This window comes from Myripristis murdjan, chromosome 11 (assembly GCF_902150065.1).
Source record: "Myripristis murdjan chromosome 11, fMyrMur1.1, whole genome shotgun sequence".
Lineage (NCBI taxonomy): Eukaryota > Metazoa > Chordata > Actinopteri > Holocentriformes > Holocentridae > Myripristis > Myripristis murdjan.
In genome coordinates this window covers 4188076-4248329 of record NC_043990.1, presented here as the reverse complement: position 1 = coordinate 4248329, position 60254 = coordinate 4188076, and the positions used below count along the sequence as shown (strand labels likewise).

Sequence of the window (60254 nt, the reverse complement as noted above, 5' to 3'; positions counted from 1 at the left end):
AATCTTTGACTTGTAGCTTATAGAATATAACTTGAACTTGAACTTTAAATGAACTTTATTGAACCAAGTATACAAACATTGCCAGAGCAGACTATCAGCAGAAAATACTAAGTTTACAGTAAACATAACAAAATAATTATCATTGTTATTATTGTTGTTGTAGTGTCATTATAACTCCAATTACAAATGTAGTCGGAATGAGAAAATAAAGGAATAAATAAACAAGATCCACTGGAGGAACACACATTATCGGGTATTTCTTCAAAAATATTCCTGTGTTTTTTTTAATGAATTGATTTTAATATTATTTTTTAAAAATCTTGATCAAAACTAAAATAGAACTTGAATGGAGTCCAATCGCAATTCAGTTTCTATAGGATGAATGTTTTTGACTTACGTAACTTGCGTCATGGCGTCACCGGGCGGCGGCAGGAGGCGACGTTTTGAAGCGGGACAGGCGGGCCAGGGGTCTGGCAGCAGCCGGCGGACTCCTCCTACACACCACCTCCTTCTCTGGGTGTTTTAGTGAGCGTGTGTGTGTGTGTGTGTCCTAGTGTGTGTGTGTGTTTCAGCCCCATAACACACCAACACACCACCGAGCAGACACAGACACATCGGCTGCATCTCCATTTCTTTCCTCCGTGGTTTCTGCCTGCTAGCCGGTCTAAGCTAGGCGGTGTGAGTTGTTGCCATGGTGACGTTACGCGGGAAGGGGGACCCGGATCCCGGCGCCACGAGCTCCCCGCACCCGCAGGCTTCCCGCAGGTCCGCAGCTGGGAGAAGGACGCTGGCTAATGTGAGTCTTAAAAGTCAGATTCAACTTTATTTTACTTTATTTTCATATGTTCGGTTTGGTTTAGAGTCTAGTGCATCATTTGATTTTTAACGAATTTTATTCCGAACTGAGTGGGTGTGGCCGGTCAAGCTATCGAAGGTGTATCGCGCGAAATAACACACAGTTCCATTAAAAATTTTGTCTTTATTAATTAATCTTTATTAATTAATCTGTTGCTGTTTTTATTCAAAGATGTCGTTTTGCCGTGCTGTATCTGTGTATTTTTTAAGTGCCACCTAGCTTTTTTTCTCCCGGTCCCTTTAAACCAACAACTTCGTGTGTCCCGCCCGTAGATTATCCCGCTTGTACCATGGTTATTTATCAACAATATATAGAGTAAACAGGTGAAAACAGTGTGAAATATTCTACTGGTGTGTTTTTCTTCCCGGTCTTTACTTTATCAAGTCATATCTGAGGTGTGCTTTTTTATTGTTGCTATGGTTACACTATCCGTTATGGGTAGCGGATGAATACGGAATCACCACGGCCGGCCAACAGAAAAAAAAAAAAAAAACATCAGCCCAGAACATGGTTTAATACAGTAGTTCCCAAACTTTTCTCAATAATGTACCCTGTTTGAAATATTTTTTCAGACAAGTACCAGTGGGGAAAAAAAAAAACATTTGGTAGGAGAAAAAGCCAATATAAAGAGGTCTAGTCCAGCTCCAGCAGTGTCAGAGACAACAACCTGATACTGAGGAGATTTTGTCAGATCTGTTTTTTTTTTTTTTTTTTTTCCCACTTATTCCTCAGCTGTATGTTTTCATCTGTATTGCAGCTACGTTTCAACCACTAATATATTAAAATATGGTTTATCCGACCTACATTTACAGTTTTTATTCTCCTTATTATACCATAGGCTAGTTATTGTAGGAATTATGCATGACTGCTATTTTTTAACCGCCTGCTGTACTCCAATATACCACTTGGGGCACCCCATTTGAGAACCACTGGGATAATATCATAATAAAAAGTGGGGACAAAGCGAAGTTTGACATAATTTTTTATTTGACAGTGAATTTTTGTTTGCATTTGTTTATTCAGTACAGTTTAAGTTCCATGCTATTCTAAAACAAAACAACAACCTGACATCAGGGTTGGCCATTATTCATTATTAATGTTTATGCTACTAGTAGCTAGTAGTGTTTATGTTTACAAAATAATAATTATCATCATCATTAGCTCTGAATATTGTCCTGTCATTACATTTTTTGGTTAATTAGCTATTACAATTTTGACAACTTTACCATTATTTTGAATTGTTACGACATTTATTTATTATAATAAGCGGAAGAGGAGACTTAATTTGATTGGTTGATTGATTTATTAGGCTATCCCTGTGCAGAAATTCTGCTTGTGGTACCAGCATCTAGTGCAAATTAAAACATTGCATGCTATAAATGACAGAAGCAGTACAGCAGAGTGTATCATAAAAACACGGGAACAGATGCAACAGAACATTAGATTCATTATCTGGCTGACCAGTGCAGTTACTTAGTTGTGTATTTTTCATTAGTTTTTATTTTTATTTTGTTTTTAATTTTTGTTTTCAGCTCAGTTTATTTTTTAACTTAGTTTCCAGAGTAGTTTTGTTAGTTTCAGTTTAGTTTTCATTATTTAAAAATGTTACATTTTAGTAAACTTTTCTTCATTTTAGTTTCAGTATTCGTTTTTTTTTTCTTCGAATATGCAGGCTGTTTGTGAGAATAGGAAACCCAACAGTTTGTGAAGGTAGCTGACTTGTTTTATTTTAGTTAGTTTTGTAAGTATACAATATTGCTTCATCTTGTTTGTTTCTAAAGCCTAAAGTTTTCATTTTTATTTCTGTCAACTAAAACATTTTTCAAACCAAGTTTTTAGTTTAGCTTCAGTGAACTAGCCCTTAACTGTGATCCCAATAAACTTTTACAAATGCAAAGTTACAAGTTGCACATGTGTTGTTTTTTCATGTCATTTCATGAAAATTCACACCTTAAAACAGCAACACAATCACCAAGCATCAACAGTCACAGTTAAATGAACTGTCCTGTTAGTCTACCCAGAAAATAAATTCTATTGATTATGAATGAGTCCCGTGTTATCCGGGCTTGCTGTATGACACAGATCCTTGTTTGATGAATCTGAAGTTGCTCCTGAATTCCTGTTGTGTTTCTCAGGATTTTATGGCTGAAGATGATGGACAGAGGCATGTTGAGGACAAAGAAGGACAACCAGTGAGGATGACTATAAGGTGGAATATACCTGTTACCTATATATATAGTTATATATACATGATGTTATTTGACAGATACTTCCATTCAAAACACCCTCAGTGTAATGCATGTAGTCTGAGCCTGGGCGCCCCACCCACTGAGCTGCAGGCTCTCAGGACTCCACATCTCATACGCGTTGTACAACACACACTGCAAGCTGCAACTGTGTGCACTTACTACGTATAGGCCAGGCACTGTTTTTTTCGCCTCAAGGAGTGCTGGCATGCAAAAATCAAAAAATCAAACTGCAGTGTGAGGTGATGCTTTGAAAACTAGACCTTGCTGAGAAATGTTAACTTCTAGTAAGTATGTTACTCCTAGTAAGTGCTTCAAACATATGAGTGCCAGGTGGAATAGAGCACACAACATGATTGACTAAGAGAGATAAACATGAATGCTAATGTGTGTTTTATTTCACAAGCACAGGTGCTGCAGCAGTGGCATTATGGGCTGTGTCTGGCATCACACCAACTCACATGATGCAACATAAAGCAATTTTCAGACTCACTTTACCTCAGGAAAGGTTTGCCTGGCTACACCTCATAAAATGTTTTCTTACACTGAGTGCTGTTTTTTTTATTTTGTAATATCTTAGGAGATCTGACAGGCTTAATAACACTTTGAGGAACGACAATGATTTAAATGGTAAGTACTATGGAATATTAAAGCATTTTTCATGACATATTCCAGAGAGAAAATCAGAGAATTTTCCAAGTTCTCCAGGGAAATCAGGAAATATTAAGTTTTTTTTTTTTTTTTTTTTTTTTTACAAATTAGTTACATTACAGGAATGTACCAGAATGTGTTCTAACAGTTTGTTTGCAAATTCAGTGGATTAGTTGGTCGTTTTCCAGCCCATTAACTGACTTAGAAAACAGAAATTTAGTCACATTTTATAGAATAAACAATAGATGATTGATTGATTGATGGCTTTATTTTTCAGTTTAAACACAAATTGATTAATTAATGAATTGAACAAATTATCCCCAGGTTGATCAACAATGAAAATGATCATTAGCTACAATGCTGTCATATTTTGGCAGGGAATTCGTCAAAATTTGAGATACTGAGTATTGATGCAAGAAATTCGTAACAGTCAATATCATGTCAATCAATGTCAATACGGGTGAGTCCTACGTGATATAGCCTTGCTGCTCTGCCTTCCTCTTTCAGGTGATGGGAAGAGGAGGCAGTTGAGGCGAAGCACAAGGCCGACCAGACCAACCTGCAGATACCAGGCCTCCTCCAACATGTTTGACGGCATCAGCGCCAAGTGAGCATCTGGACTGAGGCACATCTGTAGAAATCTGACTGGAATCGCATTTCAAACCACCTCCAAATGTGGTTTGCAAAAATTTCATTCTGTTTGGGTTTTTTCTGTGCAGACTTCTAAAATCAATCTGGATACAATCTGGATATGACAAAAAAAAACAGATTTGGCCTGGCAGTCTGAACATGGCCAAAGTACATCTTATGTAAAAATTAAAAGAAAATGTAAAGAAAGCGAGCGTCGGAAGAAAACTTTTGCATCAAGACTATGAGTGTGCTAGTAATTTTTCCAGTTCCACCGAGCATTCCTCTCTGTTTTCTCCTCAGCACAAGCAAGGCAGCCCTGAACAGGATGGACAGCATGAAGAGGAAGAGGAGGCTCAGCAACTCCAGAGAGGGAGTAAGAACCAGCTCTCACTGCTCCCGTGCAGCTCCTGGGACTGTAGTGATATAACTGGGTCATAGTTAGTGATTTTGCCCCCTAAAGACCCTTATATCAAGAGACACCTCAGTCTGTGTTCAATATTAAATGCTTGTGAATGGTGAATGAACAAAGTCTAAAGGTATGTTCACAGCAAACACGATGCGAGTTTTTAACACGGCGCGATTACATACAAAGTCAGTGCAAAGAAGCAAATTTGCGGCAGGCCTGTGATGTGAGTTTCCCTATTGCAAAAGACGTGCGTATTCGTATTCAACTTAAGTGAAAAATTCACAGCTGTGTTCTCACAAATCCGTGACGCTTCATGTTTGGTCTGAACACACCTGAACTCAAGAAGTGTGATGTCAATCCACCATCACAATGTTTTTTTTTCTTTTTGCCAATGCTCCTAGTAATTTTTTGCTAATTTATCTAAAATACAGTTTTCCCTGTTTTTGAGCAAAGTAAGTCAATCAGTTTTCAGCAGGTTAAATTGTTTTGAGGTCATACTGACAAATAGTGGTGAGATTAATCCAGAGAGAATAAAATCTTAAAAGTTTGAAAACAACCACTCTAGTACACTCAGTGAAATCATGCTATGGATTTTAAAACAGTTCATTCTACAAAACGCTATCAATCATGGTCCCATGTGAGCTGTGCTTTATTAAAAAAAAAAAAATACAAAAGCATTTAAACTCTTATTTTCTCTTAAATTTCCCCTCAAATAGCTTCAAAGTTTCTCCATATTGTTGGACAGTGTCTCTGCTGGCTGCAACTGAATTGAAGCTCGATCTCACTGATACTGAGTGAAATATTCAAAGCCAAGACGCCTCTGTTTTATGGCTACAGCATCACATCAAATAGAAAATATCTTCATGTCTTGTGCATCATTTTAGACACATTTCCCCGGAATTCAGCAGCCCATGTTTGGGATCTTTGGAAACCTTGGGACCAGAACTGTTTTTATGGTCTAAAATGATTTAGTGATCCATGAGAACACATGAAGAACTAGCTGACTGTGCGAGTTTATTTTGTTAGGCTAGGTTTTATGAATCCAAGAAATTGCTGGCTATCAGATCTCAGCTTCCACTGCCAGCTCCCACTCATTATTTGTTTGTTGTTTTTGGGTCATTTCTTGTGCAGTTTTTTCATTCAAAGTTTATTTCAACTTGAAGACTCGTTGAGTATAGAAACCGTATTTTGCAAGTGTGCCAGGAGAAGAGTATAAAAACATAAGCATGGTGATTTGTGATCCTGGATTTCCTCAATGTCCACGCACATTTTCTCATTTTTAACTGGTGCCAAAAAAGTTGAGTTCTCCCCTGAACTGAAGGAGGAAACTGCAGAGCTCAGAGAACTGGTCTGAACATGCTGGCTGTGAATGCACCATAGAGTCACATAGATGTTGATCAGTTGCATCTGTGTGACACTGTTAGTCTCTGTTTCCCATCTGCCAGCTCATTGTTGAATTGAATTAGAACGTGATTGCAGGGACCAGGCCTTGTTGTGTTTACATTTTGGAGCAGCACAGTCAGGACCGTCTCTGTGTGGGTGCTGCCTCTCTTATCAGGTCATGACGAGAGGGTGTCGACCGCACAGAGAGGGTGGCGCTGTGCAGATGGGTGCACCACCCTCGCCCCTGTGGCTAATCTCTCTCTCATATTGTTCTTGTCCCAGCAGCAGCAGCCCACCGAGGAAAAAGGTTTTATCAGCTGCCACCACATTGGACGGTAGCAGAGCCAGCCGGAGGCGTTTTTGCCATAGAAAAGTTTGAGATCAGTTGTTCTCGAAGTGGGCAAATAAGAAGTCATTCAGGCTGTTTTCACTATAATTCAACTGGCGAGCGAAAAATGATCCCAGTTTAAGAGGGACTCCTCCAAAATAAAGTCGGAGTTCCCATGGGTCATGGGTCCTTTACTAAATTCTTGGGACAACCTATGGAACATCATAAAAATTGTACAAAAGTTTGCTGAAGTACATAATGTTGGCCTGACAGAGAAATGGCTGGAAATGCCAGGATCTATATAATGTCTGCTCACGTTATCATCTAACACAAACACTTAAGAGGGAACAAGGATGCAATCAAATAGCACCTCGATGTCGATGTTGTAGGGATGACTATTGGTGTTTTCATAAGATATTTAAACGTGAGATTTGTAAAGAAATACTCCAACGCTTGGGCAAGTAGCCTTTTTCCAACTTACTCAGACTGAGACAAGATGTTTGATGCTATTTTCATCTCTGTACGTCCAGTGGTTCCGTTCCTATGGATAACATTTCGTGTTAGCTTAGCATAAAGACTTGAAGTCTAGGAATCGTTAGCCTGGATCCATCAAAGTGGGGAAGCTGTCTTATTTACACAGTGGATCATGTGGAATTGAAATACATGTCCTGGAATGAGAACGTTTTTAGGAGAAGTTATATGTTGGAACTGTAACTGCTGAACACATTTATCCTTCAGTCTGTCACAGTGATCCGCGCACTGCTGAAGGTACAGGAAGATCCGGCACAGATTAATTTCTTCTCAAACTTTTTATGTTAAAACATGAGCTGTTCATCAAGCACAAAGGAGCTTCAGTTAACAACACATCAACACATCATGTCTTTTATTTCAAATGAAAGAGCACCTTGGATGAGAAAAGTAATTATTGCTTTTTATTCCTGGCAGTTACATTTTTTGTTTGTTTGTTTGTTTGTGTTGATGAAATTACAGAATATCTACTCCAAAGCCCAGAGGAGGAAAGCGGCGGTGCCGATGGATGACAGCAACAGTTTGTATCAACATTTACATTTACATTACAGCACGTTTTAGAGTTTTTTCATGAGTGATTTAAAATGAAAGCAGCAGCAGAATCAGGCATCAGAGCATCAGCTTCAAGGAGGGCAAAGGTTAGAGCCACAGTGCCAAGACAGTAGATTTAACTCACTGTCTGGCATAGATAAAGTTGTTTTTTGCCCAAGACTGGAGAGATCCAGGTGAGATAGAGTAAGAATACACTACAAGAAAAATCTCTATTATAATACATAATTTAGTCTCGTGTTAAAAATGTGTTTTTCTTCAAATAAGGGAAAAATCTGCCAGTGGCATGATCTAATCCCACTTATCAGTGCACTTTCACTTGTTTCAGGGGTCTTTCTGGGAACAAGCATAAATCTGTTGAAAGGTAGAATAAGGCAGATCAGTCACTAGGATCAAGAAAATTACATTTGATTGAAGAAAATTCTGGAAACAGAATGATTAACATTGGAAACAAGTGGGGTTACCTCATTCCACTAACAGATTTTAACCTCGTTTGAGGGAAAAACAAGATTTGAAGATGAGATGAAAAAACTTAAGACAGACATTTTCTTACAGAGTAGAAACAGTATAACAAGAAAGAGGAGGAAATAATTCAGTGTGAGGAGGAAGTGATTACAGGAGGGGGGAGGGAGATTAATTATTTAAACTCTCAGTGTTTCTGTTTCCTGGTGAGTGAACTGCTTGTTATTTCCAGGTGAGGACAAAGGAGATGAAGAGGAGGAAGAGGAAGAGGAAGAGAAAAATTCGTTGGACAGCGACGTCAGCGAGAGCTTCGATGCTAGACTGAATGGAGCCAGCGGTTCGTGTCTTTTTAAAAACTGGCCCCAGACTGAAGTTTGAGCCATTTAAATGGTTAAAATTATAATCCGTGGTAATCACTTCCCTTTCTCTCTTTTGCAAATTGATAAAACAACACTAATAGATCCAGTTCTTTAATCTTTCTCACTAACAACAGGCTGTCTGGTAGCTCTTTCCCTGTGCACAGGAAGTGACGCATTTTACATTTCCAGTTTGTTTGGAATAAACAGAAGATGAACTGGGTAGTGAGCATGAGCAGTGATAACCTCCATGGCTGAACAGACAATAAAAGAGAAACTCAAACTTCATCAGTAGAAAATCTAAGCCCCACCCAGTTAATTTCTGAAACACCAGATGATAAATCTCTTTGACATTTACATTTATACTTTTGGCTTTTCGCTTCTAGCCAGGCTGACTTTAACTGATCATCATCCAAATTAGAAGCTACCAGCAGTATGGAGACATGGAAAAGAAATTACAAAAATAAAAACTAAAGCAAAATAGTGTTTTATGACAGACAGGAAGAAAAAAATTTGGGCGAATCTAAAAAAGGAGACAATGATACCTGGGATACTGTATGTTAAAAGCACAAAAGTCCAGGCAACACCAGTTTTCTACTGTCGATGTTATTGTGACTCTTGTCTCTGGTGTTTAGCGTCTCTGAGAGGAAGCTACCGGATCAGCGCCTCTGGACCCAACACAGCCAGCAGAGGAACTTACAGGTCAGTTTGTTAAGAGTTTCTTACCCTTTCTTTTCTTTTTTCTTTTCCTTTCTTTTCTTTTCTTTATGTCTCTCATTTGACTACAGACTGAAGACCCTGTAGTTATTGCATTGTGACCAGTACAGTGACTTAAGTCAACTTAATCTCTGATTGTTTTCATTTGCTCGGCTTGTCATAAATTGAACTACAGGAAAATGTCATACGTGCTTTGGCATTTGCTGGTGATTGAGTAGGTGAACCTGTGTTTTGCACTGGAATTTGAGGAAGTGTCATGCCAGTGTAACATACAAAAGACAACTGGGAAAACAAATTTTGTCCCAACCCTAACCACAAAGAACAAGATTTAGCTGTTGTTTTTCCAACATGTTTTAGTCAGTCTTTGGCATTGTCATTACTTTTACATACTTTTTGAGTCACTACCATTGTTGACTAAATAATCTTTTGGATCAAAATTGTGTTGAGTAAAATGACAGGTTGAAGAGTAATCTTTATAAATTTTACATTTTGACCTAATTTTGAATACAGTATGAATTAATCTGGTTTAATGTGGTTTAGTTCATTTGTAATCTAGCCATAAAAGAGAGAAAACTTAAAAAAGCAAAAACAAGAAGCATTCTGGTGTTGTTATACTGAGGGTTGGTTGTTGCTTAAGATCTGGTCCATGTGATGATCTGCCTCCTCTCTGTTGTTTTTCTGTAGGGTTTGGGCGACACACAGGTGGGTGCTAGTCACAGCATTAAATTATGCATCCAAAGACAAAGAAATTAATTATTTAAAATTTAAATTCCATCTAAAAACCACACCACCTCACCTCCTCCTGACACACACACACACACACACACACACACACACGCACACACACACACACTCTCTCTCCTCCCCTCCTCTGTGTTTGACCTGCAGGCCCACTAAGAGCGCCTGGGCAAGGAAGTCCAGCTCCTCCGATGAGGACGATGACTCTGATGACGGCGAGCAAAACGGAGGAAGAATCTCTGGAAGGTCAGTAGCAAAACTGACAGCTACACGCAGGCTGTCCGGGTACTAAAGGGGGAATGCTGTGCTGTGGTATGCAGAAAGTTTGACTCATGCTATCATCTGTTCTTCAAGGTGCTCTTTCTATTACAGTGCAGTGCAAAAATGTAAACCTGACTTGCAGGCAAAATGATCTTATTAATGTGTCTTCAAATGAGGGGAATGATCCTGACATGTTGTTTGTTATGCAACAGAAAAGGTACATCAAGTAAAATGTTATGTTTTTGCAAATATTTCAGTGCACATGCACCACATCACCTGTGATGACACCAACAAACCAGCAACATGGCTAGAAAAGGAACAGAAAGACTATCAAGTGCATCAGAAGGAGTCTAGTTTCACAGATTTCCAATTTAAGACTCTGAAATATGCAAATATGGATTTTTGTGAAATACAGTGTCTTTTTCTTTTTCTCAGTTTGCTCTCAATTCCTCAGGTTCATGTCTTAGACCCAAACTCTCACTGACGTTGATTTGTATTAAAAATCCAGCATGCCAAATCAGCATCTGAGCTACATAACCTGCATATGTGATGCCTGTGATCACAGAGACAAGTTTTACTATTGAGAGTAGGTTTCATTCTCCTTTACGTTTAAAAAATAGGGTTAGCATTAGCCTTCTGGTTATCTTAGGTGACTTAGCTGCTCACAGAATCACAATATAATTGGACAACCCCTCCAGCTAAGTTGAGTCTTTGGTTTTAAACTGACACACATCAGGAGCAGCAGTTGCCGTTTCTTGTACATCCCGTCTTTTTCTCTTGATTTTCAGAGAAGCAAAAAGACTTTGCGAGCATTTTATCCAATTCTCAGTCTTTTTGTTCTTGGTCTTCCTCCTCCCAGGTTTCAGCCGCTCAACCTGCGTGCAGAGGATGTTCTGAGAAGCCACAGAGACAGGATGAAGGCGGGAGCAGGCCTGGCGGACATCGACCCCATGATGATCGACCAGGCGGTGAGTTGAGCCTCACACTGCAGTTAATGTTCAACCTCCAACCTGCCAGGGAACCGCTGCTGTGTTCACTGAGGTCTGATACAAGAAAATGCCCAGCAAAATGTGAAAACGCCTGGAGACAACAGCGATAATTTGTTAGGAGCTGTGCGAAATTTACAGGTGGAAACAGAAAGGGGCAGCTCCTGGAGAAACTGAGCTGCACAACAACAACAACAACAAAAAACAGGAAGTCATAATATGAACTTTTTTCATTTCTAAACCAGAGGCAGCAGGTATTTTATCAGAGTAGTGGCTACCCAAAATGGACTGCTAAACATGGTATTCTGTTGCTGAGCCCAAATTTTCTGCCTCGCAAATTAAATTGCAAATTGTAAAATATTCAAACTGAGTAAATCCTAAGCATCAGCATTTTATTAAATAAAAAATTCTCTTATTTGCTGAAAACTTCCTTCCCTCCTTCCTACATTTTCTGCTTTTCTTTCCTTCCCCCTCATATTCTTTCCCTCCCCCCACTCTCAGGTGTGTTTCAGCAGTGTTGGTGGTCTCACTGCGCACATCTCCTCTCTGAAGGAGATGGTTGTCTTCCCATTAATCTACCCCGAGGTTTTTGACAACTTCAAAATCCAGCCCCCCAGGTGAGCCCACCGCATAGTTTTTTTATTTGTAATTATTATTAATTTGCTAATTTCTTGATATGTAAACACATGCCTGTGATCATATCAATTCATTTGAATAGAAATATATTTACTGGAAAAAAGTTTCTAAAAAATGGGTGTCAGTGACAAAGGGTGGGTATCAGAGTTATTTATGTTTCCCACAAACTCCTGAAAAGTTGATACGAGTTCTCAGAGCAATCTCTCTCTCTCTCTCTCTCTCTCTCTCTCTCTCTCCCTCTGTACAGAGGTTGTCTGTTTTACGGGCCACCAGGCACTGGGAAGACGTTGGTTGCCAGGGCGCTGGCTAACGAGTGTAGCCACGGTGACAGGAAGGTGTCCTTCTTCATGAGGAAGGGTGCTGACTGCCTCAGCAAGTGGGTGGGCGAGTCGGAGCGGCAGCTGCGCCTGCTGTTTGACCAGGTAACATTCACAAACACTGGCCCTTCTGTTGCCCTCTGCTGGCCGGCTGCAGAATTAATTTACAGCCAGTAGTCTGTCTTTGATTATTAGCAAAGGTATTGTACGAATCCACTAAAGTATAATTAAAATACAGAATACAACAACAATACAACAACAAGAATAATAATAATAATAACAATAATGATGAATTTCAAAATACTTAACTCCAGACGTTAGGAGCCCTTCAGTTCAGCATGAACTGTATATAATCCACCAAACAGAATTTATCCTTTAAAATGTCCCATAATTAGTCTGTAATTTCCACATTATTCCTCCTCCAAAGCCACTAAACATATCAGTAATCATATTGACATTACAGTACAAGCTGACGATGCTTGATGGGAATTATCAACATGTTAACATGTCTTTGACAAATCACATCGCTCAAGTGAAACTGTTGGGTTATTGTTATACAGTAAATTCAGCAGTGACTGTCAGTTTGCTAGTTTCTTGTAACTTTCTGTGACTGTGTCATTTCCAGTCATGTGATGATATGTCGTCCTCAGGCCTGCCAGATGCGTCCCTCCATCATCTTCTTCGATGAGATCGACGGCCTGGCTCCGGTCCGGTCCAGCCGACAGGACCAGATACACAGGTGAGAGAAACTCAGGCTGTTAGACACAGGCTGCGTGGTGTGATGGAGGCTAAATAAAAACCATCAACAGAGTCTGAGAATGTTATTGAGGCAGCAACATAAGTTTGGTGTGACTGACTGAGCTGCTCGGTATTTCTGTTGCTGGATCAAAAATAATAAAAAAGGGATAGCTTTAGCTTTGTCAGTTTTGTCCCTCTTTTTATTTAACATCTATGTTTTCATTTACCTAGCGCTGTCGCCCAGAGCATAATGAGTGCAACAGTGGAATAAGCTTCAGTTCCTTGCATCAAAGTGATCAGTCAGTCAACCACTTAAATTAATGGCTCAGTCATTAAAAAATGAAATAATCATAAGTTGCAGCCCTGTTTACAAGTCACCAACAGTAATGAATGCAGGGGCCAAAGTTTCAGAGCTCTAACAGAAGAGTCACATCATAAAGACAGAGAGGTTCAGTTTTTCTTTTCTTTCTCTGTGCAGCTCCATCGTGTCGACTCTGCTGGCTCTGATGGACGGGCTGGACAGCCGCGGGGAGGTCGTGGTGATCGGAGCCACCAACAGGCTGGACTCCATCGACCCGGCGCTGCGGCGACCTGGACGCTTCGACAGGGAGTTCCTCTTCGGTCTGCCTGACAGAGAGGTGTGGTGCTTCTGTAGTTTTTGCAGATTTTCTTCTTTTATTTTTCATATCTCTCTGCTATTTTCAGTTTTGTATTTTTTATTTAACATTTGTAGGCAACAATGAAGTTATGTTTCACACTCATAAGGATTATTTTATTTATTTTGTTTTACTTTGTGTATGTTGTTATCATTGCTACTCTCTCCAAACCCAAGTAAGTAAAATTTATTTATATAGCGCTTTTCACAGAGGGAACTCACAAAGTGCTTTACAAGTTAAAAATACAAATGCTCAAAACTAATAAAACAATATACAAATGCAATTCAAAGAAATAAAAATACAATAGACGGTAATAAAACAATATAAATATAAATATATATAATCAGTATAAAAAGGTGATGCTAAGGAAATAAAAATGCAATAAAAAAAACAATAGAAACACAAAGGCAATACAAGGAAATACAAATACAACAGTGGCGTAATCCTATGGGAAAGCTAAATAGATGTGAGTGAAGTAAAGCTGAACTTTGTCATTTCATCCAACAAATTAGCTCAGTTTTGGGAGAGACTTGTTCGTGATCACACACAAAAAAAATCTTAAGAATGATTTTAACTTTAAAATAGTAATAGCACCGCCTCATTCTGAAAACAAAGTAAATTGGTGGTGCAGTCTGACATGGTGGATTAATTGATCTGCTTGTTTCATTACTTCTACTTCTGTTTTATTAATTCTTTTTTTAGGAAGCACTTTGTTACTTCACTCAGGTGGTTGAACCTGTGTGTGTGTGTGTTTGCAGGCTCGTCGAGAGATCCTGAAGATCCACACCAGGCAGTGGAACCCGCTTCCCTCTGAAGACTTCCTGGACGAACTTGCAGAGAAATGTGTTGGTGAGAAAGAACATGCCGGTGTTTTATTAAAGTCAAAAGATTTTCCAAGTGGGAGGCAGGCCTCGCCAGGGGCACACTAAGCAGTTTCAAGGAAGGCTCAGACATCAAGGATTAAAAATATATATATATAATTTAATGAAGAATTTCTAATAACTGGTTGTTTTATTAGTTATCTAATATCTTTCATTCAGTTAAAGACATAGTTCACAGATTGTTCTAGATGATTTTATGAACCGAGAGTGAACCCCTTTTATGTATTTATGTACTGTTTGAAGTTAGGTCAAATATTAGGCTGTCTAAGCTCAATTATTGGATGTCTGTGGGATCAAATGTCAGCTACATGATCCCACACTCATCCAGGAGGTGAGCTAAGCTAAGAGGCACACTTTTTTATAAAACCAGCCTGTGGGGAAGGCCTACAGTCTCAGACTCAGACCTAATCAGACTAATGACGCGTTTTACTCCAAGATGCACTAGATACTGTAAGTTTGTCCTGTAGGTTAACTGGCAGAGATCAGCCCAACGATATATGGATTTTGGCTTCAGTAACCATATTCAGTAACCAACCTATGGCTTTACATCAACATAACCCATAAATGACACGTCTTTTACTCTATTCATCTTTTGCTCTATTTATCAATTAAATACTTTTTAACCAGCAAAACCTCCAGTGTTAAATGTTGATGTGTGTTTACTTGCAAATGTTCAGTTGAAAGTGTTTGTCCAATCACACGCAGATACCGGTTCTAAAACTGTGAAATAAACTCACATGTTTTTGGACTTATGTGTTGTGTTGATTTGTATTTGTCATGTCCTTGGTTCAAATTTGACCTGGGACTGTTGTCATGCCCCCTCTCTGTCTCTTCCCTACTGTCTATTAAAGGCCAAAAATTAATTCACATTGGCAGTTTTGGTGTGTAGTAAAATTGTAATTAAGAATCTCCTTTGCAAGGACAAAGTAGTCATGAAACCAGCATCATGACACAAAAAAAATGTAGTTCACCGATCAGATTGTACAAGTACCTCTTATTTTTTTATTTGCAGCTTTATTCTAGCTTGATTTAAACTTCATTTTATTTAACTTTATTCAAACTCTATTCCTTTATTTATTTTATTCTGCAAAATATCACTCCCTATAAACTGCAAATTGCAGCATAAACCTTTCATGTTATGACAGACAAACTGAAAGTGGCACAGTGTAGAATTACTTTTTCCTCTTAAGATGTCAGTCTCCGTCTCTCTGTGTTTAGTTTATTCTATGTCTCCCAGGTTACTGCGGTGCTGACATCAGAGCGGTGTGCACTGAGGCGGCGTTGTGCGCACTGCGGCGCCGCTACCCGCAGATCTACAGCACGTCACAAAGACTCCTGCTGGACGTCTCATCCATCGCTGTCAGCAGCTGCGACTTCGTGGCAGCCATGAGGAAGATGGTGCCGGCCTCGCAGCGTGCCGCCACCTCGCCAGCCAAGGCTCTGTCACCTGTGGTGCTCCCCCTGCTGGGCGGCACTCTGCGCTGCATCCTGGATGCTCTGCAGAGGCTTTTCCCCCACGCCGAACAGGGGCTGAAGAGGAAGAGGGAGGAAGGTGGGCAAAGAGAGGCTTGGTCCAGAGTGTAAAATTCCATGACTTTTTCAAACTTTTCCATGTTTTTCTTAAAGTACATTTGGGTGCATGTATGATGTACAGACAGGATTCCTTCCTGATTTCTTAAGCCTGATGGGAATTGATCAGACCCCAAAGGGATGTCTTCAAATTGTTTCCCTAGTCTGACCAGCAGTCAATAAAAACCCCAAAGTATTAATTTCATAAAGACATGAAGTGAGAAAAAGGAAAACAAGCTATAACAAGACAATGTTTGGCATTTTTACTTGAATGGCTAAATGATTGATGAATGATGAATCATCAGTTAAAATTATAACTGATACATTGTCTGTGAAATAATTAATTTTACCTAATTGTTTTAGCACAAGTTTTATTTCAGTTCAGAAACGTTGTAAAAGGCTGAGCAGTCTACCCACAACTAAGTCCTCACTTCCATGACCTGAAAACTTGACTGATTCCTGTAAACTTGGAGCTGTGTATGTCATGTCTTGCATGTTGATTCAAGCTTCAGTAGCCTTTTGAACTGTGTGACTGGATCAAGTTTGGTGTTTTTGGTGTCATCTGTCAGATTTAACCTCTGCGATCCTTGATGACGACCTGATTTACAACAGAAATGACTCCAGTCAGACCAGCATCTCCACACCCTCATCCTCCAAGAGCGGCGGCTTCCTGCACTTCTCCAGGTGAGGCTGATCTCTGCGCACAACATCACGGGACACTTCACATATGACAGGCAATGTTTTATCCAAAGATCCTCACAGCAACATGAACGAAAACATTTTTATTGTGGGTGGAACCAGTGTGAATGTCACCTCTAACCCTAAAATTGAAATGGTCACACCTCAACAGTATTTTATTGTCATCATCATCATCATCATCGTCGTCATTATTATTATCATTATTATCATTAGTTGTTGTTGTTATTATTGCTATTATTACTGGATATACTACTCTGGGCTACAGCAGTGGTTTTCCAAGTGAGGGCCTTGAGGGTCTTCCAGAGGGTCCTCAGCAAAATGAGGGAGTTTAATTTCACTACAATTTAATTCACAATAAATTATTACTATACCAAAAGATGTATGAGCGATTATTTATGTTTTATTGTCACTGCTTTGAATCTGTTTGTCAAAAAGAATGACACTTAAACATTTTAATAAGTAAAAGAAACCAGAGTATCTTTTAATATCAACAGGGCAAAATCACTTCAAACGGGGCTTTACAACTCAATGAAAGTCCAGCCTGGGCTGAAAGACATTAGTTTGTTTTAACTTTTCAGAATTCAGATGTAAAATAAAGGCTTTAAATTTTTCACAGCAGAGAGCCACTTTAGTTTTTAATCCGCTCTTGTTGCACTTCTTCCAAGCAATAGCTGCTGATTGTTTTCTAATGTGGATTTTTCTGGCACAAACTAGCACTCCCAAACCTTTGGTGTTGTGTAGGCCTTTGTAATTTTATCTCCTTTAATGAAGTCTCTATCTTGCTCTCTAATTATTATTGCATTATTATCTCTTTTTGTCATCTCTGTTTCCTTTGCTTATTTAATCCCCCCAGGAGTGCAGTAAACCACCCTATGTCCCACCGTCCCAGGATGCTGCTGGTGGGTCGACCTGGTGCTGGTCAGAGCTCCCACCTAGCCCCCGCAGTGCTTCATGCCTTGGAGAGGTTACCGGTCCACAGCCTGGACTCGGCTGTGCTGTTTGGAGTCAGCAGCACCTCGCCAGAGGAGGCCTGTGCCCAGGTAAGACCCAGCAAACAGTGCGCGGGACTCAAGGAAAAAGGGAAAAGGACACTTTCTTTTATTCTCAAACACAAACATCAGTTTATCGTTGGCGTTGCTGGTAACACAGAGAGGAAGCAGCATTATATTACTTTTGTCGCTGTGAAACACAAAGTTTCATGGTAACACTGAAACACAGACAACTTGCTCACTATCTCATCTAGTCTGATGAAACGGAGGATTTTGTTCTGCTGAAAATAAAAACACAGGAGATGGCTAACAGTTGCTCTGCTTGCTGTTCAAGCAGAGGATGAAAGGCTCAATCTTGAACAGAGGATGAAACCAAAGTTTGTGTTTTCTAAATGAGAAACTATAAAACTTGGCTCACATCTCTCCAGACTCTGCTGGAGTTTTTTCCTATGTTGAGGCATGTTCAGTGTTGGTTACTGCTCCAAAACTTGTTGCATTTAAAAATGTCTGTCACGAAAATCACCATGTTTAGGGAAGAAAAAAGACTGAGGTTTGTTGAAAAAAATCATCCACTGTAATCATCAACTATGAGAAATTACTTTATAACCCAACTGCTTGGTAAAATATGTTTTGATGCAGCTCCAAAAAACTTTAAATCTGTGGTCACCAGGGTTACTGTAGTCAGTAAAGAGGGACACTAAACATAAAACACTGATGCAACATTAAGTTCTGCTGTGAAACTGAGCTCTCTGAGAGAGAGATGAGCCTTATGTGCCCTGCAAAGCTGAGACTGGAAACAATAGGAGTAAACCCTGCTTGCATATTTTTTTTCCAAAATATATGAAATTGCATATCAAGAGGCAGAGAAGGGCCACACTCATTTTGCAAATCAAAAGTGATGGACGAAGCTTTGAGACGTAAGCCCCTTTCACACATGCAGTCTTTCCCTGAAATGTTCAGAAGCACCTCCCGCATGGGGTCGTGTGCAGTCATATTCAGGGAAATCTGCACTGCTATTTCCCACCTTAAGACCTAGAAACATTACAGGCTAGATGCCAGTAAGGCTGTGTTGTGAATAAAAGCAGTAACATTGCAGGGAAGAGCAGTTAGAGGGTTACGTCTGACGAAACACGCTTTCACACGGAGTGAGCAAACCAATCACAAGACACCTCTGATGTTTATGGTTGCCTTGACTGAGTTGCCTCAAGGGTGATTTTACAGCATTACTAGTTCTATTTTTCAAGAATAGCTGAAAACTGGACAGATTCAGAAATAAGCTAGCTCCTTTCAGTCTGCGCATCGGAAAATAGCAAGAGATGTCTTCTGCTGTGTTGGTTACACATGCATCCAGCCTTGTTCCATCTTCTTCACCAGTTGAGTTTTATGACAGTTGGCAACCATAAATGTTGCATTAATGCCATCTGCTAGACTGTCCCTTGCTCCATCTACTCTGGCATTGCCATCGCATGTGTGAGAAGGCACAAGATGGAAGTATTCCTCCTGAATGTAGCTGCATGTGTGAATAGTGAAAATCACAAACAATGCCTGGAAGGTTATCCCACTAACTTACCAGGAACTACTGTATGTGTAAAAGAGGCTTAAATCAGATTTGATGAGATTTGATTTGGTCAGATCTGCAAAATAAGGTCAGTCTGTACTTTTGCACTGGTGACATCTAGAGGCAAAGCTATGCAACTACATATTTTAAATGATTAATTTTTTTGCCCTGTTCTTTGCAAGATTGATGTTTTTCCCACAAAATAAAACTTTGCCCTTTTTATTTTAATGTGAATGTGGACTCCTCCTCCCCCAGGTGTTTTGTGAGGCCAAGCGGACATCTCCCAGCATCCTCTATATGCCACGCATCCAGCAATGGTGGGAGACGGCGGGTTCAGCGCTCAGGGCGACCTTCCTCAGCCTGTTGGACGACGTCCCCTCCTTCTCCCCCATCCTGCTGCTTGCTACCGCCAGTGTCCCATACCAGCAGCTGGATCCAGAGGTGAGCCAGCGCCTCCGGGCTGCAGCAGCTTTTACTGGAATGTCCTGTAATTGAATGAGGTGTATTCCAGGCAGGGAAATTCAGTTTTTTTTAGATCATCTGGAAAAGTTATGGAACTCAATTCAAGTGGTCATACAAGAATATTTCAGAATGTATCCAGAACAATTTTTCTTCTGTTTATTGCATCAGATTGTAGTTTTGAGCTCTTTCTCTCCATGTTTTCTGAGCTGAAAAACAACAATAACAAACCAGGAAAATAAAAAAGAAGTGCTGTGACTCTTACCGTCCCCTCTCCTCAGATCCAAGCACTGTTCCGGGTAGAGTATGAGGAGGTTCATGCTGTCAGCCTCCCGACCCGGCAGGACAGGGTGAAGTTCTTTGAAGATCTGATCCTGAACCAGGCAGCCGAGGCTCCGGCCTCCAAAAAGGAAGCTTGTATGTGTTTCTGTGGTGAACAGACAAAAGCCCAACTTCAACTTCGATGCAGGGAGGGAGGGGAAGTTACTTCCACTCACTTTCACAAGAGTCATTTTCCTAACTATTCATTAGTCATTATTCATTAATAACATAATAATAATAATACAAATATAATATAATATAATATAATAATATAAAGGCATTAATGTATAATCGCTTTGTTCCCATTTGCAGACAAAATGCAGCGTCTAGCCTAGAGAGAAAACAAACTGACCCTCTTTTGAAGACTCTCTTCAGCAGAGCACTAAATTCTGTTGATAGGTTAATGTACTTCTTGCCAATATTTATAACATGAAATATCCAAAACAAATAATCATTTAGAGCTCATAAAAGAAGATATGGTAATTTTACTAAAGGTGCAAATTATATAGATACTGACTGGTGAACTTTCTTAAATATGTAGCAGTTCTTCCAACATGTAATTAATAAAAAAAGAAGACAGAATTACAATTTCCACTCACCTTGTTTTCACCTATAGTTTTTCTCCTCCTGCTCCTCCTCCAGTGACTCAGGCCATGGAGGTCCTGCCGCTGGCTCCGCCCCCTGCGCCCCGCCAGCTGTCAGCACAGGAGCTCCTCCGTCTGGAGGAGCAAGAGGAAGATGTGCTCAGGGAGCTCCGCCTCTTCCTGCGCAACATCACAGAGCGCCTTTCACTGGACCGCCGCTTCAAGGCCTTCACCAAGCCGGTCGATATCGAGGAGGTCAGCTCCAGTGTGTGTGTGTGTGTGTCTAGGGTGTGTGTGTGTGTGTGTGTGTGTGTGTGTGTGTGTGTGTGTGTGTGTGTGTCTGGGGGGCAAGCAAGCATGTCAGAAAGCTTCAAAGTATTAGATTCCTAAAGTGAGGCCTCAAGTTTTATCCTGTGGAGTTTTGTACTTAAGAGTTTCACTGACCAACGTAGAAAAGCAAATGGCACGTGCAAAAGAAATTTAGTCTTTTTTGTGATTAATTGATTAATCATTGAGTGTATGCCATGTGAAGAGTAAAGTCAAAGTCTGATGGGAAGTGATGTCAGCAGCCCAAGAAAAACCCAAAGTATTGATTTTATAATGATATGAATGGAGAGAAGGAAGACTATATTAGCATGTTAGTGAAGCTGAACTCAGTCAATGTTTGGTATAAGGCACAAAATAACTTATGATAACTAATAACTAATGATACATTTCCAATCTCCAACACTTTTTTTCTCTCCCCCCAGGTCCCGGACTACATGACGGTGATCGAGAGGCCCATGGATTTCTCCACGCTGCTGTCCAACATCGACCAGCACAAGTATGTGACCATCAGCGAGTTTGTGGCCGACGTCGACCTCATCTGGCGGAACGCGCTGGAGTACAACCCTGACAACGACCCCTGGGGTGAGAGAGCTGCTCACCGTGACTCACGGTGCACTTTGCTGTCTGTCATTTGTTAAGTAATTGAAAAAAATGAAAAAAGGACATCCACACCCTTGAATAAATAGATTGATTTATTGTGCATTTTCTGTAAGGAAGATTTAGCTTGTCAAAAACAAAAATGACATTTCTTGCATTCATAAGTATTAAAGTAAAAAAAAAAAAAAAATCCAGTGCATATTGCTTACTGTGTATTGATAAAGACAGGGATCCTCTGGTAGTGTTAATGTAACATCAGACTCTCCTAATTTGAGCCCAACTTTTATATCTGACACTAACATCTTCTTCCTCTCCTACTTCTCTGTCCTCTTCTTCTTCTTCTACTTCTACTTCTTCTTCTCCTTCTCGGTCTTCTACTACTTCTTTGTATCTTCTTTTTCAGTAAAAATGGAGGCAGTAGTGCGATATATAAAGGAGGGCTCTGAATGTATTTGGGGGAAAACTTCAAGTATTTGCTTTGTAAAATTAAGTGGCCAATCTTTACTTTTCTAGAGGTATAATTGATTTTTGTTCATACTGACAGTTGTCTTTTTGTTTGTTGCTGGTAGTTTGCCCTGCTTTTTATTTTCCATTGAATCACAGGTTAGTAAGAGGTGAATCCAGCTGAAAGCTCTGGTCCTGTATCGATCTCAGCTGTATTATCCACTTCAAACTTGAAAGGCAAGAGACAAGTTAGAGAAATATTTTTAAGCTGTGACACGACTGAGACTGAGACTGAGCTGCAAAGTGATGCCGATGGTTTGTATCTCTTGTAACTTAGTGTATATAGCAAAGGTGCTGACATTTACTTTGCAGGTGTTTGGACTGAAAAAAATCCCTACAAATCCTTCTCTAAGCCTCTCATTCATCTTCTGTCTCTCTTTCATGGAGGGGAGTGTATTGAACAGGTGAAATCGATACGGGATCAGGGTTTTTTTCCAGGATTCAACTGTCGAGTCAAGCTCATGGAAAGAGCCGAAGGCTCCCATCTTAATGTTAAGGGAAATAAAAATGAGGATAAACTACAACCTGTAGTTGGTGAGCATTATGATAGAATAAACCAAACGTATGAACAGAAATTAACTATGTATTTGAAATATTATTAAAATGTCTTTCCCGTTCAAAACAATGTTTGTATAAAGACTTACATGAGATTGAAACCGCTAACTGTGAGGTGTATTAACAATCATGTCAAATCAGAACAGAATCAGATATGATCAGCCTAGTTGATGGAAAAAGAAAGGGATCATAATAATGTGGGTGTGGGTGTGGGTGTACGTGTGTCTAGACCGTCAGATCCGTCACCGAGCATGTGCTCTGAAGGACACCGTGCATGCCATCATCAGAGACGAGCTGGACGAAGACTTTGAGAAGATCTGCGAGGAGATCAAAGAGTCCAGAATCAAGAGAGGTGACGCTGTTTAATGATGATGATGATGATGATGATGATGATGGCAATAGTAAAAATATTTTTTATTATTTTGATAATGTCTGTACGCTGTTGCTGCCTCTGTCCTTAACACTGTCTCTTACCATGTTAACACATCTAATTAATCCAAATCATTCTTCACAAGAATTGATGATAAAGGTGTCCTAACCACTATATAGCACTATAATGCTGAAATAATTAATTAATTAGTTTGATGCTGATCATAATTTTGATAATCGTCTGAGTTACCAAGTAAAAACACTAAACGTCATCTGATTCCAGCTTCACTAAGATCCTTAATATGCTAAGACCGTCTTCCTTTTCTCTGTTCATGTCTTATAATTTTATCATATAAAATTAATACTTTTTGGCAGCTGGTCAGACTAAGAAAGACATTTGATGACATCACTTTGGACTTTGACCAGTTCCAATCAGGCTTTGGCTTTATTTTTCCACACTTCAAAGATTAAAAAAGATAGATATTTTGAACAAATGATCCAAAAAACAATAGATTAATCAACGATTAAACAATAGTTAAAGTAATCATTGGTTGCAGCTCCACAGCAGTGGTGCAGCAGGTTTGCAGCAAAGCATCTGTTCTTAACCACTGAAGCTCAGCAGTCCGCAGGTTTTCATTCCCACCACATATGACAGCTGCTCTTTTCACTCAGTAGCTCCTCCTCTCCGGTTAAAATCAGTGAAACTCATCGTGTGGTGTCGTGGTTGATTGGAATGGAAACCTGCAGACTGTCGGCCCTCAGTGGCTCAGCAAAACGCTTCACTTTTACAACAGCTCCATCTTGATGAACCTTTGTGGAATGATGTGTTTTTACATTGATACGTAAAAACCAGTATCCAGGAAATTAAACTGGCCCAACACAGCAGCACCAACAGGCCAAAAAGTCTCCAAGGCTTCAAATAGCAATGTCTAAGACATCACACATAAAAATAAAATAAAATAAAAGGCAATCTGCACCAGTTGTGCGAGAAGAAATGGTCACTGTTGACATCTTTTCTTGTATTTAATAGTACTGTTGATAGCAAATAAATTACTTGTTTTGCACATTATACATTTTTCCACCTTTTGTATTTTATTCCAAACAACTGTCATTCAGGTAAAACATCTGAATTCTACATAAGTTTTTTTCTTGTTCTGGCAGGCTGTACCTCCTCCAGATTCGTCCTGTGCAACTACCAAACACGACCTGAAACAGAGGAGACTGATGGGGAGAAAATGAACGGCAGCTGGGCCATGACTCCTCCTGGACGTGAGTCTGTCATAACTTACAGACAGACAGACCCCCAGTCATGAATCTGTTTTACTTCAAGAGGGCCTTACAGAATCCGTGTATCATTCGTTCTTTCTATTTTCAATTGCCAATCAAAAATTTTAAAAATGAAAAAGTGACTGGTTATTTTGTTATTTGTTTTTTAATCTAACACCAAAATCCAAAATATGCCTGGTTTTTCATAGTTCAATTTTAGGCTCGGATCAAAAATACGAAATGGAAAAACGGGAATCAGGACTGAATTTGATTTTATTATTTAATTGGTCCGGTTTACGTGACCCAGAAGTTTGGTAATGAGCGGTAGCTCACAGCAGATCACAGCAGCCAGGTGCATTCAACCCCGCCACCCTGATCACCGCCACCATGGATAGTTATTAGTGTTGTTTCGAGGACCAAAGCGTGTGACTCTAAAAGAAGAGGACATGACAACCGAAAAAATCAGCTGAGCTTCTTAACAATGATGGGTAGTAGCTCCGGAGACCTTCTTAACCGATCCGGGAAACCCGGCCCTTTTCTGTGAAATTGCACAGTGGCGGTTCCGCCTATGTTGCCGCCCTAGGCGAAATTACTGGCTTGCGCCCTTCCATGTTAATACTCCTACCGCGGCGCCAGTCGGCCGCGGCATCAGGCGGGCCGGTCGCGGCACCGGATGGCATCAGGCGGGCCGGCTGCGGCACCGGACGGCATCAGGCGGGCCGGCCGCGGCACCGGACGGTACCGCGCCCACCCGGTCAGGTCTGCCGGATCTGACAGGTGAGCGTCCGGTGCCGCTCAGCTCAGCTGATTTTTTCGGTTGTCATGTCCTCTTCTTTTAAAAGTCACACTTTTAGAGTCACACGCTTTGGTCCTCGAAACAACACTAATAACTATCCATGGTGGCGGTGATCAGGGTGGCGGGACTGAATGCACCTGGCTGCTGTGATCTGCTGTGAGCTACTGCTCATTACCAAACTTCTGGGTCACGTAAACCGGACCAATTAAATAATAAAATCAAATTCAGTCCTGATTCCCGTTTTTCCATTTTGTATTTTTGATCCGAGCCTAAAACTGAGCTATGAAAAACCAGGCATATTTTGGATTTTGGTGTTAGATTAAAAAAACAAATAACAAAATAACCAGTCACTTTTTCATTTTTTAATTTTTGATTGGCAATTGAAAATAGAAAGAACGAATGATACACGGATTTTACAGTCACCTTTTCGTTGTTTATTGATCTCCACTGGCGGAGACTGTCAGAACATACCTCCTTCTCAGCCTCAGTGCCTATTGGAGAGATATTAGTGTTGATCAGTGGCAATCAAACATATTATGGTCAATTTATACTATGACACACTAAACTCCTCTGTATTGCCCCATTAATTTATGTTTTCTTATGTAGTGTGCCTACAATATGCCATGTATGTGCTTTTAGAGAAAAAAATATACGTGTTCCAAAAAGGTAAATGATTCCACCTTCAGTGATGTAAGCACTGGCTCAGCAGAGATTTTAAAATAACTTTATTAATACATTTTTCCACAATAACTTCTACTTTCACGTCAGCAGTCATTTTGTCACAGAATGGGGCCAGTGTTTTGAAACGATGGCTATCTGATTGTGGATCAAACTTTGAAACAAATCTAATTATCTAATTTCGGAACAAGACCTTATTGAAACCTAAAAGCCACCATGCAACCCATTCCCAACATGTACCTCATATGAAGTGCGTAACTACAGTTTATGGGAGAAAAAAAGAAACAATTTTGAGCATTTTAACTCGCAAGGAAACACTGAAGATCCTTTTTATGGAAACATTTTGAATAGGGAAGGTAAGAGAAAATCTATTTTCCTCTTAAATGATTCATACTTGAGACTCGATGCCCTTAAGCTGACATTTCACCATGACGTCAGTACTGAGGGGAAAGACAAGGTTCAACCAGACCCAGATCAAGTATTTATATAACCACCCAATGAAAAAAGCAAGGTGAACTGGCAGACTCAAAGCCTCAACGCCAAAGAGCAGATCAAGAGAAGAGGAGGCAGATTTTAGCAGGCAAGCTGACAGGAAGAAGAAAAGGAAGCATAGCTAGGAGGAAGAGAGAGAGAATGACAGAGTAGACGGACTTAAGTGAAGTTAGTTTAAACAGTGAATAGAAGAGGAGTTCAAGGAGAGATTCAATTGCAGTCAGCATCTTCCGGCCCCTCTGTTTTCTGTTCTGTCTGATGACCTTTTCCTCTTACCCCTCTTCTCTCACTCCCCCCCTCTGGTTTCCTCCCTGTTTCTCTCCAGCTCGTAAAAAAAAGCGTTACAAGCGGCCTAGAAAGAGCAAGTGGAGCACCGGCATCATTAAGAAAAACAAGAAAAAGAAACCCCCTATCACTGCTCCCTCTTCCTCCTCTTCTTCCTCCTCCTCTTCCAGCATCACAAAACCCTCACTAGAGGAAACCATAACCACGCAAACAGCAGTACTGAATGGCTGCCATGGCGATTCCGCTGATGACTCAGTTTCCTCGATGTCAGAAAGCGATGGCGAGCGGCCTGGACAAACTCCCGCTTTGAACGGGCAGCATCGACGCCCAGACCTCCACAGTGTCACGGGGACCCCGAATGGGGTCTCAGCCCCTGTGGTCAATGGGTATCACAGGCCCAAGCCACATGGCCCCCCGGGAGAGTGGAGCTTCAACGGCGATCCCACAAAGGAGCTGAACCTGAGGCCTCGAGCCCGGACCCCAAAGACCTCTGAGGTCCCAAAGAGGAGGAGGAACGGGGTTTGGTTGAAAAATCTAGGTCTGTATGCATCCGGTGACTCATGAAGTTAGCATAACCTCCTCAAATCTGCTGGGCGTCATCGGTGTGTTTGCCATGATTGATGCATGCTGCTTTGCTCAGATCCACAGAAACTTTATTTAAAATCCTAGTGGAGATCCCGAGGTTTCCAAAGATCCCAAACATATGCTGCTGAATTGTACAGATATCTGTCTAACTAACTAATTAAACTTACTTACTTTGACACTAATTAAAGGATAGCTCACCCATTTTGGAAAACTGGATATTATTTCACTTCATGCTTGGGTGCTTATTTTTAAGAATGTTAACTGGGGAAGGAGGCTAACGGTTAGCATTTGGAGCATCCAGTCACTACAGTCCTACATATCAGCCATGGGGGAAGTGAAAAAATATAAGATTTTTCAAAATGGGTGAACCATCCTTTTAAGGAAAAATACAAGACTTGAAGAGGATAATGTAACCCTGTTTGGTGGATATCTCTATTCTCAAGAGGGCAGCAACATGACAGCATACATGTGACTCCTAGAGGGAATCAACCCGTTAACCCCGGCAGCGCTGTTGCTTTTCTCTGCCTGCTGATCTCAGCTGGACGACAGCTGAGCTCTGTGCCGCCGCAGCTTCAAGAGCGTGTGAAACAGATAGCGAGATTAATGCCACTGCCAAACAAGCCGCTACAAGCCAAAGCTTCAAACTACAAGGCTGTGCGAAAACACCGGGCCCGATGCCAAGCCAACACAAGCCTCTGCACCTGAGCTGAAAAGCAGCCCGTCTCTGCTCGTTTGTGCCCAGGAGACTCTGATATCTTATCAAAGTCGTGTCCCTGAAGCCGCGCAGCTTCACGCCTCCAATGCTTCACTCAAACAGTGAGTTTGTTTTGCTTTAGTCTGCACACTGAACAGTTTCTTCCCAAAGCATTAAGCATCCACTTTGGCTGTAAATTATCATGTCAGACTTTGTCAACAGGTACTCAAGTTACCTCCTTTAAAATGTATGATCACTTATTGTTATGCTGTGCTGTTAATTACATGAGAACAGCTGCCACTTTCTTCTACTTTTTCAACAAAACTCTCTGTTGTTCATTGATGTGAACAACAGAGTGTTGGGAGGCATGTCGAGAGGTTGATTCACTATCTGGTGTGTATAATATATGCAAACACGACTTGATGATGATTATTCCTTATTGATTTCACCTGATTTAAACCTCCAAACATGGTCACAAAATATTACCACTGGCACAGTGACTGCAATTGTGCTTCATCTAATGTGATAGTAAGTTCAGCATTGATGATCCACCAATCAGCTTTTCATTTCAATAAAATTTCAAACTGTTATAATTGGTTCATTATCAAGTCAGCTGTCTCATAATTTCTACCTTTAAAATGCGTAGCCGAGGCCACATACAAGGAGGGGAGACATTTCCAAATACAGTGTACTAAAGGTAATAATTATTTAAATCCTTTCCTCCCCATATTTCCTCCTCGTCCTCTGGTTGTTCCTCAGAGAGGCAGAGGCATCGTGACACCAGAGCCACCAAGGCGGCGATGGAGCAGAGGCAGCAGTTCAACATGGACAGAGCCACACAGATCCTCAACAAGGAAGCCCCGCCTCTGGTGGTCAACCACAACACACTCAGGGTGAGTCAATGTGTTTGTGGCATTTGTGATTGGGCAGTCTGATATAAATACTTACAAGGAGGAAGAAAACAAGTGTTAGATGGATCAAATGGGCAGCAAAGATTGAAGTTTTAGTTTTACAAACCTTTCTGAGAGGCAGAGCCACTCTGCACAAAGAAATAATTTCATTGGTTGAGTTAAACTCATGTGGGTATAGCCAAAGTATAACAGTTTTTCAGAGTGTAAGTTAATAGCTGGCAAACTTATATGGCAAAGAAGAACTCCAAACCATTTAAAACCATGGCGTTCATGATCTTGGGTTAGCTAGCTTACCTAAGCAGCTCAGTTAGTGTTTCCATTGAGTCTAGCTTCAGTCTAATGTAGAGTTCTCATATTCTGTCCGAACCCGACCCGACCCGACCCGACCCGACATTTTCGGGTCGGGTCGGGCCTAAAATTTACGTGAATTGGGCGGGTCGGGTCGGGCTTCGGGTTCTGTGGGGGATTTTTTTTTTAAATAAAAAAATAGAATTATGTGTTGTGTTATTGGTTATGACGTTTCATTTTTATGTGACTGGTGGAGAGAGTGAGAGACTGGATTGGATTTGGAGGCTAAACTTTCAGTGACAGACAGACAACCAGCTGTGCGAGCGCAGCGCAAACAAGTGAGAGAGAGTTGCAGCAGTATCCCGCTGTGCTGGCAGACTCGGCAGCAGGGACGGTTTTTGCTATGGGCAGTGCAACTGCCCAAGGCGCAATCTACTTGGGGGCGCACGAGAAAAAAAAAATCTCCAGTTTTCTAGCCTACCGTATTGACCCGCACATGCCGCGGCACCATCAGTCGGTATCAGGCGGGCCAGCCGCGGCACCGTCCGATACCGCGCCCACCCGTCAGGTCTGCCGGATCTGACAGGTGAGCTGCCTGATGCTGGCCGGTGCGGCGGCCGGCCCGCCTGATACCGACTGATGGTGCCCCGGTGCCGCGGCCGACCGGCTCTGCTAAATAATGGCGAATTTGGCGATTTTTTTTTTTTTTTTTTTTTTTTTTTTCGGGCTTTATCGGGCTGTCGGGCCTAAAGTTCGGCTAATTAGTCGGGTCGGGTCGGGCCTCGGGCTGGCCCAGTCAGGCCCGGGTCGGGTCGGGTCTTAATTTTCAGACCCGATGAGAACTCTAGTCTAATGTTATTTAACCAGGAACCTTGAGGTTCCTTGGCTCCACCTGCAAGGGTTCAACTTAACCAGTGACATCAGGGGCTCTACTTCAGAGATTTAAGCGCACAGTCTGAAGAGTATGATGCAGGTGCATTTAGGGCATGTCCAGATTTTGTTATTTTAACGGTGGAAAAAAGGCTGGTTGCTCCAGGCTCCTGGTTCAAAAGGCTTGTACTGAGTCTCTTCATTAATCCTGGCTGTGTTTTGGGCGTAACATGCAGTGAACCAATCAGAGCGCCGTCTCCCATCCCCTTTAAAAGCCAGGTGTGTCACACCTTGGTGGGCTGCTGTTCTAATGGAGGATTCTCCAGGTAAGAAGGAAGGAGACGGAGTGAAAGCTCACGAGCAGATCATCTACGGCGACAGCAGGACTCCATCTGAGCTCCCTGAGGTGAAGCAGCGTCCCTGTGTGTGGGACAAGCAGGGCGGATGCTCGCCGGCGCCCCCTATGGAGGCCACCATCACTGTCTGGATGATGAGCTTCAGACAGCAGAGAAACCTGCAGCACTGACCTCAGAGCTGCTGTTTGCTGCTCAGTCACTTTCAACTGCCTCAAGATAGCAACACAGAAACACTGCAGCTGAGCCCAGCTCATTTTAAGAGCAACACGCCCATGGAGCTCAGATGGACACAAACACATTTGCTATTTACACAATGTGGGCGCTGGACAGAATAATGATAACTGTACTGGTTGAAAACTAGAAAAACACTTGGGTCACACTTGGCACCGCTTTGCAAGATAGCGCCCCATTTCTGACTCAAGTGCAGCTCTGCCTCTGAGAAATGTAGAAAAACTAGAAGTATTTAGGCGTGTTTTGTCTTTTACAGTCTGCTTTCCTGCCCTCTACTTGATTCTCTGAGTCTTTTATTTTTTATTTATTGTTTTCTTCGTCTTACTCCTTCAGCTGTTGTTTACTGTTCATAAAGCACTTTGTGAGTTTATATGGGGGAAAGTGCTCTTTAAATAAAGTTTAACATGGCATTATGAACAGCTTTGTACTAACCGTCTTGACTGAACAAGCAAGCCATAAATAAGCTGCGCATCTTTAATTACTGGTAGTAAAACTGCAAGAGAGATTTATGAGCTCTTGATGGATTTCCTATGATCAGAGCCAGATGTCAGATTGTGAAGGTGCAGTGAAGCAGCCGTCTGTGATGATGAGGTGCTATTTATGTGATTAATAGAATCAGGCTGCAGTTTGAGCTTTTATACAGCAGATATCAGCGCATGTGAACTGGCAGAAAAGTTTGATTCAAAATCTTGTACATACAAGACGGTGAACATGAGACAATGGAAAATGAAAGTTGAAAGGTGTCTTAAGTGTTATAGCGTTGCTATTTTTTTTTTTTTTTTTTGTAAATCTCCATGCTAACAAGTCATTCAGTCTCATCTTCAGTGTTCATCATCTCATCTTCATTTCTTTTCTTCAAACAAGATTTTAAAAAATGTGCCAGTGGGATGAGATCCCTCTTGTTTCCAACACTATAATCAAGTCATTTCCAGACTTTTCTTGAGTCAAGTGTCATTTTCTTGGTTCTTGTGGGCTGATCTGCCTTATTCTGCCTTGTTTCAACAGATTTATACTTGCTCCTAGAAAAATCTCTGATGCAAGTGGGATTATCTCATCCCACTGGCAGATCTTTTACCTTACTTGTAGAAAAACAAGTTTTGAACACTGAAGATGAGACCAAATGACTTGTTATAATAGAGTTTTGTCAGTATAGGAGCAGGAGTGGGAACAGTTAAAGCAGTAGTCGTAGTAATAGTAGTAGTAGTAGTAGTAGTAATAGTAGCAGTAGTAGTAGTAGTAGTAGTAGTAGTAGTAATAGTAGCAGTAGTTGTAGTAATAGTAGTAGTAGTAGTAATAGTAATAGTAGCAGTAGTAGTAGTAGTAATAGTAGCAGTTGTAGTAGTAGTAATAGTAGCAGTAGTAGTGATAGTAGCAGTAGTAGTATTCTTCCTGTCAGTTGTCAGTGTTGGTCACCCTTGTCTCCGTGCTGCGTTCAGGAGCTGCTGGGCAGCGCTGTGTCTCGGTCAGAGGGTTTGGAAGTGAACGAGCTGGAGAAGTTGTACACTCGGCTGGCTCAGAGCATCTACAGACACCGCCGGAACCACGACAAGACCCAGCTCATCCAGGTACACTTTAATAACTCTGCACTACCACTGTGTCACTCCTGGCTCGACAGGCTGTCCCAGTCATTAAAGACGATGTGCCAAAATCAGAAGGGCAGCCGGTCTGATCACTGCTCACTCACTGCGTGTCGCTGTGCAGAAAAGCAGCGGAACAGTGCCTAACATGTAAATATGAAGAACCTGCATCAAGGCAGGAGATTTAACCTCTTCATCTCTGCCGCTCCCATTAGTGGGTTTGTCATCGCTACATGGCCGAGGTTTGTTCAAACCCACAGAACTTTATTTTAAATTCTAATTGGCAATCCTAAGGTTTCCAAAGATCCCAAACATGAGCTGCTTAATTCCAGGGAAACGTGTATAAAATGAGGCACCAAACATGTAGATCTTTTCTATTTGATGTGATGCTGCAGCCATAAAACAGCATCTTGACTTTGAATATTTTACTCAGTATAAGTAGGCAGGGCGATAAATTGATTAAATTGATTAATTCAAATGTATGTTCTAAATCTATGCAAAAAACAGTTGAATTGTAAGATCAAGATTTTTTCTATTTAAGGTATAATATAGTAAAAGCCGCTCATTTCACTCATGCACATAGAACGTGCATGCCCAGAGAATCATGCACAGATCACCAGTCTCACAATAATTCCTGCAGATTCCCATCAGGTAGTAGTTGTAGCAACTGAAAAATAAGAAAAATCTAGAGTAAAAAAGTGTGATGGAGCTTCAGTGAAGCTGCAACCAGCAGAGAAACAATATGGATGTGACACTGCTATTATATGGGAAAAAAAATATTTTTTGTAATTTTGGAACCACATAAGGGGAGATAAGGAAAGACTGGAGATCAGCTGGTTAAAGGTACAATATGTAGTTTAACTCACTTTATGACATCCACAATGTCCTGAACAGCACCATGAAACCAGTTCTATGCCAGAGTTAATTAATGTGGAAACTATTGTTTATTTGTTGTTATTTTAATATGAGAAAAGTTGCATCCTGCAGCTTTAATGTTTTCACCTATGAGCCTCAGCAGCAGTTTCACCCACAATTTAGCCAGCTGCACACACACACACTTTACACTCAGTTTAACACCATGAACTGGGTCTCAGTGTTTGTATTCACCTCACATTTTCTCTTTACCCCCCTTTTTCCAGGAAATGAAGACAGAAATCAACAACATCTAGTCCACCCAGCTTTCTCCTGCAGGTTCTGCATTTTTCCAAATAAAACCTCAGAGCATTTCAACATGACACAGTTTTCTCCTCAATTTGTTTTTATATTTTCTTACAGGACTATTACCTCAGTATTTATTCTAGTAGATACTATTTATAAAATCATATTTAATTAAAGATTATATTGATGTATTTATTATAGCCAATGTAACTATGAACAATTCATGTATTGAGGATTTATCATGAACTACACTTGAATAAATGTGTTACTGAAGCTTTTGATCATTATGTCTGTGTTTTCTGTACAATAGAAAAACAGTCTGAACATCTTTTTATTTTTAATCCTCAGCTTTGTCCACTTGAAGTGATTCCAAAATAAAAGCACAGGGAAGTTCATGCAGACAGAGCTGAGGGTTAAAAATTCACTCACAAAACGTTCTTGTGTCCAAGGTTGTCGTGGAGGCTGAAGTCACCTAAACACACCAGCCGTTCCTCCTCTTCGGGCTGACATCACAGCGAGGAGAGCCGACCTGGCTCAGCGCTGCGTTCCAGTCACAGTCAGATGTCGGGAATTTCCATCTGGCGGCTTGTAATTACGACCTCTGAATCTGAGCGTTCCTGCGGTCCGGCTCGACAAAAATTGGGGAAAAACACAGATGCCCGTGAGGTTTTCTTTGGGCAAAGTGAAACCGCTGTCCACCACGCTGCAGCTGATCTGTCAGCGCCACTTTACATCTCAGATTCACTCGTTTACCATTTAGAACCTTTTTTTTTTTTTTTTTTTTTTTTGGAAACCAGGTAAATCCCATTGAGGTTAGAGATCCTGTTGACATTCACCTGGTCAAAGTGAAAAAAAAAAAAACATACATTCAAAAATTTCAGGCAAACAATGAAAACAACAGTTTGGATGCAATTAAAGTCACCATTTCAAGGTTTCAAAATTTCCTACTTTTCAACATTTCTTGAATGCAGCATGAATCACATGAACCTGTTCAGGGTTCATGACGGTGCTGTTTCCTCACCATTTCTTTAAAACGTCCTCACAAACTTATTTATTCGTACATCCTCAAATCCACCAGAATTTCTGTTGTTAAAAAGCATGAACGGATGTTTTTGAGCCCTGAAGCGGAGCTCGAGTGAAGGCTGTGATGCAGAAGGAGGCTGAGAAACACTTTTGAGACACGTCCCGAGTCCCCGTTGACTTCTGCTGCAGGATCAGATCTTTTTATGTCCGTTCAATAAACTTCAGTCTAAATCTGTTGAGAACTGACTCTGGGTCAGTTTGTGGTTCAGGTTTTTTTTTTTTCCTCAGTGTCTGGAGGTTTGGAAAGGCAGCGCAGGGTCGGGTGAAGTCGCCTCACGATGACGCAAAGACGCATGGGAACATTCTGCACCGACGCTGCAAGGAAATTAAAAAAAAAAAAAAAAAAAAAGTTAATCTCCACGACACTTTGTAGACTGTCGTTTCCGCCTTATAGTGCAGAAATTCAAAATAAAAGTTTATATTAAAAAAAAAAAAACACGCAGGGTCTCAGCTGGCGAGAGGTGAAATAAATTTGAGTAAACAGATTCTCATAATATATGTCTTTGTTCGGTGACTGCCAGAAATTAGCAATACATAGCAGATCTACATAGCTGTACTAAACACAGGTAATGCAGTTAATTACACTGGTTTCAGAGGCCAGGTGTGATGTTGCAGTCACTTAACAAAATACTAAATCTGGACTACTAACCTAATGTTATGCTATTGCAAAAAATACATCAAAAATAACAAAAATAAAAGCAAGTTATTTTAAGTAATATCCCTACTATATTCATAAATACACTCTAAATGTTACTAAATATGTTACATTGAAGTCTACGGTATTATCTGCTATTTCTTTTCGCATATAAATTTATAGTGAAGTATCGTGTAAATGTCTCTCTCTGTGTGTGTGTGTGTGTGTGTACGTATATAATGTGTATTTCAAACTTTATTAACTTAGCCGTGTGAGGTTTAAGGCTTTCATTTTGAAAAGCGCTGACCGGATGTGGCTGGTGGATGCTGCTCACTTAGCGGCTGTGTTAAAAAAAAAAAAAATGACCATCGTCAGATTCGGCGAACTATCGGTGCCTTTTCTCCTGGCCGTTTTTTTGAACGCGTTAACAAACTAAACCATGCAGCGGACGGGCCCGCACACGGAGACGGGAGGAAGCCGGCGGTAGGTGGCGTGTCCCCGGACAGTTCGCGTCGCTCTGCGCGGCCGTGCGAGGCAGATGGGAGCCGTGCGCCCGTCTCGGTACATTTGGGGAGGCTAAAGGCGGAAGAGCCGCTGCGTTATCCACACACCGTAAGAGATGCTACGAGGCTAGCCAGCTATTTGTTGCAGGATGCAGGTGAAGCCCCGCGGCTCCGGCAGGTAAACACACACCGAGCGGACGGCCAACTCTTTAGCCGCTGTTGTGCCTGATGACCGGGCGGCTGCAGGGACTGTGCCGCCTGCAAAGCCCCAGTCCCACAAACCACAGCGCTAGCTAACGTTAGCCACAGGGATGTCGCTGTGACTAGTGTGTTTGTTTGTTTGTTTGTTGTTGTTGTTGTTGTTGTTGCTTTCTGTCGCCCTGCTTTCCTCCTTGTGGCCAGGAGACACACCGCAGATTTGTCTGTCTGTGTGTGTGTGTGTGTGTGTGTGTGTGTGGTAGCAGTTAGTGAAGCTGGAGGGAAGGAAGTGAACTGCTACACACACACACACACACACACACACACACACACACACTCAGAGCAAACAGAACAGTCTCTGCTGCTCATTTGAACGGGAGTGCACGGGACTTTTTGATAATCACTGCCTTGCAAATAAGTTTGCTCGTCAGTCACATCCTGTGCACGGAACCTGTCCCACAGCCCGGCTCTCATTTTCCCATGCACCAAACACACAAGGCCCACAATTCATTTACAGTTTCAGAAATTTCGGTTGTACTTCTCTCAGTTGTATTTACATTAGGACTGGGCTGTATATAGATTATTATATCAATATCATGGGATTTTGGATATTGTGAAGTCTTGATATGGCACAAGTGTCTTTTCCTGGCTGGCCCACCCCTGTGTAAACTAAACCACAGTGTCCTGTCTGCATCCAGTTTTAAGTGAACACCTGTAGCTGAGTCACTTTGTGCACAAATTACATTACCTCTGCAGGAGCAGTGCGTTGTGACAGAGCCAGGTGCACGTCAGACTGGCTTTGCACAATCGGTGTAACTTTTGTGCAAGTAGTTGCAGGTTGCAAATTAAACTTTTAACTGTTTGCTGTGTCACCCGACTGATTTTGAACATTGCCATGATGGTGCAAACCCAGCTCTTGCTTTTCATTGGCTGTTTCCACCACAGAGCTCTAACACCGCTGAGTTGCATTAAAGTTGCATCTTGTAAAACACACCTTGCTGCCAGGCACGGTACGTGTTACAGAGGCAAAGCCAACACCTTGCCGAGATGAACAGAACAAACAGAGAGCCACAGCAAACAGCACATGTTGTGCACTGAGGCCGCGTTCAGACCAAATCCGGTAGTGCAGGAAAAACTATTCATTTGAATGGGGGGAGTGTGTTTAGACTTCGGCATGCAGCCGTCCAGTAAGAAGGTGAACCTCAATTAACTTTTGGAGGAATGCAACCCAACGTCCAAGCATGGGGGCACAGAGGACATTGATTTGACAACATTAAAAGTAAAGTTACACTTCATTTAAAAAAAATGATAGAAAGAGAATGAGCAAGCTGGGAAGACTAGAGTGAGAGAGAGAGAGAGAGCAGCGGTGGTCAAGCGAGCTAGAGAGTGAATGAAGAGAGGGAGCGGCGGTCGCGAGAACAAAGCAGTGAATCAGAGAGGTAAAATGTCATTTTTTAAATTGTTTTGCTGTGGCTACGTTGCAGAACACAAATAAACCACAACCCTGCGGGAAAGTGCCATGTCGCTGAATTTGGTCTTCGTGCAGCTTTAAGGTGTAGGAATGTCATGCAGGACGGCAGGAAAGTGAGTTTGGCCACCAAAAGTAGAACATGCTTCCTGCAGAGTTCAGGCGTCTGGGGCGAGCGTTGAGGGTCGAGCGTCTCAGACAAACTGCTTAAATGCATTTCTGAGACACACACTGGACAGATAAACCTGTAAGTCTCTCGAAACTCAATCTGAGCTGCACAAAACTCACCGGGGAGCGGATATTATGGCTGCAAGGTGCTTGGACGCATGTGTGCGCTCGGTGATCCGCCTCAGAACAGTGGCTGTCATGCAGTTTCCCAGCCACAGGTGGCAGCACTGAGCGCAGCGTAGCCCCTGAGCATCTTGACGCAGCCGTGTTACCTGGCTCCCAGTGACTTTTTTTTTTTTTTAGGGCACAGGTGAGTTTCAAGAGGGATCGTTCAGTTTATTTGACGAGTATGAGGAGTATTTTCGATATCGTAATATTGTGATGTAGCGTCTGGTTTTAAAGACTGGCCTACGGGAAAGGGATGCAGTTTTCTGAACACATTAGGCCAACAGAGCAGACACACACACACACACACAGGGAGAGAGAGACAAAGAGGCGAGGCGGGGCAAACCAGTGTGTGTGTGTGTGTGTGTGCAGCGAGAGACCCAGAGGTGTAGGCGTGTGTGTGTGTGGGAAAGAGGAGTGAATTGAACAGCAAGGTGAGCAGGTTAAAATCGCTGGAGTGAAAACACTAAAATATTGTGATATGTTTTCTGTCCGTGCCGCCGTCACAGTGTCAATCTGTCAGTGTGTTTGGGAGCTGTGGGAGACGCCGGGTGGACGTGTGCTGTTCCTGCTGAATCATCATATCCACATGGCTTAATGTTTATCAAAAATGTTGTATAAATACGTTAGGAAAGCACCAGTAGTCATCCCTACAATATGGTCACAATATCAATATCAAAGTATTCGGTCCAAAAATATTGTGATATTTGATTTTGTCCACATCACTGAGCCCTAAGTAAAGGCATAGGTACAGTATGTGCTGTCAGGTGTGTGAAGTTTTAAAAAAATATATATATTTATAGCGTAGTTGTGGGCTCAGCTGGGTGAAGGTCTGCAGCAGAACAGGACCGTGCAGAGTAAAAATAATTTATTGAGTCTCCAGCTGAGGGTGAAACCACCGGGGAGCCGTCAGGAGCTGCAGCCAGAGCCGTCTGTGCAGAGAGGGACTGGAACCAGCGAGGCCCCCGGTGCTGCCCCTCACTTCCTGATGGAACTTTTAATAGGTTAACGTTGCCAGGCAACAAATACAGGACCAGCCCGCCTGCAGCTGATATTGCCTAGCAACTGAATGTAGCTCCAGGAAGTAAAAAACGGATTCACAGGAGGCTTGGGAAAGTTGCAGGCCTCCAAAAACAGACACAAATCAGCAGAACCGTAGATTTCAGTGTCAAATTTTAACGGCTGCACAGGATGAAGTGAAGTAATTAGGGTGAACTCTTATTTCTAGTTGCTTCCCCTCCTGCTAAGGACACTAGAAAACATCCTGACATCCTGATCAGGCCCAAGACAAAAAGACTGATGATTATTTAAAAGGGTTTTAGCTTCTCAGGTCATATATGAACTTGTCTTTTGTTAATATCCAGTCAGTGTCCACTTTATCAGCTCCACCTGTATAATCTAATCTAATCCAGTCCAGCTGTTGTGCCATCAAGTTTCCTCTCCTGCTGCCTGTAATGCTCAGCTTGTCTTGTTGTCATGGTAACAGAGGTGTTCATTCACTTCTGTGTTTGGCATTGAGCTCATAGTTAGTGCTGCTGTTGGACTGGACTGCACTTTACTGACAGCTGTTTCCACTATTCTGTCCCCCCTCATTGAATATAAATAGGGCAGGACAAAAAATTAGAAACCCCTCTCAGTATAATGCAGTCCAGTAGCAGACCTCTGCAAACTACAACCTCAGTAATAAACACAGAATTAAAGTGACACATTCTGCACAATGTCAACACAAACTGAACATTATAAACTTTGTTAAAAGGTAGAGTTTATGGCAGAGCTGCTGATAAAGTGACACTGAGTGCACGTTGTAAATTATTTCCAGTGCATCAAGTTAGGCCAAACTGGTAAAAAGTGTCATCACATTCTAGTTTTGTCCCACTTGTGTCGCTGCTTGGGTCCAAAGTTATGTTTAAAGTTGAGGTTGTGGTGTTTTTAATGTTTTAAATTATTATATGACTGTTTTAGATGACATTAAGGCAAAATTACAATGTTTATTTTAATTTCAAATTTTCTCTTGCAATGCTCAGGTGGTAAAATTGCTTTCAAAGGCGGTGCGTCGCTGCTAAATGAATAGAGAAAACACTAGGTATCTCTAATTTTTAGTGACTTTCATGTTTTAAATTATGACTTAATTTGAAGGTATACCTGTTCCTCTGTGGGCCAAGAAACTTCTACAGGCCTTGAGGACAGAAAATATTTTCAGAGTGAATCAGATAAGCTAGAAAATGAACAGTTGTCAGAGGAAAAATGACTTGTTTCTGTTTCTTTGTCTTTATTTCTTTGACATTTTGGAGCGATTTGTATTTGGTTCATGGTTGGACAGTTAGAGGCCAGACCCTCTTTTAACGTGATGAATATGAGCACCAATCCACACTTCATTTTGTCTCCTTCTACCCATAATGCCTTGTGTTTTGGGTGCAGGCTGAGGGGACATTGCTCTCCCCCTGGACAAACGAACCAAACTCCTTTTAACTTGAGTTTGTATATTAACTTTTCCTGCGGTCACTCTCAAACTAATGTCGTGTTCAACTTCCCTCTGCAGGAATTAAGGATCAAATAAAGAAAAACTCATCGTACTTTATGGAGCCACAACAACCTTTAAACAAGTTGAATTGAGACCGCTTTGATACTCAGCTACACGCCGCGCTCAGAGACCCGCAGGATGGCGAGCAGGAGGAAGTCCACCACGCCCTGCATGGTCCCCCCGCGGGAAACCATAGACTCAGACCAGGAGATGGAGGACGTGGCCGACATGGCGGAGGACGAGGCCAGCAACGGGGCGGCGAGCGTCTCGGCCGAAGCCCCGGGTCTCTCCGAGGAGCGCGGCGAGGACGCGGACGCCCGGCCGGTCTCGGACCACTACATGGACTCCAACCTGGCGGAGGGAGGCTACGAGTGCAAATACTGCAGCTTCCAGACGGCCGAGCTCAACCAGTTCACGGTGCACGTGGACACGGAGCACCCCGACATCGTCCTCAACTCCTCCTACGTCTGCATGGAGTGTGACTTCCACACCAAGAGGTAGCACGCAGTGTGTGTGTGTGTGTGTGTGTGTTAGGGCAGGACATTAACTTTTTTTGTGTTCTCTGCTGACACCAAAACTCAGCTTGCACTCACTGCAAACCACACTGGATAAAAGTACCACCTGAATACAAAATGTTCACTATTTTTTTAGCAGGTGACTCGATTTACAAAAAGGCCACTTGTGTAAAGGAGCAGTTCACCCTAAATTTTCCCAGTAGGGCGTAACGGTTCAGTAACCCCACAGTTCGGTTTGTGTTGTGGATTTTGGGACACAATTTCAGTTTGTTTTGTACATTAGGGAGGAAAAAAAACAAAATTATTTTCAACGTTCTTTGTATTTTGTCTTATTTGCACATAGAACAGATTTGGGATAACAATACGACATCAACAAACGTTCTTTCAAAGGCAGAAGTCTACTTAGACTATTAAAAACAAACAAAAATATGTTGTGTGCTGTGGATTGAATGGTTCTTTTTTTTTTTTTTTTTTTTTGTACTTTTCCCGGCGAAGAACTCAGACTGCTCGTGTTCTCCGGCAGGAAATGTTTCCTACCAAACCGTGAGAGAGAAACCGCCCGTGTTCTGCTGACTCGCTCAGATTATTTCATACTGATTAATGGCAGGAGTTCAACCTCGTCCCTGGTCCTGAATTGAGTTTTCTTTTGTTCTGTTGTTGATGTTGTTGTTTTTTCTTTGGAAGATGAAACATGTTGAGCTTTTATTGACCGATCACGATGCGTGGCAGATCCGTCGCCCCGATGCGCCCCGCGGCCAACGCCATTAAAGTTTGCACGGCGTTGAGTTTGCTGCTGTGGTTTCATGTCAGCTTGCTCCAGAACAGCTGAAGGAAACGTGTTTTTGCTGTTTCCAGCTCCACAAAGAGCTCAAAGCAGCCAGGAAACGTCTCTGAGCCAAAACCTGCAGGGCAGTCCAAGTGTTTTAAAACCAAACTGGTGACATGGCCAGTTACCTCCGTCTGTCCTGGGGCTCCTCACTGGGGCTGGGACGATATGCTTAACTCCCGATTCGATACCATCACCATCATACTTTGGTGCCAATGAACGGCCTCGCTCTCTAGTTTGTGTCTGTGAAGTTTGCTGAGGCTGTGATTCTCCTAGAGGTCACTAGAGGTCATTTTCTCCAGCGACGTCCAGTTGGACAAAAGTCTCTGCCTGCAGTGAAATGGCTGCTATGGGGGCCAACATCATCACACAGGAATCAAATGTGGCTCATTGAATCCACAAGAGTCTCAGCTTTCCAGTCAAAGCCAACTGATGCAGCTCCAAGACTGTTTAGGCCCCAGTCTGCACACACACACCATTTTACAACAGGCCACAAGAACACATGTGGACTGCAGGCTTTGGGGCCCAAACTGCATGGGATTAGCAGAAGGTGGGCGTGTACAGTATCGATACTTGGCGTCTGTCTATCGATACAGTATGGCCACACAAAATATCACGATGCTATGCTGTATCGATTCTCCTCCATCCCTGATAACAACAGGATGATTCTCCGCTCTCTTGTAGGTATGACGCCCTGCTGGAGCACAACGCTCGCCACCACCCGGGCGAGGATAACTTCACACGGACGATGGTGAAGCGAAACAACCAGACCATCTTCCAGCAGACGGTCAACGACCTCACCTTTGACGGCAGCTTCGTCAAAATGGAGGACGAAGAGGCCGAGGACACGTCGCGCAAGGGCATCGCCCTGAGCAAGACGCCCATCATGAGGATCAAGAGCAAAGCCGAGCCCAAGAAGTTCGCCGGCTCGCACAAACTGACCGCCGCCGCCTCGGCCGACGACGTCATCAAGGTGGAGAGCGACGACGAGGACGACGACAACACGGAGCCGCCAACGCTGTCGCCCGCGCCCGTCCACGCCGCCGCCGCCGCCACGCCGCGGCTGGTGGCCGTCTCCACCCCGACGCAGATCTCGGTGCAGCCCGTCCAGCAGAGCATCGTGGTCAACAGCCCCAACGTGCTGCAGATCAAGAGCGGCTCCAACGCGGGCGGCGCCGCCGTGCTGCCGCCGGGGACGCTGGCCCAGGTCCTGTCGGCGCTGCAGAACCAGCAGAACAGCCCGCAGACGCAGACGCAGCTCCTCATCCCCGTCAGCAGCATCCCCACCTACAACACCGCCATGGACAACAACGTCCTGCTGGTCAGCGCCTACAACAGGTACCAGGCCGCCGCGAGCCTCTGGGCACTTCAAGTCAAGTCAAGCTTTATTTATACAGCACATTTAAAAACAACAAAGGTTGACCAAAGTGCTTCACAGAGTAAAGAATTAGTAAAATATGCTAAAATAAGATATACTAAGAACAGAATAATTTCAAGTCAAAATAAATCAAGATACAAAAGATAAAAGATAAAAAAAAAAGATAAAACATGGAGAAACGAAAACACACTGCAAAAACTCAAAATCTTACCAAGATAATTTGTCTTATTTCAAGTCAAAATATCTCATTACACTTAAAATAAGACATCATCTCAGAAGTAAATTGTTTTTAGACCATTGTCTCTTGTTTCAAGTGAAAATTTGCTTGTTTCATTGGCAAAATTTGCCAGTAGAAAAAGTGAAAATTCACTTGAAATAAGTGAAAATTAGCTAGAAACAAGAAACAAATTTTGCCAATGAAACAAGCAAATATTCACTTGAAACGAGAGACAATTGTCTAAAAACAAGTTACTTCTGAGGTGATCATGTCTTATTTTAAGTGTAATGAGATATTTTGACTAGAAATAAGACATTTTTGACTTGAAATAAGACTTTACACTGATGATCTGTATGATAAATATTTTACAGTGGGTGGTGGCAGGGCTCTAACACAATACAAAGTGAAGTGGTCATATTTATTGATTTTATTTTTTGTTTGTTTTTCAGTTCAGTTACATTTCAAGTCCAAGAAGATCCATTGTAGATAAGGTTTTTTTTGTTGTTTGTTTGTTTGTTTTTTAAGTACAATGAAAGCGTTAGTTCCCAAAAAACTTCTCAAAATCAAATAATCCTGATCTCAATATCAACCAAAATAAAAAGGTTTTTATTTTTTGCCGTAATCATTCAGCATAATAACACCTTATCATTTGCTGTTGTTGTGAGCAAAGTGTTTTGCCACATCAGTCGTTCAGTTAAAGCTCTGTTTAGCGTGATAGTGTTTTGTTTTTTTGTTTTTTTAACTGAGGACAGGCTTGAAACTGATTTGCAGATATCAAAGATTTAAAACAACTCATCAGCAGCCATTATCACCCACTTTTACTGCATTTTTACTGCTTTTTAATGCGGCTGCGGGCAGTAAAAATCTTACTCACCGGTCGTTCAGGAATAAGAGTTTTCCTCACAGACAGCTCTGTTGTTTTTGTCAAACAGGGAATATTGTGTTTTGGAAGGAAACGCTCCCTGAGCGCTAACAAAGTTACGGTGTATAGAGCAACTCGTATATTTGCAAAAAGCCTTTCAGGGCTCATTTTTCCATTGAAATGGATGTATTTTTTAAAATGACACTGCAGGGTTTTAATACGGTTTAATGGCCCAGCGTCACTTCACAAATACACAAACGTGAACTTTCAGTTAAAATAAGACTTTTTTTTTATTTGTTTGTTTGTTTTTTGTCTTCCCACCAACAGTAGAGCTGCTATTCCCTCGTGGCTGTAATTGTAATCACTTTTTATATTCCCTCTGCTGCCTGGTGATTTTGTTTTTCCCTTTCCTGTGAAATGGTTTGCAGTACATTTCAGAGAACAGAACTAAACTGTGTCCCGTCGTTTGGTGTCGCAGGTTCCCGTACCCCTCGGTGTCGGAGATCATGGGCTTGTCGTCGCAGACCAAGTTCAGCGAGGAGCAGATCAAAGTCTGGTTTTCTGCTCAGAGGCTGAAGCACGGAGTCAGCTGGACGCCCGAGGAGGTGCGTGGCTTCACACAAGGTCACATCACCATCGCCTTCACACACACAAACCTGACTGATGCTCTCTGGTCGGCGTGAGCGGGGAAAAAAAAAAAGCTGCATGGAGGCACTTTTTTTTTTTTTTTTGTTTCCAGGTCTGTGGATGTGTGGAACAACATCAGCATTTCTTTGCCCTCTCCTGTCTCTCTGAGCTGAGCTGCTGCTGGGTGGGGGGGAGAAATGCATCAAATTAATCTTTAAGGGCCGTGCCAGTGATTCTGCACGTTGAGCCAAATATCTACAAAACGTATAAACTTCACGTTTCTGCTGCTCTCCTCCCAGAGCGAGCAGTGGGGTTTCAGAGCTGCCACATCACTCCTCCTCCCTTTCCTCCAGCCGCTGGTTTCCATTCATTCCACGACGATATGAACATGAACTTTCAGAGCCTTCACACTTTCTTCACTCCAGTTTTCCATCAGCGGAATAAAGTCCTCCACATGAGTTTTCCTAAAAGCAGCAGCACTGTTGTGTGTTGTTTAGTTTAGACAACTTGATTAATCCCAAAGGGCAATGCAGTTCAGCAGTCCGCCAAGACCACACATACATAATACACACATACACACATACATGCATACAAGTGGGTGCCTGCACACAGTAATACACTTAGTTCAAGCATAACGATGCCCCTTGTAACTACCCCAGAGACTACACAGCAGCCTCTGACAATAGAAGGAAAGAAATGAGTATGGTAAGCCATAAAATCAATCAGTAATAAATAAACAATAAATAAATAGGCACAATCAGTGTTAAGTGATCAGTCAGTACGAAAAGTCATTCTCACAGGCTTGTGTCAAGGTTTAAACACTGCAAAAACTCAAAATCTTACCAAGATTATTTGTCTTATTTCAAGTCAAAAATGTCTTATTTCTAGTCAAAATATCTCATTACACTTAAAATAAGACATGATCACCTCAGAAGTAACTTGTTTTTAGACAATTTTCACTTGTTTCAAGTGAAAATTCACTTGTTTCATTGGCAAAATTTGCCAGTGGAAAAAGTGAAAATTCACTTGAAATAAGTGAAAATTAGCTAGAAACAAGAAACAAATTTTGCCAATGAAACAAGCAAATTTTCACTTGAAACAAGAGACAATTGTCTAAAAACAAGTTTCTCCTGAGGTGATCATGTCTTATTTTAAGTGCATTGAGATATTTTGACTAGGAATAAGACATTTTTAACTTAAAATAAGACAAATAATCTTGGTAAGATTTTGAGTTTTTGCAGTGAAAGTCTTATAGCAGAAGGGGATAGAAGATCTTGAGAGACGATTTGTTCTCCTAGGTGGGGCTTTGAGACGACGTCCTGAGGGCATAAGCTGGAACTCAGCAGACAGAAGGTGGTCATGCTCTTCCATGATCGCCTTTGCCTTTTTAACCACCCGCTCGTCCCAAAGGGAACACAAGTCCTCCTGCTGCACCCCGATTATCTTTGAGCACACCTTCACAATATTGCTCAAACGATTTTTATCTTTAACACACAAGCCGTTATGCCAACATATAAAGGAAAAGCACTGAACCCTCCTGCTAACACTGAAGGAATTTAACTTCCTACGTAGGTAAATCCTCTGTTGACCTGTGTGTTGTGTTGTGATGACTTGAAATCGAAGCAGAACATTATAAGGTGGCTGATTCAACCATAAATTCACATTTTGATCATATGCTGTGAAATCTTAAGGTCCCTACATGATGAACAGGTCGAACATTCAAAGTTACAGGTATGGTTTTTTGTTAAAGAAAAAATGTGGTACAAAATCAGATCCCGAGGTTTGAAATAAGCAGAATAAACTCAAATCACCTCCTGAAAGTTAGTCTCCTCTCATGGAAGGATCAGTAAACGTGTGCGACCTCCTTTTTGTTGTTGCATCATTTCCATTTTCTTAAACTGCCTTTTTGCTTCGTTGTTAAGGTGCTCTGAAACTTTATTTTGAAAGTGTTATAGAAATGATTGCTGTTGCTGGTTGTAAACACTTTTTTGATATGTACAAAAACAAAGGTCCATTGATATAGATATACATTTATCAGTCTTTATAAAGCTGCTCAGCCTCTCACTGTTTATTAAATTGTCTTCCAGCTTCATCAGGAGGAGGAAATCCCTCATATCTTATGTTTTCACAGCAATATTACAGTTTATTATTTCACTGTTTTGTTTTTTCTGCTCGGTCGCAGGTGGAAGAGGCGAGGAGGAAGAAGTTTAACGGCACGGTGCAGACCGTCCCCCAGACCATTACCGTCATCCCTGCCAACATCGCCGCCGCCACCAACGGCCTGCAGTCCATCTTCCAGACCTGCCAGATCGTCAGCCAGCCGGGCCTCGTCCTCACCCAGGTCGCCGGGAACGGCGGCACCGTGCCGGTCGCCTCGCCCATCACGCTCACGGTGGCCGGCGTGCCGAGCAGCCAGCCCAAAGCGGCCGAACCGTCGGCGTCTGAATCAAAGAGCCAGATGTCGGCGTCCTCGACCAGCAACCCGCTCAGCCCCGACGCTCTGGGCACCAAACCCAAGAAGTCCAAGGAGCAGCTGGCGGAGCTGAAGGCGAGCTACAGCCGGAGGCAGTTCGCCACGGAGGCGGAGATATCGCGGCTGATGCGGGTCACCAACCTCACCAAACGAGCAATAAAGAAGTGGTTCAGCGACACGCGCTACAACCAGAGGAACTCCAAGGATCACCACGGAGTCGTGCTGAGCGAGGCGCTGCCCGCCGGAGCGGTGCCGTCGGGGGGCGCCGGAGGGAAGAACAGCAGCAGCAACTGCAGCAACAGCAGCAGCAGCAGCAGCGGCAACAACAACACGACCATCATCATCGACTCCAGTGACGACGCCAGCGACTCGTCCCCGACGTCGGCCAACGCCCCGGGGTCGGCGTCCTCCTCCAGCGACCCGCGGGTCAAATTCCGCCACGCCTTCCCCGACTTCACGCCGCAGAAGTTCAAGGAAAAGACTCCGGAGCAGCTGCTCGTCCTGGAGGCCAGCTTCCAGAAATCCGACACGCCCTCGGACGAGGAGCTGAGCCGGCTGCGGGCGGAGACCAAGCTGACGCGGCGGGAGGTGGACGCCTGGTTCACCGAGAGGCGGAAACTGCCTCCGGCCGCAGACCCTAAAGACGGCGACGCCGAGGGGGAGGCGGACAAGGCAAAAGCAGCCGCCACGCCTTCCTCGTCGACGCAGGAGCGGCAGACCACGCCCCCTTCCAGCAGGAAGATGTTGAAGAAGACGCCGGAACAGCTCCACATTCTGAAGATGGCCTTCGTGCGCACGCAGTGGCCCACGTCCGAGGAGTACGACAAGATGGCGGAGGAGAGCGGCCTGCCGCGCAGCTACATCGTCAACTGGTTCGGAGACACTCGCTACGCCTGCAAGAACAGCAACCTGAAGTGGTACTACCTCTACCAGAGCGGAAAGGTGCTCTCACTTTGCTGCATTTTCACACAAAACATAAAATAACGCAGAGGCTGATAAATATCCATGTTTTGACTCAGTATCATCCCTCAGCTCTGAGACAGAGTTTCTATGTATAGACCTTTTTTTTTTTATTTTAGTTACTTTTTATTTTAGTTACCATCTATGTGTTGCATGTTTCTAACACACTACAACATAATGGAAAACACCAACTTTTCACTTTTGTTAGCATTTTTAATGGAGAGCACTGTGTTAGGCAGCACTTGTGTGTTACTGTAACAGGCTGTAACAGGGCATCCGCGGGGTCTTGAAAAGTATTAAAAGGTGATAAATCAATTTTGGGAAAATTAAGACCCTTAAAAAGTATTAAAAAGTCTCATCACGACTTTATAAAGCCTTAAATTTTGAAAGTATTTTTTCTGAATTAGCTGTCCAAGAGTTTGAGTCCCAAAAACATCGTAAAAGTGGGTGAATTTATTCATTTTTATTAAAAAACAAAGAAGAACAGGTACATAAAAAATGAGGCTATTGTGGGTGCGTTGGTAAATTGTCTCTGAGAGCGCCAGAGCAGGCGGGCGGGCGGGTGGAAATTCAGAAGCACAAAGTACGCTCTGTTGTATCTCTGTTGTATCAAACTAAAACTGTTGAGTTAAAAATATCACTGATGTAAATGGTTACAGCTTGAAGTGGCGGTGAGGTATTAAAAAATATTGAGAAGGTCTTGAAAAAGTCTTAAAAAGGTATAAAAATTAACTTCAAGATCCCTGCATAGACCCTGTAAGTGCTTCCCTGTGGGGGGCTGAAACAGAAAGAAGCCGTCTGAAGGCGTATTCTTGTGTTTCTGCCGTTTCAGGTGGACGAGGCGCTGAACGGCGGAGCCAAGAGCCAGAAGAAGTCGAGGAAGCGTTTCCGTGGCTGGTCCAGGAGGACGCGCCGGCCCTACCCCTGCAGGCGCTCGCCACAGGGGGGCGCCGCCGCCGTGAAGGTCTGCATCTGAGTGTGTGTTTGCCACCACACACTGCTGGGCGGGTCCACACTCAGCAGCTTTCATATTTACAGCTCAGCTGCAGCACAACAAGGGAACAACGTGCAGTGGATTTAGCTCAGATCAGAGTGATTCTCTTTAAAATACAACGTGACCATCTGAAAACACCTCGTACCAAATGAAACAAACCCCAGAACTCCTCACTGGATAATAGTTCAATGCTGAGACAGTCTGTCGTTTGATTAGTTGATTGAAAAAATAAAATAAATAGAAAATACAATAATAAAATAATAATAAATATATAGATTATAACTTTGATAATAAGTTTGTCACAGTGGTCAAACACTGTCTGATTCCATCTTTATTATTTAGTTACTGAAGTTTGCTTATTTTTCTCCGTTCATTGCAAAATCCTGATAAATTTATCACTGTAAAATGAAAAAAAAAAAAAAAATCTATAATAATTTATCATTATAAAATTACTTTTTTATGGTCAAGCAAATTAAAGGCATCACTTGGGCTCTGTTAACTTCTGATTTAGCTTTTTTTTTTTTTTTTTCTTTTTGTAATTATTTTTTGACACTTAACGATCATCATAACATCTGAACTAACATCATAAAGTAAATCAGAAAGTAACCCTAAATCTTCTTTACGCATCAGTGGAGCCACCTGGACAGTGCACGTGCTTTTGTGGCAAAATTTACCATCATAACTCCAAACCCAATAAAAACCCTCGCAGAATTTAAGTACAACTCCAGCGACTTTTAATTTAATCGTCCAGGACACGGACAGACAAAATCAGGTGTGTGTTCTGCAGCCTGGCCTGTCTCCTGATGAAAGCTCCTGCAGCTGATGTGTGTTAGTCAGCAGCCAGGATTTTTAAATTGTACTTAGCTGTGTAATAATTAAGGCTTTTAAAATATTTATAATCAATCGAACGGTGTGCCTTGGATGCCCCTCAGGTACACCGACTGTATTCTGCACAGGATGTTTATTTAAAAAGGAGACGAGCTTTAGCGTCTTCTCCCTCTCTGTGTTTTTATGGAATAATCTGATATTCTGTGTCGGTTTAAATCGGTAAACTCTTCCTCCTCCTCCTCCTCCTCCTCCTCCTGTGTGCAGGTGAAGACGGGCAAGGAGTTCCTGAAGGAGCACTACCTCAAGCACAGAGCCTTGAGCGAGAAGGACCTGGACGAGCTGGTGGCCAAGTCCAGCATGAGCTACGAGCAGGTGAGGGACTGGTTCGCCGAGACCGCCAGGAGGGTGGAGGAGGGCCGCGAGCCGTTCAGCGACGAGGAGGCCGAAGGAGACGAGGAGGACGAGGAGGCCGAGGAGGCGGAGGCGGAGCACGCGGACAGCGAGGGCGAGATGGAGGTGAAAGAGCAGGGCGAGGAGGCGACCGACGACGACCACATCGAGGAAGAGGAGGAGGAGGAGGAAGAGGAGGAGGAGGAGAAGGTCGACGACGAGGTGGAGGAGGAGGAAGAGGTGATAGAGGAGGAGCCTCAAGGTGACGGCCAATCACAGCCTCAGGCAGAGGAGCAGACATGAGCAGCTAGGTGGGTGTTTTACTTCCCGCTTCACTAAAACAACTTTCCACCCGGTAAAATGACGAGGAGTGTTTCAGGGTGTGGCTGTGGTGACAATAAACTCAACAGCTGAACATGAGGCCTCAAAAAAAAAAAAAAAAAAAAAAAAATCCAGACCTTTCTCTGTGTGGACGATCAAACATGAGCAAAACAGAGTCTGCAGCTGAAGTCGCAAGAAAAGCAAAGAAAAGTTTGTGGTTTGATTTCAGTCCAAACATATAAACACAAACATCCTCCCGGGGCTTAAATGGCAACAAATGTGCACTAAAATCAGTTTTGTCATCAGCTGTAATTTAATTTTTTAATTTTAATTAAATTTTTTGTTTAATCAGTATTTTTTAAATATATATTTACTATACACATACACTACTCACAAAAAGTTAGGGATATTCGGCTTTCGGGTGAAATTTCAGGATGAACCTAAAATGCATTCTAACCTTTACAGGTGAACTTAATGTGACCTTCTGTAAACTTTTGAATGCACATGTCCAACTGTTCAATGTTTCAGTACTTTTTGCACAAGTTGCTGTTCTCTAACAAGGAGCTTAACGGCAAAATTCACATCAGGTGTTTGATGCTCCAGCTCATCGAGGTCGTATCATTAGGGAACGGCTGCTGGAGACTGGGGTACCTCAGATGGAGTGGCCTGCACTTTCTCCAGACCTGAATCCCATAGAAAACCTATGGGATCAGCTGAGTGGCCGTGTAGAGGCTCGGAGCTCTGTACCCTAGAACCTCAATGTCCTGAGGGCCGCCCTTCAAGAAGAGTGGGATGCCATGCCTCAGCAGACAATAAGTCGACTTGTGAACAGCATGAGACGTCGTTGTCAAGCTGTAATTGATGCTCAAGGGCACATGACAAGTTATTGACACTGACATTTTTTGTTGTGGTATATCCACCACTGTTGTTGGCTTTTGTTTCAAGAAATTGTTTGAGATGAGGAAATCACCAGTGTATGCTTCTACTTAAATGCCCTACTTTCATGATATAATATCACTGTAGCGTGAACATTTTACATTTTCCATAAATTTCACCCAAAAGCCAAATATCCCTAACTTTTTGTGAGTAGTGTATATATATTGTTTTAAGTTAACATGTGTTTAACCAGGATATAACCACACTGGAAACGACATCTCTTAAACAAGTGGGCCCTGGCCAAGAGACGCAACTCCCACACTTTAAAAAAAAAAAAAAAAACATTAAAACATCAAACTGCACCTCTTGAGCATGTGGCTACTCTATAGGGTTAGTGAATATTTTTAATGAGTTTATTAACTAGGTTGTAAACACTTTGTAAATCATTAACAAACAGGATGACAAACACTGATGCAGGCTTACTATAGGGGTTAGTCTTCTTATAAGGCAGTACCGATGTTTTGCCTTCATTATTGTCTCAAAAAGAGAAATCTGCAGCTGCATGAAGCTCACAAAATAACTCACATGATGCACGTTCCCTTTACACTTCACCATGCACTGCCTTTGAACTGCTCTAGCATAAATCAGAATGATTGAAATACAAATACAGACTAAGTTTAAAAAAAAAAAAATGCAGAGATTAAGAGACGGTAATGCACACGCCCACAGAGAATCCCACATTATCTGCTCTCACCTCTGATGGACTGTTTTCTTACGTTAAGTTTTATCTGTTCAGCTCGTGCAGATCACGGTGTGGGCCGATGGTGATTTGATGGGAAATTCAAAAGTTAATGTCTTAGATTGCAACAAACGGATAGAAAAACTTTGTGTTTTTCCATTCCATTTGTTGCAATATATTCTCAGTGCATTTTCAAAAGAATGGGGCTTGTTTTACTGTCATATTGCTGTTTAAAAAAAACCCAACAGAAGTCAGCTGCAGGAGCCGAATCTGTTAAACCACCTCAAAATAATCTCAAACTCACAATCAACATTAAAACTGCAGTTTCCTTAAAAAATAACTTTGCACCGTTGTGTCTTTTTGACGTCTGAAGTGGCTTTTGTTGTCTTTCTTTTGCTCTCTTTTGATTTTTCTCACATCGGTCTTAAATCCAGCTCCTGGTGGCACTAAAGACGTTTTTATAAAGTCTTACATTTTGCTTTTCTCCATCCTGGTCCAACTGAGTCAGTCGTGTGTGTGAATATTTTGGTAATGAAAAGAAAACACACACACACACACACACACGTCAAACTTCCCCCAGATAAAGGGGGGAAAGAAAACGTTGAGGTGTAAACTGCGTAAGCCGTTAACAAGGGGAGTGTGTTTAATAATTTGCAGTGACAAGTCGACTGCGGCTCTGTTCCCCGCTGATGGAGATTCCTGTTCTCCCCGACATTACACTGTTATTTTCTTGTCTAAACGTATGAATAATTTTGAAATGGAGGAGAACAGAATCTGACGCGGGGCAGGTGAAGCTGACGTCTACAGTTTTCGCATCTGCGGCTGTTTATGCCGGCGGGATGGTAAATATTTATGAACACCCTCAGAAATGTTAGCAGCCGAATTATTTCTCCCGAACCGAGGTGGAGGGCCGGACCAAACATGTCATCTGTCTCTAACACTCGCGCATTTTTTATGCTTAACGTTCACCTTCAACCAATTTACATTTATATCAAGTTTGGATTGCATATGGCGGGTTTATTTTTGAGCTGCTTATGCTGACAAGACGGTTAATATTTATGAGTATTATTGCATAAATGTAGCAGTCATCCTCTATTATCCTGCGTGAGAGAAGGAAGTCCAGTTTAAACGGTTTAAAAAAGCAAAAACAAAAACAACAACACATTTTTTATGTTGTTTACAGCATTACATAACACATGCATCACATTTAAAAAAAAAAAAAAAAAAAAATGAAGGGAACACTTAATCATCACAGTATAACACCAAGTCAGTTAAACTTCAGCGATATCAGTCTGTCCATTTAGGCAACACAAGACAGAGAGAGTGAATCAGTTTCTCCTCCTTCGGTGCAAATGGAGGTGACAGCAGGTGGAGAGGCGACAGCAAGACGACGAGGAGGAGGAGGAGGAGGCCACAGACGGCCGCGCTCTCCTCGTCCCTCCTCACTGACTCCTCTCTAGTTTGCTGGTATCCTTGTCAGTACTTGTAGCGTGAGGCGATACCTGCAGCCCAGTCAGGTCACACAGGTGGTCCAGCATAACCATGCGCGGCCGTAAGGTTTTCTGTGTCTCCCAGCACAGTGCCAAGAGCATGGAGGAGCTACGAGGAGGCGGGCCGTTACACGAGGACAGGGCCGTCGAGGGCCACCAACCCAGCGGCAGGACCGGTGTCTGCTCCTTTGTGCAGGGCTCCTCCTGTCCCTCCCTGCTCAGAGACCTCCAGCAGGCCACTGCACTGCAAAAACTCAAAATCTTACCAAGATTATTTGACTTATTTCAAGTCAAAAATGTCTTATTACTAGTCAAAATATCTCATTACACTTAAAATAAGACATGATCACCTCAGAAGTAACTTGTTTTTAGACAATTGTCTCTTGTTTCAAGTGAAAATTTGCTTGTTTCATTGGCAAAATTTGTTTCTTGTTTCTAGCTAATTTTCACTTATTTCAAGTGAATTTTCACTTTTTCCACTGGCAAATTTTGCCAATGAAACAAGCAAATTTTCACTTGTTTCAAGTGAATTTTCACTTGAAACGAGTGAAAATTGTCTAAAAACAATTTACTTCTGAGGTGATCATGTCTTATTTTAAGTGTAATGAGATATTTTGACTAGAAATAAGACATTTTTGACTTGAAATAAGACAAATAATCTTGGTAAGATTTTGCGTTTTTGCAGTGTGGTGTGCCTCTTTCTGACCAGACTGTCAGAAACAGACTCCCTAAAGGTGGCGTTGAGGGCCCGGCCTCCTCTCCTGGGACCAGTGCTCACAGCCCAGCGCCGTGCAGCTCGACCGGAGCTCACCAGAGAACACCAGAGTCGGCAGGTCGGCCGCCGGCGCCTCGTCCTCTTAACAGATGAGAGCAGGTTCACACGTGAAGGTGAACGTTATCCTGCCTGTAACAGCGTCCAGCTTGAGTCCAGTACGATCGTGGGTCAGTGAACGCCTGAGGAGGGTCACACAGACCTCCATGTCCTGTTCGGCCCCGGGATGAAAGCCTCAGAGCCTCCTCCGGGCCCCGGGCTCCTCCTGGTGCGGGACAGCGCCCCGCCTCACGTGGCCAGAGGGTGCAGGCTGTTCCCGGGTAACGAAGGCATTGACCGGCCCTCACATTCCCTCGACCTAAATCCAGCTGAGCCCCTATGGGACGTTCAGTATCGGTGCACCTGACAGACGGACCAGGAGCTCCCTGATGCCCTGGTCCACGTCTGGGAGGAGCCCACCGCTAATTCACGTTGGATCAGCCTGTGATTTCAGTTTTTTACTTTGATTGTCAGTGTGATTTTGGCTTCCACTGACCATCATTACGTTGAGTTATACAATATAAAGATTTACAGCTTGAATAATTCGTTCATCAAGATCCAGTGTGTGATGTTTAGTGTTCCCTTAATTTTTTTTGAGCTTGGTGTTTCATGAAGGACATTCTCACTGGAACGACTTTGTCCCAGCATCGATAAAGCCGCTGTTAAAAAAAAAAAAAAAAAAAAAAAAAAAAAGATCTGTAACTGGGAGGTGACGGACACTTAAATGCAACACCCACAATATTTGTTGACTTTTTTATTTGGTGTCGAGTTGCCGCTGGTGTAAACCCGTCTGTGTAGCTTGAGACGCAATTTCACTTCTCCTGTCAGTAAAGTATATCCTAATCTAATCTAATCTAATCTAATCTAATCTAACATTTTTGTCCACTCCCTGTATATCCACATCATACACACACTGAGCTGTTTTCACTGTTGATCCAAAACTAATACTTCTTTCCTTTTCTTTTTCTCATGAGTTGATCCTTGTGATTCAAGAATACATTATTTAGAAGCGATGCAGATCAAAACATTTACATCTGAGTGTGTGAAACTGAAATAAATAGATCTATGAGAGAGACAGAGAGAGAGAGACAGAGAGAGAGACAGAGAGAGAGCGAGAGAGAGAGAGAAAGAGAGAGAGAGAGAGAGAGAGAGAGAGATTGGATCCACGTCCTGCTGTTTCTCTGTTGTTGTTTTTTTTCTTTTGAAGATCTGGCTGTTGTTCTTGTAATTTGATCTGTTTCTTCCTCTCCTCTCTTCTCTCCTTCCCCAGAGTTTAAATCGTTGCTTCCCCCACCGTGGAGAGGACATGAAGGACAAAGTATGTCAGTGTTTCTCAGCTGGCGGGTCGGGACCCAGAGGCGGGTCGCCGCAGGCTCCGTCAGGGCCGCCGCCGGACAGCCGGACGGTTCAGACCGCGTCACGCCGTGATGGCACCGCGTGTCGGGGTCGCGACCTCTGGGTCCTGACGCAGTTTGAGAACCACTGGTATATGGAGACAGAGAGGGAAAAAAAAAAAAAAACGACAAAGAAACAGGATTTTGTTTTTGTTTGTTTGTTTGTTTGTTTTTGGCTAAACTGTGGGGACCAACCAGAGACAACAGACTGAAACGCAGGACGACGACGACGCCTTTCGCCAAACAGCATCAGCACGGGAGAGTCAGTGATGTAAGTTCCAGCTCCGCTCCTGTTAAAAAAAAACAAAAAAAAAAACAAAAAGAAAAAAAGAACGCTTTTTGGTGAAAACAACAGGGCTTTTATTTCGGCCTTTTGCGTTTTTCTTACAGAATTGATGTTTTACGGTAAACCTTGACACTTTGTACAAAGAAAAAAACAAAAAAACAACCCAGTACATTTCTAAGAGGTGAGACCTCGCAGCGTTTTTCTCGTAGGTTCAACAACTTTTTCAAAACGACGGACGAACCATCTGTCCTTTTCCCTCGAGGGGATCTGATCCAAACCCAAACCGACTGTCGAAAGCATTTTGGTTTCAGAGAAATGGTTTTAAAAACTACCCTGTTTTTTTTTTTTTTTTGTTTGGGAGGGGTTTGTTTTGTGAATAGACTACTTTAAGTCAGTGCCATTCTGTTTATAGGATTTTGTTTTTAAATCACAAAAAGAAAAAATCAGTGCTGGAGAAAATCCAGTTCAGCGTTTTTACCTTAGGTTTTTTTTTTTTTTTTTCCTCAAGTGATTTGTTAAGTCCCGACAAAATATAAAGGGGACTAAAGTCATTGTACTATTTCGCTATTATTGGTTGTTTGACATGGTGATGATTTCTATGTTTGCAGGCGTTTGGGTCCATTCAGTTTCAACAACATCAGTTCAGTGTGTGACTTCACCTGTAAACCGACATTTACAGAAAAAAATATAACAAACAGTCCGACCGCTCAGCCACCCAGTCACAACAGCACACAAGTTTTTTTTTTAACCATATCGAGTATTTCTAATTATGGCTCACACCACCTGAAGTTTAAATGGGAGTTAATGGAGACAATTTGATAAAAACAGCAGAATGCCTCCACTGCTTGAAGGAAAAATCCACCTTAAAAACAGTAAAACACTGTTAAGAGACGGCTGCCAGTGTTTTACATTCATGGGTCCATTTTGTTCTCCGGGCATTATGGGAAACGAAGGAAATCGTGTCGAGGCAGACGAGGCTGAGGTGAAGCGACTTTTAATAATTTAATGTCACATCGGGAGACTCCAGTGCTGGAAAAAACGAGTTGCCGGGGCCGTTGAGTGAAATTAGGGATGCGACTAATGATTTTCATCGTTGATTGATCACATTTTCAATTTGTGGATTGATTGTTTGGTGTTTAACGTGTGAAAAACAGTCCAACGTGATGTCATCAAATGTCTTCCTCAGTCTGACCAGCAGCCAAAAAAAAAACCAAAATATTAGTTTTACAAAGATATGAATAGAGAGAAAATAGACCGACTGAATCTGGTGTTTTTTACGTGATAAATAAACTAATCGATCTGATAATTTCAGTATAAACGTGTCACCGTATCCAGGGGAGGACTTTTCCTTAAAGTGCCAGTTCACCTGTTTTGAAAAGTGTCATGTTTTTTCCCCGGGCCTCCCAGCTCTTACTGGGACGGTAGTGGTGCTGCTGTCCTCTTGTCTCTGGTCCTGAGGGCTGGATCCTGGCTGGGAGCTCCACATGCTAACCGTTAGCCTCCCGCCATTGAGATGAACTTCCCCCCGGCTAACATTGTTACAACTAACCGCCTTAATCCACTCAAAGGAGGTTTAACTTTAACTTTACAGGTGTTACTTTCCAAAAGCAAAACAGCCAAGTGCTCACGGCTCATATTTTTACTTAAATGACTGTTTAAAATTATTTTTTCTTGTTATCAACATCCACAAAGATCCGGTAACTTCTGCACTTTCGGTATCACTCCGCGCCAGAGGAGCCGCAGCAGAGACAGGAGCAGATTGTTTACTGTAGTTTTTTGTTGTTGTTGTTGTTTTCCTCCAAACACATGAACACATGTTGGAGGGCAGAAATAACAACTTTAAGTACTAAAAGATATCTGACTTTCCTCTTTTCCTCCACTTGCTTCTGTCGCATGAAATCTGTTTTCATTTTTTTTTTCCAAAATTCTGTTTTGTTTTGATTTTTCTGAATTCTGTGTTTTTTTTTTTAAATTCAAGGACATTTGGTCATCAGAAGGTGTCTAATCATGTGGATGAATAGTTTCAACAATTCAGTAAGAAAATAATAACATTACACTTCTGTTAATCTAAGAAAGCGCTGTCATAAATGTGTCCATGTGGCTGCGCTGCTGAAAGTGATCATTTCTTCTTGCCAACACGCTGCCGCTCTCGGTTTTTAATGTCAGATTTGGATCGTAGGTGGTTCCTCAGGTTCATGGTTCATTCGGCGTAGGGCGCTGGGGAAAAAAAAAATCTGATAATGGTCGAGAAAACCCTGATTTTTATAAATTGCATCCACGTTTTGGCAAATTCCCTAACATTCCAGCTTTTGCAGTTGATGCCATGATGATTTCATGATTCCCGTGTTTTCTGCATCGCGGGAATCAGGAACCTTTAAGGCACCTGCCAGCCACCGTAGAGTCTGAGGAGCAGAACAGGGAACTGAGTCCCCCCAAGAAAATAGTTCCTCTGTTGATTTTTTTTTTCCTTCCGAAAAATAGTCAACTTTTTTTTTTTTTTTTTTTTTTTTAAATCATTTCGGTCTGCAAAAACTCTGCTACACATCATCAAACTGAGACTTTGTTTATGTAACAGTTTCAGAGGATTAAAGCGGCCATTTTTAAGAATGTTAGCCGGGGGGAAGGAGGTCAGCATTTAGCATTTGGAGGATCCAGTCAGGACCCAGCGCTCTGTGACGATGAGGAGGAGGAAGATAGCACCACTACTGTCCTACATCACAACACGAGGAGGGGGAAATAATATTTTTTTCAAAATGTGCGAACTTTCCCTTTAACTTCCAGTCTTGCAAAAAAAAAAAAAAAAAAAAAAAAAAAGACTAAGTGAACGCTGACCGTGTTGTTGTGACTGGGTGACCGTCGATGGACTGGAGAGGGAGTCGAACCCCAAACCCTGTGTTTTATGTCCTTTCCAAATAAAAAAAAAAAAAATACACAAAAAAACAAACAAAAAAAAACAAGGCATGCGTGCTCTACTTCAGGAAAAATAGGCAACTTTACCTCAGTCAGTTAAGCTACAGAGTTGGAAAGATTGTGACATTTACTCTCACGACAGTTTTCTTTTTTTCTACAGAATACTGTATGCATGAAAAGTGGGTCAGCACACACACACACAGTAATAATTATGTCTTTCAGATGGCGTTTTTTTTCTTTCTTTCGTTCCCTCGCCACCAAAGTAAAAGTGAATCACTTTAAAGAAAAAAAAAAAGGCGTAGTTATTAGTGCGTTTTTTTTCCTCAAATACGGGTGTACTAGTAAACAATATCTTTCAGGTGTTCCACAAAAAAATAAAAATAACAATATTTTAGGGACAAGAAACCACAAGCACTTGGCTCGGTTCCCATGGGAACCTTTTAACTTTTCTTATGCGGGAAAAAAAAAGAAGAAGATAAAGGCTTTTTTCTTTTTTTTTCTTCGTTTCTTCTTTCCTCCGCTCTCTCTCTCTCTCTCTCTCTCTCTCTCCTCCTGTGTTTACTGTACCATGTTAGGACTATGCTCGGCTCTTCTGGACTCGATATGCAATCATAAACATCAAAGAACAATCAGGCGAGTAGAGTGGCGCTGAACTGGAAAAATCAACCTCTGTTTCATTTTTGGGTTTTTTTTTTTTTTTTTCGATGATTTCAGAAAAGCGGCGACACGTGATGATCTGTTATATGAGCTCTGTAATTTTTTGCAAAAGTAAGACTTTCTGCCATTCTCAAATTGCTTTAATAGCCAACAGTTTTTAGTAGTTAATTTATTTATTATATCTGGACTTTCATGGATATCTTTTTTTTTGTTGTTTTTTGTCTGCAAGCAAAAAAATTAAATAAAATCGTAAAAACAGGTTTGATTCTGACTTTTTTTTTTTTTTTAAATCAGTCATTTCAGTAAACTTTCCCGCTTAAAACACCTCATACACCATTACCTGTAATCAACACTCCTAAAGGTTAGGTTATTGTTTTTTGAATCCTCCTCTAGTTTGTGTCTGTAAAGTTTGCTGAGGCTGTGATTCTCCTCGAGGTCACTAGAGGTCATTTTCTCCAGCGACGTCCAGTTTGACAAAAGTCTCTGCCTGCAGTGAAATGGCTGCTATGGGGGCCAACATCATCACACAGGAATCAAATGTGGCTCATTGAATCCACAAGAGCCTCAGCTTTCCAGTCAAAGCCAACTGATGCAGCTCCAAGACTGTTTAGGCCCCAGTCTGCACACACACACCATTTTACAACAGGCCACAAGAACACATGTGGACTGCAGGCTTTGGGGCCCAAACTGCATGGGATTAGCAGAAGGTGGGCGTGTCTGCAAAGGGGAGAGAACCCATTTTCATTCACACAGCTGGAGGTCATAGGTCAAGGGACGCCACTGGAAACAGACATGCCGGGTTTTCAATCAACAAAATTTAGCCAAACTTTGGAGCGATGTGAAATGTTTGGTGCCAGCGGATTCCTCAGGTCGTCTAGTTCCATATTATAGCAACATCTTTACATTAAACTGATTGA

General features: G+C 42.2%; 2 protein-coding genes and 1 long non-coding RNA gene across 4 annotated transcripts; 2 read left to right on the top strand and 1 right to left on the bottom strand.

The window, feature by feature from the left end:
* The first annotated feature begins 691 nt into the window (after positions 1-691).
* LOC115367947 (ATPase family AAA domain-containing protein 2-like) lies at positions 692-33279 on the top strand. The gene is made up of 27 exons (XM_030063885.1): positions 692-796; positions 2992-3065; positions 3683-3732; positions 4261-4360; positions 4684-4756; positions 7491-7548; positions 8272-8376; positions 9031-9097; positions 10001-10096; positions 10971-11079; positions 11599-11714; positions 11981-12155; positions 12701-12789; positions 13267-13426; positions 14203-14293; positions 15563-15877; positions 16464-16578; positions 17447-17633; positions 19396-19581; positions 19881-20016; positions 20563-20759; positions 21254-21413; positions 22717-22839; positions 24018-24125; positions 28412-28545; positions 31745-31873; positions 33025-33279. Exons 1-27 carry the CDS (start codon positions 692-694, stop codon positions 33052-33054), a joined length of 3288 nt encoding a protein of 1095 aa, XP_029919745.1. The 3' UTR covers positions 33055-33279.
* A 528-nt stretch (positions 33280-33807) lies between these two features.
* Positions 33808-34390, bottom strand: LOC115367391 (uncharacterized). The gene is made up of 2 exons (XR_003928908.1): positions 34065-34390; positions 33808-33879 (listed from the first exon to the last, which is right to left on the bottom strand). It is a non-coding gene; the product is annotated as an uncharacterized LOC115367391 (long non-coding RNA).
* A 716-nt stretch (positions 34391-35106) lies between these two features.
* On the top strand, positions 35107-58724 carry LOC115367663 (zinc fingers and homeoboxes protein 1-like). 2 transcript variants are annotated; one of them, XM_030063509.1, is made up of 8 exons: positions 35107-35243; positions 39802-40280; positions 41809-42462; positions 44060-44186; positions 46391-47623; positions 48474-48605; positions 49728-50164; positions 55361-58724. In XM_030063509.1, exons 2-7 carry the CDS (start codon positions 39922-39924, stop codon positions 50154-50156), a joined length of 2934 nt encoding a protein of 977 aa, XP_029919369.1. In that variant the 5' UTR covers positions 35107-35243; positions 39802-39921; the 3' UTR covers positions 50157-50164; positions 55361-58724. The 2 variants fall into 2 exon arrangements, with proteins under 2 accessions (XP_029919369.1, XP_029919368.1); XM_030063508.1 differs by having other exon boundaries at positions 35107-35441.
* The last annotated feature ends 1530 nt before the right edge of the window (positions 58725-60254 follow it).

Coding starts and splice junctions, on each gene's coding strand:
- LOC115367947 (XM_030063885.1), top strand. CDS start 692: ATGGTGACGTTACGCGGGAAGGGGGACCCGGATCCCGGCGCCACGAGC. Junction 12,156..12,700: donor TGCGCCTGCTGTTTGACCAG/GTAACATTCACA, acceptor TGTCGTCCTCAG/GCCTGCCAGATGCGTCCCTC. Junction 20,017..20,562: donor GGCCTCCAAAAAGGAAGCTT/GTATGTGTTTCT, acceptor CTCCTCCTCCAG/TGACTCAGGCCATGGAGGTC.
- LOC115367663 (XM_030063509.1), top strand. CDS start 39,922: ATGGCGAGCAGGAGGAAGTCCACCACGCCCTGCATGGTCCCCCCGCGG. Junction 47,624..48,473: donor ACCTCTACCAGAGCGGAAAG/GTGCTCTCACTT, acceptor CTGCCGTTTCAG/GTGGACGAGGCGCTGAACGG. Junction 48,606..49,727: donor GGGGCGCCGCCGCCGTGAAG/GTCTGCATCTGA, acceptor TCCTGTGTGCAG/GTGAAGACGGGCAAGGAGTT.